This window comes from Tenrec ecaudatus, chromosome 14 (assembly GCF_050624435.1).
Source record: "Tenrec ecaudatus isolate mTenEca1 chromosome 14, mTenEca1.hap1, whole genome shotgun sequence".
In the NCBI taxonomy this organism is placed as follows: domain Eukaryota; kingdom Metazoa; phylum Chordata; class Mammalia; order Afrosoricida; family Tenrecidae; genus Tenrec; species Tenrec ecaudatus.
This window is the reverse complement of record NC_134543.1, coordinates 40,191,820-40,261,523: the sequence shown is the minus strand read 5'-3', so window position 1 is coordinate 40,261,523 and position 69,704 is coordinate 40,191,820. Positions and strand designations below refer to the sequence as shown.

Genomic DNA, 69,704 nt, shown 5'->3' with positions numbered 1-69,704 from the left:
CCTATGCCACCAGTGTTCTCTGTACAGCAACACCTCTCCTGGTAGGGGCAGGTAGCCCAGCAAGATCCGAGGAGTAAGGTCCACTGGCCACAGTGGTAAGGTCAACAGAGATTTCTCCTCTAGGATGGAGACGTTCATGGTAAGAGGGAAACACCTCCTCTTTCCACGGAGGTTAATGCCGGCCGCCACCTGCTTGCCTCAAAAAGACAGCTTGTAAAACAGATCTCGGAAAAGCAGACAGGGAGATCTCTGTAAAGAAAAAGAGTACGTAGATCTTTGTTTGATGACTGAGGTCCTGAAAGGAAAGGTTGTATGTTTTTCTTTTAGTAGTTCAATCTTTTAAAAAAAAATTTAATAAAAAAACAAAAAACAAAAAAAAATTTAATAAATCATTTTATTGGGGAATCAGATAGCTCTTATAACAATCCATACATCAAATGTATCAAGCACATTGGTACAAATGTTGCCATCATCATTTCCAAAACATTTTCTTTCTACTTGAGCCCTTGGTATCAGCTCCTCTTTTCCCCCCTCTCTCCCCCACACTCCCACCCCTGTGAATCCTTGATAATTTAGAAATTATTTTTATTTTCATATTTTACACCATCTGCTGTGTCTCTTCACCCATGTCCCCCGGGTAGGGGTGGGCTCGGGGGATGGTATGCCCATCATTGCAATCGGTTCCCCTTTTCTATTTTGGGTTGAATTGTTCCCTCCGCTTTAACTTAAGAGATAAGTTAGAGTCCTAACTCCTGGTGAACATGGCCTTGTTTGGATATGTGGTTGTGGCTAGATTCCAGCTCATCGCCACCCACCCTATGTTTGACAGACCAAAACAAAACACCGCCCTGGCCTGTACATCAGCTCAATTGTTTGAGTCCATTGTCGCAGCCACCCTGTCATATTGAGGGTCTTCCTCAGGGCATGACCGATAGGGCATGACTCAAGACTATGGGACCACCTGTACTGTTCATCACAGACCGGCCCAGGCAAGTCCCTAAGTGAGACGGCCCCTCCCTGGCCTTACTGGGAGGTCATCCACTCTGCCGTGCACTCTGCCGTGCACTCTGCCCGAGGCCAAGATTATCCTACATCCGTGGGTAATGATCGGAAGGGTTCCATGGAGGCTTGATCTGTGTGGGAACTCAGCTAATGGATTTGGGCGGTCACTGCCATCCGTGGACTTTCCACAAACTGAGCTCTAATGCAGTTCCGATTGCAAGCACCTGGCCCCAGCCTTCAAAGGCCCTAGATTTGCCAACGTGGAAGCTCTTTTTAAAAAAGAAGAACGTGTTTTGAGTGATGGGAGGATCTTTGAGATCAGCATGTGTCCTCATTGCGAAAGACTGCAACACAGCCTTAAGGGCCTGTATGTTGAGTCATTGTTAAAAGACTTCTTCCAAAAATAAACAAACAAACAACAAAAAAAGACTTCTTCCTTTCCCTGACTCTTTTATTGATTTGGTTCTCTCTCTCTCTCTCTCTCTCTCTCTCTCTCTCTCTCTCTCTCTCTCTCTCTCTCTCTCTCTCTCTCTCTCTCTCTCTCTCTCTCTCTCTGATATCTGTATAAATAGCACAGGAGGTCACCAACTCCATGCAGGTGGCAGCCCAGGGCGCATCCTACTCCCCCTCGTCCTCAGATGGAGAACTCTACTTTGTGGGAGGTTGGGTACCTTTGGGAGCTTGAGTTGGAATCCAGGCCTTGGCTCGAGCATCAGCCATGCCTTGTGCCTTGGCCCTGGGCTGGCAGAGCCTCAGACCCTTGGCAATATGTGCCTGAACCCTCCTGCCAATCTTGAGATGGACAATGTAGGCCAGTCGACTTAGGTTGTGGTTGACGCCTATTGGGATCTTAGCCTTGGCTTCCTTGGGCTTTACAAGAGCTTTGAGAGCCTCGGCACCAGCATCCGTGGTCTTGACATTCCTGGCCTGCATTTTATTTTTTTATTTTATTTTTTTATTATTTTTTTTTCCTGGCCTGCATTTTCTTCAGGTCCTTCCTGTTGTGTTTTTGGCAAAGCGCTTGTTTCTCAGCCACTTTGAGTCCACCCTCTTAAGAGAGTCAGATCGTCACGATTGGGGTTTCTTGCTGCTGTTTCTGTGCCTTTTTCAGGATTGGTTGTGCGTGGTACCGTTCTTGAACTTGGCCCTGTCTGCACAGATGCCTGCTGCCCCGGAATGCTAGTGACAGGAAGAGAGAGAACTGGTTATATATGTCCTTGCTGAGACATCTCCTAGCAACCAGCTCATGCATTAAATGACTGTTGGATATACTTTCTATTTTTTTAAATTATCTATCTATTTATTTATTTATTTTTGGGATATACTTTCTAAGTACCTATCTAAACAAAGAACCACCACCCCCAGCATTTATTAAGAATTCACTGTGTCCCAGGTACTTGCTAAGCATCTGACTGATGCTGTCTCATTCTTAAATATGCATAGCCCGATCTATTGCCTTTGGGACTCAGAGTGACCCTGTAGGCAGAACTGCTCCCTGGGGTTACCAAGGCTATAATTCTTTACCAACGCAGGCCATCACAGCTTCCTCAAGATGGGTGTGACAGAAGGATTCAAACTGCTACCTTGCCAGTTAGCAGCCAAGTGCTTAACCATTGCACCAGTTGGGCACCTTCTTAATCCTGGTTCCTCGTGACCCCAAGGTCAGGGGAGGGCTGCCTTGTTGCATTGCCGAGGCTGCAAATCTTTACAGGAATAGAACTTCATCTTTCTCTTGGATCAGTTGGTGGGTTCGAACCGCTGACTTTGAGGTTAGCAGCCCAATATATTACCCATTACTCCACTAGGGGAGCCCTGGCTTAGTGGGTTACCACTAGGTCAGTAGTTCGAAACCACCAGCCGCTCTGTGAGATAAAGACAAGACTTTCTACCCCACTGAGTTACAGTCTCCAAAAGCCACCAGGCAGTCCCAAGAGATCCTATAGTCAGAATAGACTCTGTGGCATTGAACTAAGCTTGAAAAGCCACTAAGGCTCCTTAGGACCCCTTAAAGCAGGGGTTCTCAACCTGTGGGTCACAACCCCTTTGGGGGGGTTGAAAGACCCTTTCACAGGGGTCACCTGATTCATAATAGTAGCAAAGTGACAGTTAGGAAGTAGCAACAAAAATAATTTTATGGTTGGTGGATCACCACAACATGAGGTATGAAAGGGTCACAGCATTAGGAAGGTGGAAAACCACTGCCTTAGAGATATCCATAAATGTGCAAAGTTACATCTGGGAAAGGAATTAAGTAAATTCTAAGGCCTCTTCTAGCTCTGGGTGGGCAGCGAGTTTGATTTTGGTTGACTTGGTAGGACATTGAGAGACAGCTCGGAGAGTGAGTGAGGGGTTGGGGGGTGGGGGCTGGAGACCACTGAGAAACAGAAATACAAATGGCAGGATTGATTAGCTAAGTAAGTTGTGAGAGAGTTGCTATGAAAGATCAAGAGATAACAGTGGCTTTGGCTGTTGTTTTTCCTGAAGGCTAGAAACTGTGAATTGCTTCATTTCCACTTATTCCCCCACAAGAATCCCCTGGAGATAGGCACTACTGATAAGTCCATTTTTGAAAGAGACCAGAAATTAAATGGCTCCCATAGTCCTCAGGCTCACATTCCAATCTGATGACTCCAAGGTGCCTGCTCTTCCCCACCATATTTGCAGAAATTGCAAAGTATCTGGTCTGGATGCCCCAGGAGAAAGTACATTTGCATAGGGCCCAGAGGGGCAATGAGCTCTGGGGGAGGGGAGAGCTTGGTGCTGGGGAGAAGGGAAGATTTGGAAGGTAGAGATGGGGTGTGGGGGGTGAGGGAGGGCTGTCAAAGGCTCTAGAATCTTCTAGAGACTGCCTAAGGCCTGCCTCTTCCCTCCAGGTCTGCAGGAGCTGCTGAGCCCAGCAGGAGTCCCTGCTCCGTTGAGCATTCAGAGGCACTTGGTAGGCTCCAGGTTCGCTCCCTCTACCTCAGCCCTGGGAGGGAGGACAGGATGTTCTCTGAGTCCCAGTACTTGGCAGCAGGCAGCAGGGGTGTGGCCAGAACTTAAACGTCCAAGCTTGCCAGGCATAGGCCCTGCACCCCACTTTGCAGTCAGTCTCCTTTGGGACTGACTAGTTTGCAGAGACATTTCCCGTTTTCTTTATTTGCATCGGCCTTGTGATCTAGCACACGTTCCTTTACGAACCCATGGAACAAGTCACTCACTTCTCTGAGCCTAGAAGGCTTTGGGGGGAGTGTTCATTCCAACCAGTTTGGTTGGGCAGAAGGGGAGGGGTGGTGGTGCAGGAGGGTTCATTTCTTGGGTTGAATTTGTTGAAGTTACTCCCACCTCCTCTCCTGATCTAGCGGTGCTTGGGATGCGGAGGTTAGGAGGTCAGTATTTTGGGGGCAGAGTGGTGATGAATAGCTCAGGCGCTGGGTGGTGAGGGGTCATGTCTTGGAACATATGGCTTGGGAGCTCTGAGCCTGCACGTTCTCAGACGGAAAATGGGAATGATCGCCTCTCTGAAAACACTGTTGGGAAGAGAAGATGCGACTGCTTGTGAAGCCCTTCGGGCCATTCTGGAACAAGGGAGAGGAATTGGTTTGTACAATCAGGAGTGGGTGAGGCCCCGCTTTTCTGCCTAGACAGGCTAGGAGGTCAAGGGGACAAAGATAGGATGTTGCAGGAAGGTTCGGTGTGGGGTTTCTTACAAGGCTAGAATCCAGGACTTTCCGGATTGGAAGAGACCCTGGGAGTCCGCTACGCTGGGAAGGAGGCAGCTGTGAAGCAGTGCACTCAGGACATCAAATTGATTCAGACTCATAAAAAGCCTCGTCTTCCCCTTGAGGAGCTGGCTGCTGGTTTTAAACTACTGACCTTGTGCTTTAAGGCCCAGGGCTCCTGAGCTACCTAGGAGAGTGAAATGGGAAGTAGGCCAGGACTGCACAACTTCATGAAGGATTTGGGGCTTTGCTGGGAGCACCTGGCTGTTTTGAGTAGACGGAGGCTGGGTGGGCTGGGACTTGTGAGCTCCCCCTCCCTCACTGCTCAGGTGGAGATAAAATGTTCTCCTAACAACTCTCTGGGCTAATCCCTCTTTTCCCAGGTGGTGGTGGTTTAGGAACCTGGATAAAATTATCCTCCTCTGGTTATACCAATCCTTGTGCCTGCTTGGTTGGGCACAGAACCCAGAGGAGGGACATCCAATCAGACCTCTTTTGGCTTTCGAACAGTGGCTCTGTCTTCCTTGAGAGCCCAGGGTTGGGAATTCATGTCTAAGAGGAAAACATCAACAACCAAAATTATAGTCTGGAAGAACTGCCTCCATCTGCAAGTAACTGGGCAATTACCTCCTAATTAAGCGCTCATTAATTTGTTTTCTGAGGGTTGTACTTGGTAGGTGTGCCCTACCCTGCTTGTCACCAAGATGTTGAAGATAAAGCATTTGACATAAATCAGGGTGGACACTCTTCCATCTGATTAAATACACAGTAATAACCTGATTCATCCCCAAATCATGAAATCTAAAAAGCAAGGTCCTTTTCTCTTCAGAACCCAGGGAGGGATTTCAAGGTACTTATTTTGAGTCCCTTGTTCAAAATCGGGTGACAACTATATCTATCTATTTATCTATCTCAGTGGTTTTCAAAGTGTGGTCCATGAGTCTCTTGAGCTTGTGTATTAAAACCACAGAACCCTGAGATCTGTGTCAGTCTCAAGCCAGAAACGTCACAGGTGATTCTTTTAAAAAAAAATCATTTTACTGAGGGCTCTTACAGCTCTTACTACAATTCATCCATCCATCCATTGTGTCAAGCACATTTTGTACATATGTTGCCATCATCATTTTCAAAACATCTTCATTCTGCTTGAGTCCTTGGTACCAGCTCATCCTGCCTCTCCCCACTCCTTCCCTTGTGAACCCTTGATAGTTTATACATTATTTTTTTCATGTCTTACACAGACCACTGTCTCCCTTCACCCACTTTTCTGTTGTCTGTCCCCCTGGGAGGGGGTTACATGTATATCATTGTGATCGGTTCCCCTTTTCATGCCCCCACCTTCCCCTTCCCTTCCTGGTATAGTTACTCTTATTGGTCCTGAGGGGTTTATCTGTCCTGGATTCCCTGTGTTTTCCAGCAATTATCTGTACCAGTGTACATGCTCTGATTTAGCTGGAATTGTAAGGTAGAATTGGGGTCATAATAGTGGGGAGGGGGAAGCATTAAAGAACTAGAGGAAAGGTGTGTTTCATCAGTGCTATACTGCACCATGACTGGCTCGTCTCTTCCTTGTGACCCTTCTGTAAGGGGACGTCCAATTATCTACAGATGGACTTTGGGTCTTCACTCTGCCCTCCCCCTTATTTACATCCCTAAGAGTTTTTGTTCTGTCTTTGATGTCTGATACCTGATCCCATCGACACCTCATAATCACACAGGCTGGTGTGGTTCTTCCATATGGGCTTTGTTTCTTTTCAGCTAGATGGCTGCTTGTTTATCTTCAAGCCCTTAAGACCCTAGGTGCTTTATCTTTTGATAGCCAGGCACCATCAGCTTTTCACCATATTTGCTTATGCACCCATTTGTCTTCAGCGATCATGTCAGGGAAGAAGGTGAGCACCACAGAATTCTGGATTATTAGAACAAAGTGTTTTTGGATTGAGGGAGTACTTGAGTGGAGGCTCAATATTTGTCTGCTGTCTTAATACATGCCTGTATTTAGACCTCTCTAAATGTCCTTTGCCTCCTGTCACAGGTGATTCTTAAGCATATGCAATCTGAAAACCTTGGGGTGGGATGAGGGTGGGAGTGGGGGAGCTTCCTGGGGATACTGACAGCATTGAAACGTGAAGGACACTGTTCAATCAAACACCTCTTCGGTTGGTGCTTCCAGCACCTGTCCAGGACCCTTCTCATTTTACCACTGGGCGGAACTCCTGGGAGGTGCAAATGAGAGGCTGAAAGTTGGTGAACACCCAGAGGTGCCTCGAAAGACTTGACGATCGAACCTCTGGAAACCCTGTGGAATAGTTATCTTTCACGTAGATGGAAGCCACCGCGCGGCAGAAACTAAAGGAGGGCCACTTGTTTTCCAATTGTTGTTTTTGGTGCCAGGCATCATCAAGTCAGCTCCCACACTTGGCAGCTATGTACAACAGAGCAAAACATTGTCTGGGCTTGCACCATCACCGCGGTTGTCCTATCTGGGCCCACTGTTGCAGCCACTGGGTCAGACCACCTCACTGAAGGTCTTCTCCCTTTTTTTTTTTGCCTTACTGGGTAAGACTCCACCATCTAGAGGTGGAGATGCAAATAGAAACATGGTTCAAAGCATAGACAGAGGTCAGAGAGACAGGAGCAGCATGTTTGTGTCCCAATCAACCCCCACATCAGGGAAGGTGAATGTCTTAGTGCCAAGCCCTGGTGTTGTAAATGCCAGCTGCAACCTCTTTATCTACTGATATCAAAGGTGGATATAAGTGATCTTCAGAAATAGTTCACACGAGGCTCTGAGGTTCTTGAAAAACCACAAGTGATTGGCACAGGATTCTGTTGCAAACACAAACGCAAACAAACAGCCCATTTCCCTCAGCAGCTCCCCACAGCAGTGGCTGTGCGCTTGACCACAGGGAGTGAAGGGAGAACTATTTCCCTCCCCCCACAGCCTCTTCCTCTTTCTGATGTCAGATTTTCCTCTGACACTCAGAGATCCGGCTAAGGGGAAAGAAGTTCTTGATAAAGAATTAGGAGAACCTCCCTACTGAGGCCACTGCCCTCTCAGAGGGAGTAAGTTACAAACCTTCCTTTTCACTCTCGCTTCAGGAAGCCTGCAGACCACAGAGGGCTGGAGCTCTGAAGGCCCACTTCCATCTGTCCCACTGTGATCAATGAAATGCCCAGTGCTGGGTCCTGCCCACCCAAGACTCTGACAATCTCCTTTTTGCTGAATCACTTTATTGAGATACATTTCACATGTCATTCACCCGTTTGGGCTGCTAACCACAAGGTGGATGGAAAGAAGAGGCCGTCTGCCCTCCAGGAGTTGTTCCACTGCGTCCTAGAGGGTCACTGGCAGCCAGATCCGACTCAGCAGTGGCTGGGAGTTTGGTTTGGTTTGGGGTTGTTTACTTAATGGCTTTTAGTACTCACTGAATTGTGCAACCAAGACCACAATCCATTTTAGAACATTTCATCACCCCCAAAAGAAACTCCAGGCCCGTTAGCAGTCACTCTCCAGGCCAGCTGCTGCTCCTGTTAGTTGCCATCACTAGATCAGGACTCAGGTAACCTTACATGTCACAGAATGAACTGTTTTCCAGTGCTTCACCATCCTCATCTTCACTGGTATGTGTGAACCCATTTTTGCCCTAAAAATACCACTGCCTTCTGTCTGATGGCAAGGCTATTCAGACACCCCGACTAGGATCAGAGTGGATTTCCCAGAAGCTTCATCCACATGGGGACCCTGCAGATGGATTTTGGGTTTCCACCGTCATCCAGAGTCTTCTGCAAACCAGCTGTTCACAATTTAAGTTCTGCTACCATTCCCTCTTGCAGATTTGGATTTTATTATTTACAACCCTTGGATCACACAGGCTGGTGTGCTTCTTCCATGTGGATTTAGTTGAGGACTCACTTAAATGGCTGCTGGTTTAGCTGGGCACCAACCACCTGGTTTCTTTATTTCACTTTGCCATATAGCACTCATATCTTTAGTGTCTCTTCCCTAGGGCGATTATGGCAGAAGTAGTTAGGTTAAAATGTAACATCTTATCATTTGATCTCGCTTTTGACCTGTTATAAAGTTGTTTCAGTTTTTAATACTTTCTGCTTTCTTTTGAGTTTTTTTTTAACTTCCTGTTGGTGTATTGTACCGTTTTCTGAATATGGATCTCAGGCTAAGCAAATCACTGGGACAATAACAAGATTAACAATTACCCTTGACCATGGCAGGGGAGGATGGGGAGAAACGAGGAGTTAACAAGTACTCAGTGAAATTGTGAAGAAATAGTGGTGACGATTGTACAATTCTTCTTAATAAGATTGAATTGTATGTGATGTACATTATGACAAAACAATTTTTAAATAGGATAGTTGACAGCCTTATACTGACCCTGAATGGAGATAGTGTGATGGATTTAACATAAACAATTGCATCATAAAAATTCAGTTGCCATGGCAAACGGAGACAGTGGATAGTATAAGATATGAAATAATTTATAATTTATCAGGGGTCCACGAGGGTGAGAGGATAGGGGAGGAAGTGGGAAGAGGGCTCAAGGAGAAAGAAAATGTTTTAAAAATGATGATGGCAACATATGTACAAATGTGTTTGATACTATTGCTGTATAGATTGTTATGAGAAATGTAAGAGCAAAAAAAAAAAAAAAGAAATGTAAGAGCCCCCAATAAAATGATTAATAAAAAAATTCAGTTGCCATTGAGATTTTGACACATGGAGACCCTATAGGACAGGGCAGAACTGTCCCTGTGGGTTGAGACTGTAACTCCTTATGGGAGAAGCAAGCTCCGCCCTCCGTCTGTGCAGAGGTTAGTGGCTTTAAGCTGCAGCCCAGCATCTTACTCACATGCCACCAGGGTATTGTTGTTCTAGGCGACCACTAGTCTACTCTTTCTAGATGTAGCCTTTCTTGATATTTCAAATAAATAGAAATGTCGTCCTTTGTGACTGACACCATTTACTTAGTATGTTTGTCAATATTCATCTGTTGTAGTCATGTGATCTTACTTTTTAATGATTGAATAATATCCCACTGTATGTCTATAGTACAACTTCGATGTATGTTTTGTTTCCCTTGGGTTTGTATGAAATAAGGAGTCCTGGTGGCACGATGGGTTAAGCATTGGGTTGCTTAGTTGGCGCAAACCCACCAACTGCTGTGCAGGAGAAAGCTGAGGCTGTCTGTCCTTGTAAAAAGTTGTGTCTGTACTGGATTGTGATGATACTGTACAAGCCCCCAATGAAATAATTGAAAAATAAATAAAATTCTGTCTGTTGCTAGCTGGGCTGCGAACTTCAAGGCCAGTAGTTCGAAACCACCAGTTGCTCCATGTAAAGAGCTAACTAAGTCTTAGAAACCCAGAGGGACAGTTGTACCCTGTCCAGTAGGGTCACTGTGAGTCCGATGGCAGTGGGAGAATGCGCCAGCCTGCTTTTCAAAATAGCTGCACTACTTACATTGCCACCATCTATATATGAGGGTTCTGATTTCTCCAAAACACCACCAACAGTTAGGGTCTGTGGTTTTGATTTTGTATTTCCCTGACGGCTAAGCTTTTTTTCATGGGCTTCTTGGCCACTTGTCGATCCAAGAAACGTCTGCTCAGATCCTTTGCTCTTTCAGTTGGGAGGTTTTTTTTTTAGTTGTAAGAGTTTGTTCCATATTTTAGATATTTGAAAATGTTCTCCCTGTCTCTGGGTTATCTTTTCACTTTCTTAATGGTGTCTTTCTGAAGAATAACCGTGTGTCGTTTTGATGTTGAATTTGTCTTCCTTTGTTGCTTCAGGCATAACTTCGGGAAGAGCTGCTAAAATGGAGGCTTTGGGAGCTCAGAGCTTGGCTAAACTTTCCTATCATCTTTGAACAGGAGTTCAAAGGCCTCATCTCTCCAAGCCAGCTCCTTTCTGAGCTGGGGGCTCAGAGCACCCAGGGAACTTCTGTTTACATTCCCTCCCTCTCCTGAGGTTGGACACAATAGAGCAGCTGAAAGGACAGTTTGGAAATAGCCTTTATTGTGAAAACTCAATGGCCTTTGTCTCTCAGATTTGAAGAAATTTTGAGGCCAGCGTTGGCAGCCAGAGCTAGGACAGGGGGAGGGGTTAAGGGATGGGAGATGAACCCCACCTCTGACTTCTTTCATGCGTCATCTCAGCTGCTTTGCCTTGGTTTCCTCACAGGCAAAATGGGGAGGATACCACCATCCCACATCTCCCCATCTCCATGGGGGTGCAGCGAAGATGAATTCCTCTGCATTTGTTAGAACACTTTAAGATCTTGGATGAAAGGCACCACTGAGGCACAAGGTATCATTATAGTCATAAATGATTTAATAGTAGGGTGAGGCCATCTAGGCTAGAAGTGGGGAGAAGGGGTTAGGAAAGAGAGAGGTTCTGAGCTGGGGAGGGGATGCTGCTGAGGGGCTCTGGGCTGGGCCACAGACTTCTAGTCTTGAAAGTTGTTTCTGGGGAAGTTTGGGGTGGTTTCTCACAAGCCCTTTCGTTCAAACTCAGTACACTTCCTAGATGCAGCTCCTGCTGTAGATAGCAATCTATTTAGGAAACAAGCCCTATATACCATCACAATAAGAAACAATGCCAGGCATAATCATGTGCTGAATTGAATATAAGCAGGGTCAAAGAGCGGTGAGGAGCAAGGTGCCCCACAAGCCCTGTGACCCTGTCTGCTTCTTCTCTATCACAGCCATTGTCCAGAGAACAATCCCCGCACACAGCATTCCAATAGTGAGCCCCCCCCCCCCCCCGGACTCTTTTGGGGTCTGCTTTTGCTGGCTGCGTGGTGGGGGGCAAGTTGTTTGCTCCCTCTGATCCTCAGGACCCTCTGTGTAAAATGGGGTGGAAGAGGCCAGTGACCTCACTGGGTGGTGGCTTCAGAAGTCAGAGGGACCATGCTTTAAGAACAAGGCACAACCCCTGCACGTGGGAGGGAGTGTGAGGGAAACAGACTGGTACGTTGGCTCAGCAGTAGCTTAGGCCAGGGGTCTGTTTGGGAAGTGTGGTTTGAAGTGGGTAGGATTTCGGTGGAACCCCGATGGTAGAGTGGTTAGGAGTTGGCTGCTAGACTTGAGATCCAAAGATGGGGCTTCCTTCACTCTGGTGAAGTGACAGCTTCGGAAACCCACAAGAGCAGTTCTGCCCTGTCGGGTGGTGGTGGTGGTGGTTTGTCACTGTGCGTTGGAAACATGAGTGGTTTAGGATTTGGTTCATCAGAGAAGGAAGCTGAAGATGGATTGCCTCATCTCACCTCCAGAAAGATCTCCAGCCCGAGCCTGGTCGCCGGTCCAAGGCAGTGTCGCCAAGAGGGTATCTCCGACCCCCTCTGGCAAACTCGCCTCACGTCTTAACAGATGAGCGCGGGGCTCCGGCGCAGCGCCGCTAGGGCAGACCCTGCCTTCCCGAAGAATGCGGGCCTTGACACCCACGAGCCGGCACCCTCTTACTCCACCCCCGCCGGCAGGCGCAAGGACACCCCGCCTCCGTCTGCCCCACCCTCTGCTGGGATCCTGTTTCGTTTCAAAGTCACCTGAAAGCCATTTCCGCCGCGCGCCCGTCCCTCCCCACCCCTCCCCTCCCAGTAAATCACCTGTAGCTCCCATTAGCCTTAAGCAACCTTCCCCCCCCTTTTCTTTTGGGGCCCCTTTGTGTTGTGTTTAAGGAGCATTCCGCCAGCAGTGTAGACTCCATCTACTACACCACACCCGCTTTCCACTTCGCAGCCTGCCTGGTCAGGTTCCCAAATCCAGGCCACTTTTGCGAACAAGGAGCATTCTTTCTGTTAGCTGATTCTTTACGTTTAGAAAATGGGATCACAGACGTCAGCACGGCTACGCTTTACTGAGGCGATGGACACAGTCCTCTGGTAAAGGCGTCTCCCGGGAGACCAAGCTGGGCAAAGGCTGGCGGTGAATGCACTTCACCTTCCTCTCCAGCTGCCTCCTGCTTCGCTCCAGTGTCAGGGTCCTGGCTCCGCTCTCCAGGCCCAGGACTCACCAGGGCTTGCTGGGAGGAAGGGTTCTGGGACACAGGCAAAGCATACCCCCCCCCCACCTTTCCCGACACCTCCCTTCCCGCAGGGGGTTTCAGGTCCAGTTGGCTCACTGGGACTTCACTAAACTCCCAAGCATTTCTTCCACCCCAGCTCCCTCAAAGATGGGGCCCCTTCCTTTCTGCCCTCACCCCCTAGCGGGAGGCCTCAGGCTCCCCAGGACCTGGGAACCCATAACAGGTGCCTGCTAGATCCCGGCTACCTGCGCATCCACCCGGAGGCTGTGGTCATTGAGGGGCTATCCCCGAGACGGCTGTTGGGGACACAGGCCCAGGGCAGCACTGGACAACTTCTGGAGGCTTCCCGGAGACGCTCCTTGAGGGAGGGGACGCTCTGAAGCCAAGCCCGCCTCTCTTTAACGCACAAAATTGGATAGATTGTTCACTCCTCTCAACAATGAGACACGTCAGAGAGTGAGTTGATAAGTAGCAGCAGGTATACACACTTGTCTGCTGGCCTGCACTCGGATATATCAAGGGCATCTCAAAAGCTCAGCCATCCAATCCTGACTCACAGGGACCTTACAGGGCAGAGTACAGCTCCTGTGAGGTTTCGGGCCTCACCTTTCTCCCGCAGAGCCGCTGGTGGGTTCAAAATGCTGACCTTGTGGTTAGCAGCCTAACGTGTAACCCACTTCCACGCCAGGGCTCCTTACCAAGGACACTGATACCTGCGTCTCATCCTCCGCCCAAGGCACCGGGCATAACCCCTAGGCAGTGGGAGACGTCCCTTTTCTGGAGCGTCCCAACCCGGACTTATCTCCCCCGACTTGTGCTAGGCGTTTGAAAGTTAATGCTCTTGCTCACAATCCAGCGCGTCAGTAGACAGCGCCCTGTCCTCCCCACCCCACCCCCACTTTCCAGGGACTTGCCTTCCCTCGCTCGCAAAGTCACGTGCAAGCAGGGAGACTGAGAGTGTTCTTTGTTTTACAAGAACGTGATCCTCTAGCTCACAGCTTTTAGCACCTCGTTTGTCTCACTTAGCAGTTCGGTCGGTGGAGCTCCCAAATGATCGCTTCTTCGTCTCCTTCCGGACCTTTCTTCTGGGTTTTGGATGGATACCGGTGAAGGGTCACCTGGACCGAGTTCCGGGGGGCATTCAAGCCCTGCCTGGATGATTCAGAAGAGCCGCGCTGACTTGCTCCTGTACGGAGCAGGTCTCCCCAACCCGATCTCTCCCAGTGACTCACTAGAGAAAGCTGTGCAATCCCTGCTGGGAGGCGTGTAATTAAATCTAAGACGCCGGGCTGCTCCCACCACGTGCGTCTCCGTAGCTTACGAGCCTCTGCGCTGCCCCAACAGTTTGCGTCCGGCCGGGCCGCGCGCTCGGCTACCTGCGCGCGCGCGCGTTAATCATTAGCTGCTCGGGGGCCCCGCCGCCGCCTGGACCCGGCCCCGGCTCCCAGCGCCTCGAAATTTCCCCGGCCCCCGCCGAGCCGCCGATTGCTGGATTCCAGCCGCGAGCCCGAGTCTCCACCCACTGGAAACATTCCTGGCCCGTCCCCTCCGTCTCTCCCTCCCTCCGCGCCGCTGCGAGCGCGGCTCCGCTCGGTCCCGACTTCCTGCCAGGCTCTGGGAAGCGGTGCGCCCGCCGGGGTCCCCGGGGAGCGAGCTCGCAGCTGGCCGCGTCCCCGGCCGCGGAGGGGGTGGCCGTGGGCGGGAGCCGCGGGCCGCTCCAGCCGCTTCCGAGAGCGACTTTCAAACTCGCCCGCGCGGCGTCGGCACCTGGACAGCCTGGCGCGCCGCGAGTGTCCAGCCCGCGCAGGGCGGCGACGGCTCGGTGAGTGTCCCTGGGCTCTCCCCGCTCCCGCCTGCTCCGCTTTGGGTGAACTGGCAGCGCCCCGAGTCGCGGCTGAGGTCACCCCGCCCCGAGCACCCGCTCCGGGCCGCAGCGTGGCGAGCACCCAGGGCCACCATGGAGGGGCCCGGCGGGCTGGGTGACCCTGTAGGTAGGCAACTGGAGCGCGGGACGGTGGCGCGAGGAGGAGACAGTCTGTCCTTTCGCCCCCACCCCGGAAACAAAGGGAGCCAGTGCGAGCGGCGGCTGCGCGGCTCCATTTGAAACCCGCGGGGCTGCGCCCACTCCCTCCTGCGCGCTCGCCGCCGCGGCCGGTCCCCCCCCCCCCGGGACTGTGGGCCAGCAGGGCGGGCCTTTGGGGGGAAGGACCAGAGCCGGGGGTCCTGGAATCTTCGATGCTGCCCCTGGTTCCGGGCTTGTGCTATATGGTGCCTTGCAGGGATTATTGGGGTGCCACTGCCCGCGCCGGCACCCCCCACTCCAGGAATCCTTTTGGCTCTTTGTGTCCTGCCCCCAAGCCCTTGGGGTTGGAAAGCCAGCGGAGAGCGACCCCGCTTGCGAACTTCAAGACGGCCAGAGGAGTACGTATGTCGCTGCTTTGACTCCGTGAGCGCTACTTTTGGCCACAAACCGGCAGCCGCCGCGGGAGTAGGAAATGGGACGGTGGCGCGGGCGAGGTGGGGAGGGCGGCTTCGGGGGCTGGCCAGTTTCACCCCGAGGTCCCTCGGCTAGCTGTTGGCAGACGCGGGGCTGTTTCCCCTCTGCAGCCCCCAGGAGGCCCCGGGCGGCCTCGCGCTCCTGGGAACTTGGGGCTGGGGAGGGGGCGCGGAGCCCCCCCAGCCAGGCCTCTGCACGCCGCGCCGGCCCCGGGCCCTTGCTCGAGACATAATGAGCGAGCCGCGTAATGACAGCCCGAGGAGGGGGAGGGGGCTCGCGCCCAGCTGCCCCGCCTTTGGGAAAATGCTTTTCCAGCTCCTCCTGTGCTGGGCTGGGAGAGCAGTCCTGAGTGCCCTGGGGAGGGGTGGGGAGGGGAGGGAGTGGCCCCACCCTGGCGGAGCAGTCCCCAGCAGGAAACCTGGGCCGTTAAGAACCTAAAGAATGCGTGCGGAAGAACCCCTTCGTTTCCCCTGGAGTTTTGCGGCGGGTGGAGGGGTGGGAGGGCGGCAGATGCCTGACTGGGAAGTCTCCCCAGTCTCCCACTTACACCAAAAAGTCCAGAGAATTGCCAGTGAGTCAGCTCGACTCATCGCGACCCCTTGTGTTACGGGGTAGAACTGCTGCAGGGTTGTCTGCCGCCGAGGTGAGGCGGCTACCAGCTTTGAGTTTCCATGGAGCAGATCGCCAGGCCTTTGTGTCTCAGCTCCCCGGGCAAGTTTCAACCATCAAGTTTTAGATTAGTCCTGCCCAGCTGCCCCCGCCCCACGCGCCCCAAACCCTCTTGCCTGCCTACTGCTAACTTTCCTGTTGTCCCTGTTGCCTCCCACCCTATTCCTGAAGGGGGGGGGGCAACCCCTGGGCTCCCTTGCCAGCATGCCTTGCCCTCGGGATGGGAGAGAGAGCCCGAGCTGCGGTAAACTGAGGCTATGACCTCGGAACAGAGGTGGTGGCTTGTTCAAGAGCTACTCTGTTTTACTGCCTTTTGTCGGACGTGGCACATGGCAGAGATGGGAAAGAGCACAGGATTTTGCCTGTGTTTTAGTCTCGTCCCCCGAGCATGGCTTTAAGGATGGATAGAGTCGCTTGGGCTGGAAGGAACCTCTGCATCACCTACTCGGTTTACATGTGCGGCTTGCAGAGCCCAGAGAAACGAGGTGATTGGCGCCTGGTTCTTTGATCCACTAGGGACCAGATGTCAGATATCCTTGTTCCATCCATAATTCGTGTGCATTTAAAAATAAAAAAACCACTGTAGGGACAAGTCATTTACCTTTTCTGACTCAGTTTCTACATCAGTAAAAAGGGGTTACTTGCCTGTTATTTTCCATTGGGCAGTGATTCTCAGCCTGTGGGTCGAGACCCCTTTGGGGGGTTGTCGAATAACCCTTTCACAAGGGTCGCCTGATTCATAACAGTAGCAAAATGACAGTTATGAAGTAGCAACGAAAACAATGGTATGTTTGGGGGGGTCACCTGTGTTAAAGCGTCACGGCATTGGGAAGGTTGAGAACCACTGCCATTGGGTTTGTGGTCAGCATGAAACGAAGCCACATTGGAACTGAAACCCACAGGGACACTATGGAGAGTGGTGCTTCAGCTCTCACCCCGCAGAGCTTCTGGGGGTGGGGGGGATGTCCACCCACTGACCTTGTGGTTCATAGCGCAATGTGTAACCACAGGGCTCCACATAAATATAAAACCCTAAAAAAAACAAAAGAAAACTTAGTCACTGAGCTGATTCCGACTCATGGCGACCGACCTGGGAGGGGCCCGTATGGATCTGCATAGCTTGGTGGATGGTGTCCATGTGTGCACCAAGGAAATAGGTAACCCCCGGAGCCAGTGGTGGAAGTTTACAGCCCTGCCTGCACTATCCCAGCTCCTGAGTAAACATTTGCCTTGCCAAATCCATAGTGACCCCAGGGTCACTGTGTTTGCACACAAGGAGGCCAAAAGCCATGGCCTGGGAGTAACCTGGGCGGAGGGGAGAAGGGGTGGGTGCCCCATATTCCTCTTCAGAACCTGTGAGGTGTCTGCTCTAAGCTGGGGAGGTTGCCACAAGCCCAGGGGGGGCTGGCCTTAGAGGGTTCAAAGTGAAGCCATCTGGCTCTTTGCAGGGGGGGGGGGGCGGAGCTGAGGGAACTCTGGGTGTTAGGACTGAGTGTTGCCTCTGCAGCTGCACTGAAGGCTGGCTTCAGCTCCTCCTAAGGGTGCTCCCCATCCCAGGCTGCCCTTCTGGTCTGTAGCTTGTCCATAGGCCTTTGTTCCAGGCTGCCAGCCCAACCAACTCCTCCCCCTCTCCTCAGCTGGGTCCTCCCGGCAGGACAGCTCTGCTGGGTCCCTTGGGGACCCAGGCTTGTCTTTGGGCCCCAAATTCAGTCCTGGCCTGTTCTATCACACTCTCTTTTCTCAGCTCTTCTCCGTGAGTTGGTGGATCATCTTCATTTCCCTCTGACATCTCCATTTCCTTCTTAGTTCTAGTTTAAAGAATTCATTTATTCAACAATAATTTATTAGTCCCTATGATATAGCTAGAAGACAGCCCTGAGTATATCTATCCCACCTGAATTTAAAGACCGTCTCAAGAGCAGATGGGATGATATGAATGCTCATAACTGAAGACAGCTGAGTTGTGGGAGGGCCTCAGTAGTGTACCGGAAGAAAGCGAATGGTCATTAAACGGACAGGAAAGAAAAAAAACCCAAAGACGAAAGTGGATGTCAGGAGAAACTCAAACTTGCTCTAGTCTAGAGAGTGGAGTATCTAAAGCGGATGGGAGAAATAACATAAATGAGCTGAACAGAACATTTCAAAGGGAAGCTTGAGAAGACAAAGCAGAGCATTATAGTGAAATGTGCAAAGACCTAGAGTTAGAAACCCAAAAGGGAAGAACACACTCAGCATGTCTGAAGCGGGAGAAACTGAAGAAAAATGCTAAGCTGCGAGTTGAAATATTGAAGATTCAATGGGCAAAATATTGCACCATGCAGGAAGCAGCTCAAGAAGATGCCAGTCACTGAACCAAAAAGAAGTAGTGGACAGACCGCTGACCACTTCAACAGGTAGCAGAAAAGATGTGCCAGTGGTCCCGAAAGAGGTCCAAGCTGCGCTGGAGGCATCAGTGGAAAACAGGACTGCACGAATTGGTAGGATGCCCGTTGAAATGTTCCACACGCTGATGCAGGGTTGGAAGCGCTCGCTGGCCTCTGCCAGGAAATTGGGGAGACAGCTATGTGGCCAACCAGCCAGTTGAAAGAGATCCATTTCTGTGCCCATTCCAAAGAAAGATGGTCCAAAAGAATGTGGAAATGATTGAATAATATCATTAGCATCCTATGCAAGTAAAATTCCACCGAAGATAATTAAAAATATATACCAACAGGCAGTTGCCAGAGATTCAGGCTGGATTCAGAAGAGGATGTGGGATGAGGGATATCCTTGCTGACATCAGATGGATCTTGGCTGAAAGGAGAGAACGCCAGAAAGATGTGTGCTTGTGTTTCATTCACTAGGCAAAGGCATGCGTTCGACTGTGGATCATGACAAACTACGGATAACCTTGAGAAGGAGAACGGCAGAGCACTTTAATGTGCTCATGTGGAACTTGTACACGGACCAGGAGGCAGCCCTCCAGTGGTTTAAAATGAGGAAAGGTGTGTGTCAGACTTGAATCTGCTCACATATTTATTCAACCTGTATTGGGAGCAAAGTGGAGAATATCAAGAATGCGGCATCAGGCTCTTCAACCACAGGAAGACGGCATCACCTTGCTTTCTGAAAGTGAAGGGGACTTGCTGATGAAGATGGAAGGCCCCAGCCTCCCGTCTGTTCTGTCGCATAACGGAAAGCAGCGCACACTCCCCGCTGGCCCAACAGGTACCAGGAGGCTCAGCCGAGAACAGATCGAAGTTGTCCAGGATTTCATCTTGCGTGGCTCCACAATCCATGCTCACGTAAGCTGGCACACCTGTATGCAGAACTGACCTGACCGCCGCTCATTTATGCAGCAATGCCAGGTGCTGGCGACACGGTGGTTCACAAAAACATAGCGAGGCTTGACCTCATGGAGCTGATGCTTGTTTGATGAAAGCAGATGAGCGTTCCAGTGATAAGCAGAAACTGGCCAGGAACGTCGCTGAAGGAATGAGGGACTGACCGCATTAGATGAGGGCGGGGTCAGGGAAGCTTTCTGAAGACTTTTAAGGCACTGTCTCTGGTCCTGCCCCCTCACCCCCAGCAATTTAAAAAACTTTTCCAGACCATTTTCTGGGGAACTAATACAGATTTCCTCCCATTCTGTGGCTCAGTCACTTCAAGCAGTATTGTACAGTTGCTGCTTCAGTCCGTTCCAAACCATTCTTTTTCTCTGAGCTCCTCCCTCCCTCACCACCCCTGCTGTCGAACGCCCCTCCCCGAAGCCCTAGCTCCTATAGGTTCATTGATCCCGGGTTTCATATACTGAAAAACATAAGGAAAATTCCAGACGATTATCCCCAGAAAAAAAACACATTTGAGATAAACCACACTATGAACAAACAAAAATTACAGAAAATGTTGAAAACCAGATCAGGCTCATTAAGCATCAGAGAGGCGGTCAACTGACAAGGTTTTAACCATTCAAGTCCGGTTTCTCACTTTGCTCTTCTACGGCCATTTTTCTAATGCATTCTTGTTTGGTCACCCGTTTCTTTGCATCCCTCTATTGTGGATAACAGGGAAGTCACCCTCTGGTGGCTTATTGCCTGTGGCGATCTCACAAGTGTATCCTGTCAGCCACAGCCTTCTGCAAACCAGTCTCACAATGTAGACTCTGATACCATTCCCTCCTTCGGCCGTGGGTTATATGATTTCCGATCCTTGCGTCACTGATGGTGGCGTGCTTCTTCCATGTGGACATCTCACTTAGATGGCTGTTGCGATTTATTTTTATTTGTTTGGGCTCACAGCAGCCCTAGAGGCAGGGTAGAGCTGCCCCTGTGGGTTTCTGAGACTCTTAACACACTAGCTACTGCAGTTCTTTATGGGAAGGCCAAAGACTCACCTTTCTCCAGCAAAGCTGCTGGTTGTTTGGGATTGCTGGGCCGACCTTGCCGCCAGTAGCCCAGGCCACCAGGGCCCTTCCTATGGAGATGGCCCTCAAAAAATGCACTGCCACTGAGTCAGTGCTGACTTGTGGGTTTCTGAGACTAGCTGTTCATAGGAGTAGAATGCCCAGTCTTTCTCCCGGGAGAGGAGCTGTTGGTGATTGTGAATTCCTGACCATGTGGCTCGGAAGCCCCAAGAGTAACCGCTATACCACCAGGGCTGTCAAAGATGCCCAAAGGGGGTGTTTTCCTTCCTCCCTGAGTTCCCTTTGTCACAGGGACACCTGCAGAACTTAGATCTTCCAGTGGCCGTCCCTCCGCTCCCTTATTTTCGTTAACTGTGGGGGCTGCTGAGCAAAAGGTCTGTGGTTCGAACCCACCAGTGGCTCTGTAGGAACAAGAGGAACCATCCGATCCCTTAAAGAGTCACAGTCTTGGGAACTCTATGAAAACACATGGATTCAAACTGCCAGCCTTTGGGTTAGCATCAGTTCATGCTACCATTGTGTAACCTTGGTGGTCCTACGGAGCTCATGGGCAGTCGGCAGCTTTAGGAGGCAGCCTTGAAGTGGGACCCACCTGAGCTCAGGTCCCCGTGAGACGGTTTGCTGGCCGCGCAGCCTTCGACGTGCTTGTCTCCTTTGAGCTTGTTTTCCCATATAAAATGTCCTTTGAGCTTGTTTTCCCCTATAAAATGTTGTCGTGTAGGCATCAGGCCTCCCACTGTGGTGCTGTCAGAAGGAGGTGTTCTCATGCTGAAGTGTTCAAGTAACGCTGGCCTTTTATTATAAATTTCTCAAGGCAACCTCTCTGGTGCTCATCCAAGACAGGTGATGCCATTACTGAAGGCTGGGGATGAAAAGCTGCCTGTTTGAAGGATTAGGTTGTTGCTGTGCGTGGCCCTTGACTCACAGGAAACGGAGCCAAACTCACTGCCTTCAAGGCCGTTCTGACTCATGACGAACCTGTGGGACAGCCCTATAGAGCTGCCCCCGCGGCTTCCGAGGCTGGTGGTTCTGACTGCTGACCTCGCAGCTAGCGGCCCCAAGTGTAACCACTGTGTCACTCGCCGAGGAAGGAGTGGGGAAACGGAGAAGGGGGTGAAAACAGGAAGCTAGATAGCGAAAACCCCCAGCCAAGACAGCGCTCAGGAGACGTTTCTGGCTCCATTCCCGATGGTTTCGGATCAGGACTCCCAGGTATGCTGCCCTCCCCGGTGACCTTTCCTGGAATCCCCCAGCTTCCAACCAGCGCTGATGAGTCACACTTTTCCCCTGGCCTCTGAGACCTGCCTCAGCTGAGAGGGCTCCCTGCCCCATTGCCAATCTCAGGCTGAGTTAGTTCACCTGTGAGGGTGCAGGGAGCTGGGCAGATGGTGGGGGTCTGTTCCCAGAGACACTGAGGCAGCAAGAAGGAGTCACCCTGGACCAGAATCTCCCACTGCCCAGCTCTGTGGGGCCCCCACCCAGCTTGTCTTCCTCCACAGGGCTCAAGGGAGGGGCCGATCTAAAGTCCTGCGGTTTCCTGGGGGCCCTGCCCTGGTTCAGGAAGTCAGGCTGGGCCGGTAGAGCTCAAGGCAGAGGGAAGTGGCCATCAGCCACACCACTACCCTTGAGCACCAGCTGCGGGCAGGGCAGTCACGCAGGGCCCGTGGAGATGGAACTTTCTGGGCCTGTCATTTGATTGCCTGCAGAAGAGGATGGAGGCAGATGCATTTTGGTCTGAACAGCCCCAGACGCTTTCGTGGTGAGGGTTGTGTCGTGTCGCTTTAGGTGGTGGGGTCACTTAGCCTGTGGCCCAAAGGAAGCCCCTACTGAGAGGTGTTGGTGGGCCCTCCAGGTGAATGCTGGCTGGGGACAAAGGCTGCTCTTTGCTTTTGTGTTGCTGAGCAGCTTCCTGAGAGCAGCAGCTTGCTCCCCTGGTGGCAGGAGAACCCTGCAGGTGTGGCCATCGGGCTTGGTAGGCTTGAGTTGGAGTCCCATCCTGACCGTAATCTGGACTTGACCCCATCAGCAAGTAATCAATCTGCCCCACCTGGTTGGGAGGTGAAGGCGTGGTGGGCGGGCGGGGGTCCTGCCTAGCTTTGGGGGGATGCTGTTGCTGGCCAGGGCTTGCAAGCAGAAAGGAGAGATGGCTTGGTAGCCATCTCTGTTGAAGGACTCCTGTCTGTTTCCTGCTGAGGCAGGGTTTGCGCTTGCGGTCAGGACCTGGACACAGTTCTCGGGGCCACAGCGGTGGCCGTGGCAGCTTTTGGGGAGACCCAGTTTGAGGGTGCTAGAAGTTGCTGTAGTCATTGCCGGGCTCTGGGTTGGGAACTGAAGAGACGGGCTCATGACACACGAAGGGCATTCAGCTGTGGGCACAGAATCCCCAGAGGACAGGTTTCACAGGCACTAGAAGCTTGGAGGACTCCTGGCGCCTAGTGGGTACTCGTTAGGTTGCTCACCCCAAGGTCCGCAGTTTGAAACCACCAGATAGAGTCACTATGATAGCGTCACTATGAGTTGGCATTGAAAATTTATCTACCCTTTAGTTCCCAGACTGAGTTTGTGTGTGTGTCTGCGTGTGCGCACGTGCGTCAGCACGCACATTTGTATCAGAAGTTCTTGAGAATAGGCGGGCAAGTATTTATTTAAGGGAAAAGGGAACCAATATTTGTGCAACCTCTGTTCACCCACCAGTGCCAGCTGCACAGTAGGATTCAATAAATCCTTGTTAAAAGACTATGTTGGGTTGCTGAGGATTGCAACCCCCCCACCCCCCCAAACTGTTGATACCTTGGCGCCCTGGTGACTTAGCGGGCTACTCCCAGAGGTGCTAACCAGAAGGTTAGCAGTTCAAACCCAAAAGCTGCTGTATGGGAGAAAGATGAGGCTGTCTGTGCTTGTACAGATTTAAAGTTTCAGAAGCGGAGTGAGGCAGTTCTACTCTGCCCTGTAGGATCACTATGGGTAGAAAGCATCTTGATGGCAGTGATTGTTTTTTATTTATTTTTGTTATGTCGGAAACTTGGGGATTAAAGACCTTTTCATACTCCTTACAAGGATTCCATTACTGTCCCCCAATGCCCATGTAAAAATGGCACGGAGGTGGCATCTGACTTCCGATTCCACAAAGGGGAAGGAGACTTAAATTATCAAGCCCAGGCTGATTCCCAGGAGGGAATGCCTCCACTCTGCCACCTTCCTTACCAATCCTCCACTCTGCCACCTTCCTTACCTCTCCCTTGGCACCCTTTACCTCTCCTCGTTTGGTGTGTGTTGCAATGACCACATAGAACTCACAGACAGTATTCATGATGGGGAGGTCTAGTAGGGAAGTTATCAAGTTACAGCTCAGGAACAGAAATGCTGAGGATACATTGTTGTTTTTCCGTCAGGAGCACCCCTTAGCCATGTCCACAGGCATACTTCTCTCTGGACTTCAGGCTCCTAGCCATGGATCCCTTTGGACCCTGCCCTTGTTCCTGTGATGATACAAAGTTGGGTTGTTTTGTTTGTTTTGGTTTCAGCTATTATGATACAAGCCAAAAATCCACTCTACTCTGCCTGTAGTCTCAGCCTGAAGGCACTCAGCTCCAGCCCCGCCAGACACCCAGGAGGTGTAAGCAAGCCTTCAGCTTTCTTGTCCACAGAAACCCACCAACTGCTCTGTCTTAAATGTAGGTGCAGCCCCAGCTTTTGTATCACTTCCCTACTGCCTCTCAGACTTGTGGTGTCGCAGCTCTGTCAGGGGCGGGTGGTGGTGGTGGTGGTGGTGGTGGGTGTAAGTAATCTCAGGACCTGAATGATGGGCACCATCTCTGCCACTTCTTTCTGGATGGTAGTGAGACACCACCTCTTCTGCTCTGAGGGCTCATTTTAAACCTACTGGGAAAGCAAAGCAGATGCGTTCTCACATTTGAGTTCCATGCACTGCGTTTGCATGGCCCACACCACCTGGTGCTGTGTGCCTTATTTACATGATTAGCAAGCCCTCCAATTCCCTACGTGGGCCATGCACACCTCACATTTGCACAGTCCAACCCAGTCATTTGGTAGCAATTGCGAAGACTGGCTTGCAGAGCTGTAGCAAATACTCCCCAGCTCTGCCGGACAGGAGATAAGAGTCTAAGATGTTAACCTCCGGTCAGCTGTTCTGACGGTGTGACAGGCAGCTCTGTGCCCCTCCAGGCTTCCTGGCCTGCTGCGGAGTTTGCTCCCACATTTGGCCCAAATTGGACAGTAGTGTGTGGATCTAAGTCATTGACGATCCCACAAAACCTCCCCCATCCTGAACTCCTCCCTGGAATTTGACGATGCAACAGTCTTGCTTATCTGTATGTAGCTGAGGAGACCTAGGAACATCAAGGACTCAAATTCCTCCACTTTCTTCACATTAGCCTTCCGAGACTGTTTAACACATACCCTACCCTGCCTGTTTCCCCGAAAATAAGACAGTGTCTTATATTAATTTTTGCTCCCAAAGATGCGCTAGGTCTTATTTTCAGGGGATGTTTTATTTTTCCATGAAGAAGAATACGGTACACATTTATTGTTGAACAACAAAAAGAAATTTATTACCTGTAAACGGTACGGTAGTAGTTGTCAGCACAAACCAGCATAACCAGACACACTGAATCCTACACTATCAAGAATGTCTTGTTACCATTATTTCCATGTACAACAATCTATGGTACATTGACGCATTTATTCAGTGACAGTCATGTCACCATCTTCTGGAATGTCATCATAACAATCCAGACCCTTATTTTCAGGGAGGTCTTATTTTTGGGAGGATGCCTTATATTGCAGCAAGAGGCAAAACTGTAAGTAGGTCTCATTTTGGGGGGATGTCTTACTTTCGGGGAAACAGGGTATAAGCTGTGATCCGGTTTTCAGATCAATATAGAAAATAAGAGTAAGGGTAAAAAGACCAGCAGAGAGGCTTCAACTAATTCTACTTGGAAGAAGCACAACAGCCTGAGTGATCCAAGGATGATGCATAAAAAAAATCCAAATCCAAAGGAGGGAATGGTATCAGAGCTTAAATTGTGAACACTGATTTGTAGAAGGCTGTGGATGCCAGTGGAAGCCCAGAATCCATTTGCAGGGTCCACGCCTGCATTAAACCTCCGATGTCCCCTCTGACCATAGTGGAGGGATGTGACTAGCCTGGTTATCAAACAGACTATGGTAAATGCCACCGTGCAGATGTAATCAGTGTGAAATGTGATACCTGATCATTTGAGCTCCCATTTGACCCATTTAAAATATGGTCTAGTTTTAATGCTCCCAGCTTTTTTTCTCATTTGGGATTTTTTCCCTGATTTATTTTGTTACTGTTGGTCTTTTTATTTTGGGCACGTGTGTGTTCCAGTATATGAAGATGAGTGAAGCTATAGAAATAGTCACTGGATTCGGGGCTTATTGGGGCATGGTGGGGGTGGGGGTGGGGGTGGGGTGGCAGGTGGGAGGGGTACGGGAGCTAATATGGAATTCAAGAAGGAAGAAGAAGTTCTGGAACTGATGGCAGAGATGATGGCACAACTCTTATTCATGTGACAGAACTATGGCAGTGTATGATCTGGGAACCCAGTTTGCAGGAAAAATGTATTTTAAAAACAAACAAAAAAAAAAAACAGCAGCGAGAGGGAAAGAGTGACCACGGCGCAGGCGAGGGATGCAGTGGCGATCGGAGCCCTCCGCCACGCAACTCAGAGCGGAGGTCATTTGTTCCGGGACTGGCTTGGTGCGCACCTTGGCCTTGCGGGGGAGGTCATGTGTTTGATAATTGGTGCTTGGCTGGTAATTGTGACCCTGAGTCATTAAGGAAAGATTACGTTATGCTCTTATCTCAGCGAAACTGTCTGGTAGTCATTGGACTGCAAGGTTGCTCAGTGGTTCCCACCTCCCAGCCACCCTGTGGGAGAGAAGAGTTTCTGCCCTTTTAAGATGAAGAGCCTTGGAAACCTATAGATTCATTTATAACCAATGCATTACAGGGTGGCTATCCGTGGGACTTGACTCCTTAGTCGTGGGGCTTTTACTCCATTTAGGAAGGCAGGTGTGTGCGCAATGCTTTAAAAAGAGAGTCCCAGTCAGATTGACTACAAGTTTAAGATGCTGATACATAGGTAATAATCGGATCACCAATCCCTTCCCCAAGGCAAGTGAGGGCCGAGTCACGACGCCGAGGCCGGTCTTAAAGAAAGGGCCCCACAGGCTGGTGCCGTGTTCAGGAGCGCTGGCTTTGCGCTTTTAGAACGGCTCTGGAGCACGCGTTCTGCGCGCCGCCCGCCTCCGACAGTTTCCAGACTTTCTCTCTTGAAAACGTGGCTTGTTGAGCACCTCTCTTCCGGGGTGGGGGTGGGGTACCCTGCCAGCCAGGGCCTTAAAATGCTTCAGTAGACTGGGACCAGACCCCAAAGCCAGTTCCTACTGGTAGGGCGCATGTGAGCAAGTTAGGCCTGCCCCTGTAGGGGTTCTGTCAGTCTTCCCGGGACAGAAAGGCTCCTCTTCCCCCCCAACCCCTCCACCCTGTCCCCGGAGCAGCTGATGGCCTTAAAGTGCTGACCTTGCGGTTAGCAGCCCCACGGGTCACCCACGGCACCCCTCAATTCAGCGCCAGGCAAAGGGATGGCCATTCATCCCATTTACTGGGCCAAAGGGGAAACCAGCACGGTTCCAATACAGTTCCGTTGGTATCACTGCCCTAACTAGTTGAGTGGAAGTTGAACCGGCGGGGAGTTCAGTTCCAGGTTTGCGGGGCGACTAGGCACCGCTGTCTTAGGGGGGTTCATCAGTCTCTATTAGACAAGGGAGCTGGTCTTTTTTACGGTTTTGAGTGTTGACTCATAACCGGGACCCCCTCTTTGTTCCCTCTGAGAGCGCTGGGCAGCAGTCGCCAGGCATCTAGTCCTGCTCTCAAGTTGTGCAGGGTCGAGTGGTCCCGTCGCCCTTGGACTGTGTCTTAAGCTTCTTCGCTCCTCTTGTGTTCTGGACTTGGAGAGACCAATAGGTGCACCTGAGATGGTTCCTCTAATGGTGTCATTTTTCATAGAGATGTTTAAATTTAATGCCAGATATCCATGTCTTGTTCAGAACATCATCCCTACTCTGATCTCTGCCCTCTAATTTGTGGAGGCACATTTATCACATTTGAAAGGGAACAAAGACAATTCATCCGGATTAGGGAGACCATCAGCAGGGGGACAGGATGGCGGTCAAGGATTCACAAACTTAGTTGCTTCAATAGAACCCGGGCTCACAAGGAAATTGTCACAGGATCAACATCTGGTAGCATCTACTTTGGATTTTATAAATAACCAGTATGTATTTTTAGTTTTACAACTTGAAGTTTTCCACATTAACATTTAAAAATCATCTGCCATGGATTTTTTTTTTTTAATGTGGCCCTGGTTCTCAACCCTGACTATCCAAAGAATTACAAACAAGCCAGTGTCTGAGCTCCCGCTTTACCGGGGCCAGGTCTGGTTGTTATGAAGTACTCCAGGTGAGCCAAGGTGGAGAACCACTCAACCTTAGAGGACGAAATGGATTACATTTTCCCCAGAGGAATAGCCAGTTTCCAAGGACCCGGTGCTGAGCAGTCCGTCCTGTTGCTACTGACTTATTACTGCGTCTAAGATTTGTAAAACACTTACTGAATTATATTGCCTCATACCTTAAAGTTTTTAAGTGCATGTGTGAATGATTTTTAGTATATTTGCAGAGTTGTGCAATCACCACAATCTTCTTTTTATTTTATTGGGGCCTCTTACAGCTCTTAGAACATGCCATACATCAATTGCATCAAGCATATTTATACATATGTTGCCATCCTCACTTCCAAAAGATTTTCTACTTGAGCCCTTCTTTTTTCCCCTCCCTCAGGCCCCGCCCTCCCACCCTGGTGAATTCTAGATCACACAATATTCTTTTGAAATATTTTCATCACCCTCAAGAGGAAGTCCTAAGGCCCTTAGCAATCCCGTTCCCACTGCCCAGTCCCATCTCCCACCAGCCTAGATCACCGCTACTATAGAACTTTCCGACTGGCTTTGCCTGGCCGGACATTCCACATGAATGTGCGACCCTTTGTGATTGGCTTCTCTTGCTTAGCATGATGTTTTTAAGATTTATTCATGTTTGGCGACGCGGTGCTGCAGGATTGCTTCGAGATGGCAGAGGTGGAAGAGACCCTGACGCGACTGCAGAGCCGGAAGGGTGTGCAGGGGATCATCGTGGTGAACACGGGAGGCACTCCCATCCAAAGCACCATGGACAATCCCACCACCGCACAGTACGCCAACCTCATGCACAACTTCATCTTGAAGGCCAGGAGCACTGTGCCAGAAATGGACCCCCAGAATGACCTCACCTTCCTCCAAATTGGGTCCAAGAAAAGTGAAATTATGGTCGTACCAGATAAAGACTATTTCCTGATTGTGATTCAGAATCCAACCGAATAAGCCACTCGGCTCCTTATGTTACTCCTTAGCTGAATCCCCCGGCCCCCAAGCGTGAATCATGCACTCGAGCCAATCCAGTGACCACGGGAGAGCTGCTGCCTCGCCCACCGCACCTGTGGAAGGACCCCTCTGCCGCACCTGTGGCTGCCGAGGATGTCCCGCTGCTGGGACTTCTTCCAGGAGACCCGTCCATGGCACCCGGGGGTCGGAGCAAGAGTTGTGGGGAGCCCTCACCCTGCTTCCTCTTGACCTTCAGTTCACTTGTCACCCTAGGAAAAGTCTGTTTTTCTTTACCTAAAAATAACCTAAATGTTTGCTTAAAAAAACCAAATTATTCATGTTGTTGGTAGCACGTCTCATTACTTCAGTTTTATTGCCATCATAATACCAAAATAATAAGCTGTTGTACAGATAGATCATATTTTGTTTATCCATTCCTCAGTTGATGGGCATTTGGATTCTTTCCCCTTTTTTGGTTATTATGAGTAATGCTATGAATATTTGGGTCCAAGTTTTTTGTAGACATGTTTTCAGTTCTTTGGAATACATATATAGGTCTAGAATTACCACGGATGTGACTTGGTATGTAACCAAGGAGCCCTGGTGGCACTGTGAGGTAGGCATAGGGCTGCTCACCACAAAGTCAGTGGTTCAAATCCTCTAGCTGCTCGGTTGGAAAAGAGGAGGCGGTCTGCTCCTGTGAAGATTTACAATCTGGCAATCTCACGATAAGCTGGAATCACTTGGTGGTGGCGCAGTGAGTCAAGCATTGGGCTTCTAATGACAAGATTGACAGCTCACACCCACCAGCCATTCTTAGGGAGAAAGATGCTTTTTGCTCCCATCAAGATGTGCGGCTTTAACAACAAAGCCTGTAGCTCTGGAAACCCTATGAGGGGCAGTTCTACCTGGACCCACAGCAGCGGATCTCGACCCCTTGGAGGTCGAAGGACCCTGTCACAGGGCTCACCTGATTCATAACAGGAGCAAAATGACAGTGATGAAGTAGCAGCAAAAACCATTTTATGGTTGGGTGGGGGGGTCACCGCCACATGCAGACCTGTATGAAAGGGTCGCGGTTGAGAACCACCGACCCACAGGGTCACGATGAGTCAGAATTAACTTGACGGCAGCATGTCTATTTTTAGTGGGTAGGAGGCGCCATGATGGCACAGTGGTTAAGTGCTTAGCTGCCAGCCCAAAGGTTGGCAGTTTGAACCTACCTGCCAGTGGCCTTGGGGGAGACAGGTGGGGCATTTTGCTTCAGAATTGACTTGGAAACAATATGGGACAGTTCTAATACGTCCCATAGGGTCATGATGGGTTGGAGTCAACTTGCTGGCTACAGGTTTTGATGTTTTTTGGGGGGTATGAAGGAGACCTGATGGTCCAGTCGTTGAAGCCCGTGGCGGCTCACTGGAAGTGGGGTGGTTTTGAGCCCACCAGGTGCTCAGTAGGAGGAGACGTGGCCGTCTGTGGTCAGGCCCACCCTAGTCCTCACGGGAACCTCCTTGTTTTTCTATTTTGCCTTGGTTTTCAACTCTCTCAAAAGGTCATGTACAGCAGATTTACCCAATGCAGTGCATCCTTTTATCCTCCACGAGCACTGATTGTGGATCCGAGCAAGACGGAATTCTCAACAGCGTCAGTTTCGTCCATTTGTCACGGTCCCATTGGTCAAGTCGTGAGGAATTTGATCTTCTTTACATTGACTTTTAATCCACGAACACGACCATCCTTTATTTTAACCTTTTATTACAATCAATAGTTCAAGCATCATTGTATCATTGCTGCCGTCACCATTTTCAATACATTTTCTTTTCTTCTTGAACTCCTTGATATCCGCTCCCCTTTATTCCCTCCCTCCCCCATCCTACCATCCTCCCGATCCCTCAGTACATTATTATTATTACTTTTCCCCATAACTTCCAATCACCTAAAATTCTGATGTTCGTTCCCTACGAGTCCTTTATTTAAAAAACAAAAGTTTTATTGCAAACTGGTATTCACAATTTGATCTCTGATACCATGCGCTCCTTCAGATTTGGATGTATAAATTCACATAGACAATTCAATATTTCAATCATATTAAAAGTTGTACAGTAGCCTCCACAATCAATTTTAGAACTATTCTTTCTTGTGCTCATTGTTATCAGCTCCCCATCCCCCCCCACCTCTCCTGCCGTACCCCGCAAGACACCAGTAATGCAGTTATCGGCTCTCTAGTTTTACATACCCGAAAAAAACCACACAAATTAAAACCCCCACTGCCCTCTACATGAAGACAAGGCTGTTCACCATCCTGGGCTTTGGTCAGATGGAATTAACCGGAGGCTTAAACCTAATGTGGGTCCTGAAAGTGAGTTTTGGGCTCCCACTGTCACCCATACAGACACCTGGTGGTGTAATGGTTATACATTGGTCTGCTAGCCCACCTGCTGCAAGGTCAGCAGTTTGAAACCCCGACCTGCTTGCTCCTTGGGTGACAAGGCTTTCTACTCCCATAAAGAGTTCAAGTGTCGGAAGCTAAAGGGCAGCTCCACCCTGTCCTTTAGGGCTTCTGTGATTGGCATGGGCTCGATGGCAGTGAGCTTGGATTTTGGAGTTTTGTCATCCATAGCTTTCTGTAGACCCGGTGTTCACAATGTTATATCTGATACCATTCCCTCCTTCGGATATAGATTTTTTCATTTACAATCCTTGGATTACACACTGGTGTGCTTCTTCCATGTGGACTTAGTTGATGCCTCAATTCGATGACTGCTTATTTTAAGACAAGCCTTTAAGACCCCGGGCACGATTCTTTGATAGGCGGACATCATCTCTCGTTCACCACACTTGGCTCCAGCACGTCTATTTTCAGTGATCTCTTCAAGAGGGCGAGCATCAGGCAGGGCCATGTCATACGTAAGAACTAATTGGAGCTAGAATTAAGTGTGAGCCCCAAACCCATTCATTTATGATTTATATATGTCTCTGGTTCACTTTAGAGACAGTCATTATCATTTTTGGTTAGAGAACATTATCAGTCATCCCCTGGGGCATACAGTGATTTAATTGATCGTGACATTAATCTATCCAATGGTGCAGACTTTAAAACACTGTTGTGGACAGGGAACTACACAAGTATAGGCTAGCTACAAACCGCAATACATGAACTGCTGACTTGTACAGATTACACCCTTGAGTGACTAGACACCACATAAAAAATGGGGATTGATGGGAGGGTAAAACTTTCAGTGTGAAGGCTGCAGTCCTTGATCTTCATCAGCAAGTGCTTCAAGTCCTCACTTTCAACAAGCAAGGTGTGTCACCTGCATATTGCAGGTTGTTAATAAGCCTTCCGCCAATCCTGACACAGCATTCTTCATACAATCCACCTTCTCTGATTATTTGCTCAGTATAAAGATTGATAAGTATGGTGAGAGGATTCAACCCTGATGCATGCCTTTCCTGATTTTAAACCATGTTGTTTCCTTTGTTCTGTTTGCAGAACTGCCTCTTGATCCAGGTACAGGTTCCATGTGAGCACAATTAGGTTCTGGAATTCTCATTCTTCTCAGGGCCGTCTGTAGCTTGCTATGGTTTACTCACTGAATGCTTTTGCATGCTCAATAAAATACAAGTACACATCCTCCTGTGATCCTCTGCTGTGAGCCAAGATCCATCTGATAATAATAGGGATAATAGCAATGATATCCCTTGTTCCAGGTCCTCTTTTGAATCCGACTTGAACCAGGCAGCAACTTGTCAATGGACAGCTGCAATCTTTGTTCGGTGATTTTCAGCAAAAATTTACTTGGATGTGATAGAACCAAAAAAATCCCAAACTCACTGCCATCGAGCTAATGCCAACTCATAGCGACCTTATAGGACAAGGTAGAACTGCCTGTGAGTTTCTGAGACTAACTTAATGGGAGTAGAAAGCCTCCTCTTTCTACCATGGAGCTGTTGGTGGTTTCGAACTGCCACCCTTGTGGATTGAAGCCCAATGTTTAACCACTACACCAGGTATTTTAAGTGATATTCTATCATGTGAGCATTCTGTGTGGTCACCTGTCTTTGGGATCAGGATCAATATGGATCTCTTTCAGCTAATTGACTGTCTTCTAGATTTCCTGGCATAGACGAGGAAGTACTTCCAGTGCTTCATCAGCTAGTTGAAACATTTCAATTGGCATTTCAACTCCTGATGTCTGCTTTCAGTGCAGCTGAAATTCGTTCTTTAGCAACATTGATTTTTTTGGCTCATATGCTACCTCCTGAAATGGTGGAATGTCAACGATTTCTTTTGGGTACAGTGAGTCTGTGTATTCTTTCCTTTTTCTTTTGAAGCTTCCTGCATCTTTCAGTATTTTGCCTGTAGAATCTTTCACTAGTGCAACTCGAGGCTTGAATTCTTCGAGTTATTTCATCACGTGCCTGTCAGTGTGTCATACTGTGGTGGCTTGTGTGTTGCCGTGATGTTGGAAGCTGTGTCACTAGTATTTCAAATGACAGCAGGGTCACCCAAATGAATGTTTCAGCAGAGCCTCCACACTAAGAGCAAACTACAGAGAAGGAATCAGCTGCCCACTTTGTGTGTGTGTGGGTGTGTGGGTGGTGTTAGCAGCCGAAAACCTTATGTTTTGCATCAGAACATTGTCAGAGATCGTGCCAGAAGGTAAGTCCCTTAGGTCAAAAGGCATTCAAAATATGACCGAGGAAGAGCTGCCTTCTCAAAGTAGAGCTGACCATCATGATGCCAACGAGAAAAGCCTGTGAGACCTTCGTCCAGGTGCTGATGAGCACCACTCAGAATGAGAAGAAACAGCTGCAGAAAATATGTACTAATAATCGGAACTTGGAAGACAAGGGGCAGAGCCTGCTCAAAAGAGACAGGTGGAGGAAGAGGTTTATTTCCTGCCAAAGTCTACTTTGCAGCCAACCTGGAGCAGCCACCATCACCAAGTGCCATCAAGTCAGTTCTGACGTAGTAGCCCTCTGTCAGGACAGAACTGAGCCCCTGGGTTTCAGCGGCTGCGAGCGTCCCAAAGGAACATCCATGTCATTCTTGGCATCTTCCTCTTTATCCCTTTCATGTTTGCTTGCTACTGAAAGTATCTATATGTGGATTTGTTTGTAGTTCATTTGGTACGGGCCTTCAATCTGAAGACTGATGTCTGTCTCTAGTTCTAGAAAATTCTTACCTCTGAAGATTGGCTCCTCCCTCTTTTCTGGTCTCTTGGACCTCTGGGTCTTCTTAGCTGATACTCATTGTCTTTCTTTCAGCGTTCCTCTTTGCTGTCTTACCTCTTGTGATACATTCTTCAGTGTATCTCAGATCAGCACATTCTCTTTAAAACCCCAAGCCCACTGACAACGAGCTGCTTCTGGCTCATAGAAGCCCAGACAGAGGTTCCAAGGCTGTATGCACATCTTTCTGGAACTGGGGTCTTTCTTCTGAGGCGCCTGGTGGGTTTGAACCATCAACGTTGAGGTTAGCTGCCTGACTCTTAGTCTCTCTCTAGCTGTATTTAATTTTCTGCTTAATGTAGATAGGGATTTTTTTATTATTATCATTTTATTGGGGACTCTTACATCTCTTGTTACAATCCATACATTGATTGCATCAGGCATGTTTGTACATATGTTGCCTACATTCTTTTCCAGACATTTACTTTCTTGAGCCCTTAGAATCAGCTACTCACTTTTCCCCCTTCCCTCTCCCCGCCTCATACCCCCTTGGTAGATTATAAATTATTATTTTCATATCTTATATCGACCACTGACTCCCTTCTCCCATCTTTTCTGTTCTTTCCTCCTGGAGAGGGGTTATGTGTCGATCATTGTGTTCAATTCCCCCTTTCTTCCTCCCCTCCTCCCTTAGGAATTTTAATATTTAGTAAATATTTCCGTTTAGTAATTTTCCAACATGATGGAGATGATCTTTTACATGCAAGGTTTTTTTCATTACATCATTTAATTTTTGTTGTCACTGTAATCATGCACTTTAAAATATATTTTCAAATCGTTTTCCCTCCCATTTCTAATTCTTAAGAGTGCCAATTTTGCTCCATCTTCAGATTTTTCCTTGTGATGCATAATTTCCTCATGATTTTTAATTTTAAAAAAGGAGTTAGCTCCTCCTCAATAATTTCAGATTTGGGGCCCGAGATCAAGATATTTAGGGAGCCCTGGTGGTGCTGTGGATTAGGCACTGGGCTGCTAACCTCAAGGTTAGCGCTTCAAACCCCCTAGCTGCTCTGCCGGGAGTGTGGCGAGGTGGTCTGCTCGTGGAGACTCAGTCTTGGAAACACTAAGGAGCAATGTGACTGCCTTGTAGGGTCACTGTGAGTTGGAATCGACTCTATGGCAATGCTTGGTGTGGGGAACTTGATGATGATGATGATGAAGGTACAAGAAGTGTGTGAGTGGTGGCCGAGGGGAGCTGGAGATAAGATGGTTGGCATGCACTTCCCTAAAGTCTCTCTACCCACAGGCACCTCCCAGCTCAGGACTCCTGTTCCCCACTAATGCGCTCCTCGTTGGACCCCGAGTTCTCAGTTTCCTTATACCACCACCATCCAAAGGTGTTTGCCTATCTGTTGTGGCCTTCCCCATAAGCTCTATGGAAGCGGGGCTCCTGGTACTCTCTGCCATTCCCAGCACCTGGCTCAAGGCGGCAGATCCACCAGTCATTCGGAATGAGTTCCACTCCACCTCCTTTCCCGCGGGAAGGGAGCTTGGCTCCGGTGGATCCTGCAGCTGGAGGTGGACAGTTGGGCTCTCTTCGGCGTGTCCATCCTGTGTGCTTCAGCCTTCTGCAGGGACCTGCGTACACAGCTGGCAAAACCAGTATCGATTTGCGGGCGGTGCCTGGCGATCTGGGGAGGAAGCAGCAAAAAACAACCGACTGGAAGACACCGTCCCTACCTTTGTCGTGCGGGCTTTCATCCTGTTCAACACCATAGCAACACACAAGCTTCCACTGACACGTGTCCGGGAGGCTCGCGAGGCGGAACTGAATGCAGAATTTCTCCGGGAGGGCGGGAATTCTTCCTCTGAACCACCATGGCCTCTGGTTCTGACCCGACAGGACGCGCAGGGACGCAGTTCAGCGCACTTGCTGCCCACAGAGCAGCCACGTAGATGGAAAGCTGCAACCATCAGCGGTCGTGGGTTCCCAGCTGGGCTGCTAACTGCAAGGTCAGCAGTTTGAATCCCCCAGGGACTCAGCGGGACAAAGAAAGCCTTCTCCTGTAAACAGAGCCTCGGACACCCACACGGACAGTTCTACCCCGTTAGAGGGGTGGCGCTGAGTCATAATGCACTCAATGGCAGGGCATTCGGAAGCGTGCTGGTAGAGAAGGGCAAGCCCTGCCCTTGTCCCCAGAGTGAAGTTCCACATGCTTCTCCCCAGGCAGCCCGCTGAGCTGAGCTAGCTTACCCAGGAGGGGCAAAAACTGCCCGCGTGTTCCCACCACGGCGCTGGCGCTGAAGTGGCTCTTTGGCGTTCGTCGGCTGCATCTCTCCATCACCATGGTGGCGGTTTTGCAGTGGGCAATGCCCAGGCAAGCCTGGGTCCCTGCCAGCGTGGAGGCTCAGGATGTTGGGCGGAGACTGCACAGAGGATGTGGTTGGCTCACCCTAGTAAATGTGAAGCCCGCTGACTGGAGTCAATGCCAGCCCTTGGAGGACAGACTAGAACTGCCCTGTAGGGGCCTTTCTGGCGAAGGACTGCCAGGTCTTTCTTCCAGAGGGTTTGAACCGCCTGCAGCGCAGGTAGCGTCTGCTAGCTTAACCAGTGCAACTGCTAATACAAGTACCTAATGAGCCCCGACCCTTGGGAACCCCTTGTGCCGCCCCTCTTGAGGCCTGCTTGCCCCTCCCTTCCCACTCTGGCTAGTGAGAGAATGAAAGGGTTAATATCCTCAAAGCTTCGAGGGCCTGGAGCTGAGAAGCCTGCATAAATAGAGTATTGTTGTGCTGGTGAATGATCTGGCTTTGTTCGTGTGTCCGCCGTATTGAACTTCCCAAGTGTTTAATTGCTGGGTTGATTTGCACCCCCACCTCCTTGCTGTGGCGCTGGCTGCTCACCTGGGTCCTCACTCAGGGATCTGTGGCGTTGGAGTGAGAAGCTGCATTTCCTCTGTGAGAGCTTAGAGCCCCCCCAGGAATCAGGAATGAAAGAAATGCAGAATGTATGACCCACACGCGGAACTGGTTCTGAATAGGCCGCTTATTGGAGAGGGTTTGCAGGAGGCGGCTGCCTCTTTAATTCCCCAGCCTGCTGGTGGCAGCCTGCTGCTCTGCCCCAGTCTGTTAACCGCTGGGTTGCCGAGCTGCTCTGGGGGATGCCGCTGCAGGGCCCAAGGCGGCCCTCTTGCAGCTCCCATGGGAGGCCTTTTGAGGAAAGCGGTAGGTATTGGATGGGATCTGGGCAGGGGGCGCAGGACCCCTGTAACTACTCAGCTCTGGGCCTCCAAACCTTGCCAACTTGGTCTCCCAGCAATGTCTCCAAGAACCCGGGCAGCCACAGCCTTTGGGGGCAAAGGGCAAGAAACAGGCCCCAAACTAGGGTGAGTGGAGGGGGGCCACTACTCTTGTATCCTGCCCAGCAAGATAACGTACCTTTTGGGAGGTGAGGAGGGGGCCATTCCTGGAGGGGCCTTAGAGGCACCTGTATAGGCCCCCCCCTTCCTGAGAAGCAGAGGTAATCTCCCACGTCTTCCTGAAGCGTTCTCTTCCCAGAATCCACAGTGAAGCTGTTTGGGGAACATCAATTGGCCGCAGGTGCCGGGCAGGTGGAAGGAAGAGATGCGCTCCACACTGAGTCATCCTGATGGCCGGCCAGCCGGCAGGGCTGAACCCAGGGCTGGACCAGGCTGGGCCGCTGCAGGGCAGTCAGGTGCAGATGGGGCACTGACTGGCCTCCATCTCTCAAGCCTGAATCAAGTGCGTCCCTTTCCAAGAGTGGGACTCTGCTGCCTGAGCTGTGGGCTCGTACCATGTGCATCCCCACCCCACCCCACCCCACTCCAGAATCTGGAGTTTGGTGACAGCAGTGACCCATCGGAAACCACTGTGGTCCCTGTGGCCTCTCAGTTAAGGGAGAACAGCCCTCTCCTCCCACCTGGGAACTGGTTGGATGAGTTTCTTAGGCCTACCAGGTAGAGGCCCCTGGGGGATGGGGGTGGGGGAAGGTGCTGTGGGGTAGCAAAGGGACCTGCCTTGGCCCTATGGGACAGGGCTTCCCCAGGGGAAGCTGGTTGTGTGAAGGGCTGTCTGCTGTTGAGAATTTGCACTTGTTGGGTGTGAGTCTGTAAGGTCTGCCCTGGAAAATCCACTTTCCTAAGGTCCCTGGAAGCCGGCACCAAGCCCAAGGTCAGAGCCCTGGGCACAGAATGAGTGTTTGTTTGAGTTCTTCACTTGTAGTGCCTGTGAAGAGGCCCAAGGGAGGGGGACGGCCAGCGGCTTCATGACAGTTCAGGAAGGGGGCCGGGGGCTGCTGCCACTTTTCTGGCCGTGAGGGCCTCCAGTGTGGGATTAGGAGAGGGAGTGGCATTTTTAGAGTCACCTGACTGACAGGCTCTCCTGAGTCCTAAGCCTTGATGTGCCCCGAGGAGCAGAGCTGGCCACCTTCACCAGTGGTCTTCTGACGGGTCCATGCAGACCTGGCTTCAGTGGAGATGTCAGAGGAGCTTCCAAGGCCCCGGGCTTCTGTTCTCACCTGCAGCCAGGTTCATTTCCTCAGTAGTTTTTGTATAGGTAGGTTTTGTTTAACCAAAACATTCCAGAACTGCTGAGGCTTAATCCTCTTTTTTCCATAAAGTAATACTGGTAGCTACTAACTACGGAATACTTGCACGGTTGCCATGCCCAGAAAGAGAGTGGCAGCATTCTTCTGTTGGGTGGGGGGGGGGGGTCCCCATGCATCGTCTTCATAGCTTTCCTATACTTCACCGCTAGGTTCTGATATCCATTGAAATGGCCACACAGATAATTCGCGTGATGAAATTAGGGACGTTGACAGGTTGCAATGCAGTTTATCAGGACATGTTACAGCGTTCTTTCAGTTCTGCTAATAAAAGCCATCTCACTCCCCTGAAAGCCTCAACCTCGAGCTCTGTGGGCTTACTCACTCCCTGAATTAAGGGCTCAAAGGCACCCCACTTCAGTCAGCCTCAGCCCCAAAGCACTCAGCTCCGCTTTGGTGGGTCAGCAAGCCCAGCTTCCCCCAAAGAATTGCCCAAAGGCGCCCCGAGCACTCAGCTTCACTAGATCTCGGGGCCAGGGGATGTACTTCGCTCCCAGCTCTTGCTGGTAATGAGAACCTTCCTCTTGCTGCTCTGAGAGCGAATTGTTTTTGGAGGGCTGATTTTATATGCAGCAGGATGGCATTCCGGGGGTTTCTGGTTAGAGTTACTCAAAGGTAAATCCTCTCAGGATCCCCCCCTCACCTTCTTCCTGGATCAGACCCATGCAGAATAAGGTCGTTGGGTGGGAAATAGAGATTTTGACTAGAAGAGCCACCGTCAATAAATTCGTTGGCCCTGCCCTGCACTCTGCTCCTGACACGTGTTATCAGGAGAAACCAATCCCTGGCGAAGGATGTCACGCTTGGTCAAATAGAAGGTCAGTGAAAAAGAGGCAGATCCTCAACGACATGGATTGACCCAGCGTCGGCAACAGAGGCCTCACAGGAAAGCTTGGGAGGATGGCTGTGGACCAGGCATGTCTCGGTTGTGCACAGCATTGACATTCTCCAGGCTCAATGGCGCTTAACAACAACGGTCTCACCCTACTGGTCCAATGCGCTCAGTGGGGGAGAGTGACAGTTGGGGGAAGGAACCTTCTCCCAGGCCAGATGAGAGCCACTGCTCTAGAGTCCCTTGGGCTACCAGTTAGACCTCACTTTTCTAGAGTTTCAGGTGAGTGTCTCTTCCGGCTTGTAGAGGCATTTAAGCCTCTGGTCTTGACTTGCCAGTGTAACTGCATGTGTGCACATTCGTGTTCAGCCTCATGTCCTTCCTCGGCTCAGGGATTGGATAGGCCACCATGTTGTTGGGCCTCTGGATTCTTCTTGAACATTCCATGGCTCTATAGACCCATCTGTGACCACATTGAGCATATTTGCCTTCTCAGGACACATTTTCCCACCTGGTGTTCTCTCCCCCAGCCCCTTTCTCCATGTCCTTTCCCATAAAGCCACTGCCAGTTCCTTCTCCGGCTAACCTGCTCAAGCTCTCCCTGGGCCCCTCCAGACGCCCCAGCATCTGTTCTCAATAGTCTATTCCTACTCCTATAGCAAGTCTCAAGGCGTGGCTTTGTGGGCAACTTGTCAATGGGACTGGTTTCCCGACAGCGGCAATGCCACATTCTTTGTAGTGCCCTCAGGCCCTTGCCTTTCATGCTCAGAGTGGTGAATGAATTCTCACACTGGAGGCAGTCTCTGATCTCCCACCATGCTCAGGCTGCCTCTCTCTTCTCTTACTGATTTGCTGGTCTTGCTTCTCCTGGAAGCGAAGGTCTTAGGGGTAGGAGCTACGTGTGCTTCGTCTCTGCATGTGTATCAGGCGACCACAGTGTTACACAGTGTAGTTGTCGGATGAATTCTGAAGCTCACCACACAGGTAAGAGGGACTAGGGTCCCCCTCCTATGAGAGAGTAAAAGCTGAGGCGTGCGGAGCCCACTGACTTTCTCCATGCCGCTTGCCCAGTTTCGGAGCAAGGAGGACCATTTTGGAGGGCACTGTCTGCAGTCCCAGGCCCTTCTCTACAGGTGCGGCTGCCTTCCCCGATTTGGTATTTATTCCCCTGGCCTTCGGAGGGTGGCCTGGTGCTGAGGTGGATTCAGCATTGGGCTGCTACTGACACGTTCAACTCAACTCATAGGTTGAGCCCGTCTTGGGAGATTGAAAGTCTTGAAACCCTGTGGGACAGGTCTGCCATGTCCTGTAGGGTCACTATGAGTTGGAACTGCGTCACAGGCAAGTGAGTCTGTGACTTGGGAACAACGAGGTTGTCCCCAGTCCCTTGCTATTTTGTCTCCCCCAAACAGTCACCTTGAATCTGGACTTTGGTTTTTTCTTTAAGACCCAGGGGCCCGTGTCAAAGCTGACATTTATTGGTGACTTATTTGTGCTTCTAATACCTCGAGTTGCCTTAAATTCTCCTCCTGCCTTCTCAGGCCCGCTACCCTGTGGCCCAGTTCCCTTCTAGCCCCAGTGGTATGTGCAGCGGTGTCTGTCCCTGCAGATCCAGGAGGAGTGCCTTTATACACCAGCGCCTGGCCTCTGACTCAGTTATACTTAACTCTGGCGGACCTGCTGCCGGACTAGCAGTGGGCTGCTGCCCCTGCCCAGCTGAATGGCTTTGTCTACTCTGTAAAGACCTTGGTCCTGACCGCTGTCAGGCTCATAGGTAATGGAAGAACACACAGGGTGGAGTGCTTCCCTAAACTCAACACCAACCTGGCTCCGTAATTTGAGAAGCGGGTTCAAAGTCGCTGGCCCCAAACAGAAACCCCACTCTTGTTACCGATGCTTGTGGAACGAATCAGTGACTTAGCTGCTACGTGACTGTCATAGCTATCATGAAGGGGCGGGCTTACTCTGTCAGATGGCTTTAGCTATGCCATCTCCATCCCGGAGACAACTCAGCCAGGGGTGGTGATGACAAGGTGGCCTTTTTGAGAAAAAGGAAAGATCATGGAATCTTCCCATGAACTTTCTGAGGTTCCCTCGTTCGGAGCCCTGGAAGTGTCAAGGTTGGTTATTTATACTGCTAACCCCACAGTCAACAGCTCAACCCACCAGCTGCTGCACAGGGGAGGGCTGCGTTCTGCCCCAGTCACGATTTACAGCCCTGGAGACCCACAGGGGCAGCTCGAGTCTATCCGATTGGCTTGTTAGGAGCCGGAATCTACTGGATGGCAGTGAGTTTGGCGTTTTGCCATCTATCCCTCGCTCATTTTGCAGCGGAGTTGCTTGAGGTTTGGTGAGGTCAGATAACTCGCCCAAGGCTCTGATTCAAAGCAGGGGTGCGAACTCCGCAGCCTTGGTTTGGGGCTTGAGCCCTCAGTACTGTGTGTGCATACAGCATGTTCCCTCCGCTGCTGAGAATTCTGAGGGACCTACTGGGGCCCCTTCGCTCCCACTGAGTCTCCACAACCTTTGAACCCAGTGCAGCAGTAAATGCCATGGAAGGTCTGAATGTGTAGCTCCGGTTTTCTTCTCTTTTTCATTACCATTCCATATTTCAATCATGGCAAGTAGAATTGTACAATTGGTACCACAGTCAGCTCCCAACTATTCTTTTTTCTACATGGACTCCTTAACATTGTCCCCCCTCCCCACTGTACTCCCCAAAGTCCTTATTCTACTTGCCGTCCCTATAAGTTAATCGATCCTGGGTTTCCTGTATGGTTTTCTTTTTGAACCTTTCTTCCAGCTTGGAGACCTCAAAACAAGTTGTCCTTAAACCGGTCGATCGGTCTGTCAGTCGTGTGTGTGTGTGTGTGTGTGTGTGTGTGTTTTCAGCAAGGTGGCTAACTTACATGAATAGTTGATGCCCCCAGTGCCCACTCCTTAGTGGAGAGGGATGCTGAATTTTGTCAGTAAGGCATGTTGTACTGGGAGTCTTTTGACCTAGAGATGAGGTCCTTGGGAACTTTGGATCTGCCTGTGCTTTCTGGGTTGGGGGGGGGGGTTGTCATTTCTAATCCTGTCTTTTGGGGGGCTTTCTGTGTGCCATCGTCTTCGGGCAGTGCGTCACTTCCCCACATTGGTGATACACACATGCAGCTGGGCGCCAGGTAGCCTGTGAGTAATGGGACTGTCAAATCCGCAGCAATCACTCCTCCACCGGTTGTGTGTAAAACCTGCTGGACTGCCTCTCCCGGAACATTTGTAGAGGCAGGTTATTACCCTGTTCTTCACACTTGACCACTTTCTCTTCCATCCTGGGCTTTTATGGCTGGCCGCTTCACATGCGGCAGGGCAGCTACACCCTGGTTCTCGCCCCTTTGTCCAGGGCAAAGTCGGGCAGCACAGCTAGGGTGAATGAGCAGTCACTGCTCCTGGATGCGTTGGCTCTGGCAGTGACTAATGTGGAAATGCAGGAGGGGTTAGACTCAGCTGCCTTCAGCCTTTCCCCGACTCTTCAGCTCCAGTGTGGGATGTGTCCTCTGGAGCCAGGCAAACCAGTACTGATCACCGCTGCGTCCACGCATGTTAGACTAGCACTGGGCTTTGTAGAATTTCCAGTGGCAGGGTGATTTTTTGTTTTCGTTCGTAAATGGTCAAACCTTTCAACCCAGGTGCTCTGGATGGACTCGACCCCCCGGTGTTTTATTAGCAGCAAGAGCACTGTGTGAACCACCCTTCAGGATGCTGGACGGGTATGGGGAAGTCTAGCAGAATGACTTTTACAGTCTAGTCTGAATGGAAACGTGCCCATCAGAGCCTTCAAGGGCCTGTCCCTATCAGGACCATTGGAGTTCAGAGAAGGGCTGACCAGTTGCACCTTTGGCCTCAAAGGCACTTGGTCGCCTTTTAGCACATTAAGAGGTCTTTTGCGGCAGATTTCCCCAATGTACTTATGGTGTCTCTTGACTTTGACTTCCGCTCCCACGGTGTTGACTGGGGCTCCAAGGAATATGAAGTCTTTGACTGACGGCTTCCGTCCTCTCTCTGCTGACCACACGATGCTGTCTGTGAAGATTTCTTTTTTCTTTACATTGTGGCGTAGCCCATGGTGAAGGCTGTCGTCTCTGATCTCCACCACCGGGTGCTGAAAGTCCTGTTTGCTTTCAGCAAACACGGTACTGTGATCGACCTCGCAAAGTAGTCATTAAGGAGTTAATACATAGCCCTCCAGATCCGATGTGGAGTTCTTCCTGTAAATCCAGCTCCCTTGCTCAGCAGGCAGATGGGATAGACTCAGGAGAGGCTACCACTCCGAGGCACGCCTTTCCTGACTTGAAGTCGCACAGCATCACAACACCTGCGTGCGTCTAGGTCCAGGCTGTGCATGAGCACCCTGAATCGCCCAGGGTCTTAGGGTGTGGATAACTCAGGGAGTCATTCTGAAGCCTACAGCAGGGGGTTTGTTGGGAAGAGTAGGAACTGGCTGAGGGGGACTTTGTGAAGGAGAGAGGGAGGGAGCCTGGAGACACACTCCAGAGCTGACGAGCAATGGGAATGAGTAGTGGAGACGTTCTGAAGAGGCCAGCTGCCCTCCCTCAGAAACTGGACTTCCCTGTCTTTCTCTTCCCTTCCCGGCCCTGGCCCAGGGAGTTTCCTGGCTTTCCCTCTCTAGGCCCACACTTCCCCAGGGGTTGGGATGGGGTTGCATTGTCATGGCAACCACCACCCCTTTCCTTCCCAAGCCAGCCTTGGCGGCCCCTTGCTGGTAGCGGGTGGTGGGAAAACGAATCCATGTGGCCCTTTAATCCGCCTGCGTTAGCCGGCCTGTGTTTGGGTGGCCCAGAAACCCTGGTCCTACTGTCCCATGGTCTCCTCAAACAAAGTCACTTCCCCAGGGAGCATACCTTTCCCCTTTTAAGGCTGCTCAGGGCTCCTCCTGGATCTCCATGGAGAAAGAACCAGGGTCAGAGAGAGGAAAGCCCCTCGGGGTGGTGGAGAAAGGCTGTCCTGCACATGGTTGGCTTTGCCCACCCTCTTCTTTGACTGAAGAATGGGGGTGGGGGCTGGTCGTGGTAGGAGCAGCAGGAGTGGACAGTCTAGGCCCTGAGTGACCACAGGGACAGAATTTGGGGAACAGTGAATGCCAGGTCGGAAAAGAATAACTGAGGGGAGAATCTTGGTCAGGGGTTGACTGGTGGAAGTTCACACTCTCCCCACTTTGGCGAAAGGAGTCGCATTTATCTGATGCTTCCTTCTGGTACCCTGAGTGAGCAGAAACCAGACGTGGGGATGGAGGGATCCTCCTGGGGAGTGTGTCTCAGAGATGTGTTTGCAGCTAAGGCAGGGAGGCTCTGCCTGTCAGCAGGCACTGGGCGAATCACCACCACCAGCGTGCCCCACACACCTGGGGGCCGTGGACTTTGGACCAGTGGAGGCTGGAGGCACCACTCTCTTGCAGGTGTGGTGCTGCCCAGTTTCCGCTTCTTGGGCGTGGACTGGAGGGAGGGTTTGGGGTGAAAGGATGACTGCTGGCTCCCTCTGTGCAGGGACCCAGCCCTTATGCCTCCAGAGCGCCAGCCCATACCAAGGATTCACCTACAGACATCCCTCGTGGCCACCTGCCTTCACCTGGGGCCTCACTGTCCCACAGGGCTGTGGGATCCAAAGGGGACTCCTCCTAGCCTTCAGGCCGCCTGTACAGTGCTCCTTGCTGAGGGCGGTGGGAGGAGGGGCCCTCAGTGACAAGCGGCCCAGGGGCATATTTGGGCTGGTTGTTTTTTTTAATTATTATTTCTGGTGGAGGCGGGGTTATAAGTCAGACTGAGTGTCAGGATGAAGGACTTGCCCCCCCCCCCCCCCACCGGGATTTCTAAGCACCTGGTGCTGCCTACCTGCTTGCCTGGCAGTGTTTAGCAAAGGTCCTCAGGGAGGTGGGGGCCATAACCTGGAGGTGGAGGAAGGATGTGGAGTAAGTTTAAATTTAGAGGAAGCTTTGTATTTTTTTTTAATAAAGAAAAATTGATCTCTCTCTCCCTTGTGGACTCCAAGGGCCTTAGGGTGTGTGAGCATCTTGTTATGGGGTGCATCCTGATTCATAGAGGCCCAGTGGGATGAGGAGAATTGCTCCCCTGGCCTTTTGGCTGTAGCCTTGCTGGGAGCAAACTGCCAGATCTTTTCTCAGGAGGAGGCAGAGGAGGAGGGGAGGAGCCCTTGTGTAGGATTTGAATCACAGTCATCTCACTTAGCAGCCAAGTGCTTAGCTGTTGAGCCACCTGCCAAAGTATTGGAGAACTCACCGCCATCCAGTGGATGCAGCCTCGGTGGGTTTCCGAGACCGGGGCTCATGAGAGTGGAAAGCCCCATGTCTCTTTGGAGCAGCTGGTGGTTTTGAACTGCTCGCCTTGTGATCTGCAGCTCAACGTGTATCCCACTAGGTGCCAGGGCTCCTATTGGAGAGGGAAAGTGTTCTCTAAGCTCATGATTCTCGCTCAACTTTTTGGTTGAGTCTGAGTTTCTGGTCCACGACCAGAGGAGAGCGAAAGTCGTTTCCCTTGGAGGGCAGGATCTTGGTAAGGCAACAGAACATGCAGGAGAAATGGCACCGTCCACCCCCATAGTTTTGGATGGCAGCCTATCCAAACAAAGGGCGTCTATGGGGCCACGCCAAAGTGGGGCACATAGGTAGGTGTGAGACTCACAGACACCTTTTCTAGGCAACCAACTCATAGTTGGTTTTTTTCTTTGAAGTTGAAAGGTGGGAAAGGGCAAAAAAAGTCATGACTGGGGGGCCTTTTGAGGAACCGGGCATAGGAAGGGGTGGGGAAGTGGGTGTCTCGTCTGGCATGCAGGTCTGCCTCGTCGCCCCTCATCACTGCCTTTGCTGCACACCCGCTTTTCTTTCAAGATGAGTTTGAAGAATTGAGTTTTAATCCTGCTTTTGGGGGGCAGGGGCGCAATCTTATATTCAAGTGATGATTATTAGGAAGGAAAGGTGTCCCTACCCCATACCAGGTGGCACGTCGGAAATTAGTGTTCTCTGTTTTACTTCACTAGGTTCTGATAGTCTAATACGTGCTGCACTGGCTGCATAGAACTCGGAGACATTTCATGGTTAAACGGTTTAAGGAAGCTAACGAATTGCAGTGGCCGTGAGAAAGGCCCAGGGTTCGGTTGTTGCAGAGTGCGTCCTACCAAGAGAGAGTGGAGCAAGTCCTGGCCCACGAAGCCTTGAGGACGATATTCCCGCTCATGTAGCCAGTCCACAGAGAGGACCATATGGCCAGCCCCGCTATGAGACACGACATCCCTCACTGATCCATAGCCCTACAGGGGACAACACCGGAGACACAGTGTGGGAATTCCGCCTGATCTGATGCCACCACACTGAGGCAAAACACTAAGGGTGTGCAACAGAACAGCAAGGGGAACAGAGCAATGAAGCCCCCAGGAAATACAAAAAATAGACTTTGGGTCCAGGGTTTCACACCCTACCAGACTGACCGGAAAATACTCCTAAAGGCCAACAAACAGTCCTTGAACTAACTACAGGCTTTTCTCTTTTGTTGGTTTTTTTTGGTCATTGGCTTGTTGTTGTTTTGTTGCTTTGTTTTGCTCTGCCTTGTTTTTGTGCATGTTATTATCTCCACAGGTCTGTTTAAATAAGATAGGCTGGATGAACAATCTGGAGGAGAAAACAATGGGACTGACAGTTGCAGGGGTGGGGGTGGGGGGGAGGATGGGAGAGGGGGAGGTAAGGGAAAAGGTAGTGGTGTTAACAAACCCAGGGAAAAGGGAACAACAAGTGATCCAAATCGGTGGTGAGGAGGGTGTAGGGTGCCTGGTAGCGCATGACCAAGGATAATGTAACTGAGAGGAATTACTGAAACCCAAATGAAGACTGACCATGATAGTGGGATAAGAGGAAAGTCAAAGGAAATAGAGGAAAGAACTAGGAGGCAAAGGGCATTTATAGAGGTATAAATACAGGCATATACATATGTACATATATTTATATGTGAGAATGGACACATAGATCTATGTGCATATATTTATAGGTTTAGTGTTAAGGTAGAAGATGGACATTGGGTCTCCTCCACTCAAGTAAAATGCAAGAACACCTTGTTCTATTAAATTGGCATTACATGTTGCTCACCTTCCCGACAGGATCGCTGAAAACAAATGTGCACATAAGCAAATGTGGTGAAGAAAGCTGATGGTGCCCAGCTATCAAAAGATATAGCGTCTGGGGCCTTAAAGCTTTGTAGTTAAACAGCCATCTGGCTCAGAAGCAATGAAGTCCACATGGAAGAAGCACACCAGCCTATGTGACCACGAAGTATCAAAGGGGTCAGCCATCAGGCATCAGAGAACAAAAAATCATCATTGTGAAGGAGGGGGAATGCAGATTGGGGACCCAAAGCCTATCTGTAGGCAACTGGACATCCCATTACAGAAGGGTCGCTGGGAGGAGATGAGCCAGTCAGGGTGTGAGGTGTAGCAACGATGAAACAAACAACTTTCTTCTAGTTCTTAAATGCCCCCCCCCCAATCATGATCCCAGTGCTATCTTACAAATCCAGCTAGACCAGAGCATGTACCCTGGTACAGATAGGAACCAGAAACATAGGGAATCTAGGACAGATGATCCCTTCAGGACCAGTGGTGATAGTGGCAATATCTGGAGGGTGGAGGGAAGGTGGGGTAGAAAGGGGAAGCTGATTATAGGGATCTACATATAACCTCCTCCCTGGGGGTGAAGGGAGACATTTGACAGTGTAAGATACAACAAAATAATAATTTATAAATTATCAAGGGTTCATGAGGGAGAGGGGAGCTGGGAGGGAGGGAAGGGAAAATGAGCTGATACCAAGGGCTCAAGTAGAAAGCAAACGCTTTGAGAATGATGAGGGCAACAGATGTACAAGTGTGTTTGACATACAATAGATGTATGTATGTATTGTGATAAGAGTTGTACGAGCCCCAATAAAATGATTTTAAAAAAAGTCCTTTCTACCAGATGTTAAGGGAAAGGTTGCTTGGTGGGGTTAGAGACTAGACGGGCCACAAATAATTCATGGCCCCAGCACCAGGGAACCCGTGGCAGGTATTTTACTAGGAGCCCTGGTGGTGTCCTGGGTTACATTGGGCTACTAACCACAGGTCAGCAGTTCAAACACGCTCCCCACCCCACCCCCCTGCAGTTCTGAGAGAGAGAGAGAGAGAGACAGACAGACAGATAGACAAGGCTTTCTTCCTTATAGATTTAAGATCTTGGAGACCCACAGGGGGTCTGCCCTGTTCTATTGGGTTGCTGTGATTGGATCAACTTAGTGGCAGTGAGCTTGGTGGGTTTTTTGTTTTTTGGTGAGAGCCAGGGTTCCCACACAGTAATGCTTTGAATCCATCCTAGGCTCTTAGGCCAGAAGGTGCTGCCCCCATTTGTATCTGCGTCTTGTATCCTTCCTCCCGGCCCCATCTGGTCTCATGCCACCCTTCCTTAGGCAGTAGTGTGTCCTTTTGGGGGAGTCTCCTGACCCCAGATGAGAGGGTCTTCTGATGTGGGTCTTCCAATCGCTGCAGGACTTGTCTCTCTGAGGAATTTGCAGTTCCATCCTGGTGACCTCATGGTTTTTCCATTCTCCTTTTGGCTCCCCATGGCCTGCGATCCTTAGACCTGGAAGCCCTTCATTGACCATGCTGCGCTGATGGAGAGTGAGTGACCGCAGGTCATGCAGGACAGGTCCAGAAATAGCCAGAAGGAAACAACCCTCAGCCCACCGCCTTCCTGCCCTCCTCGGCCCTTGTAGGGTCCATGAAGTGTCACGTGATTAGCCCTGACCTTTCAAGACGTAATATGCTCCCCACAGTTCATGCTGAGGCAGAGCCATGACCTCTGGGGCCCTGACTAATTCTTTGCCTGCAGGCTGGGCCGCTGAGCCCACTGCCACCGAGTGGATTCCAATTCATAGTGACCCTTTAGGGCAGTGGGTCTCACTCACCCTGTGGGTTGCAACCCCTTTTGGGGGTCAAACGACCCTTTCACAGGGGTCGCCTGATTCATCACAGTAGCAAAATGACAGTGAAGAAGTAGCAACGAGTGTAATTTCTATGGATGGGGGTGGGGTCACCACCACAGAGGAACTGTCTGGCAGGGTCGCTGCGCCTGAGGAAGGTTGTGAAGCACTGCGGTAAGGCTTTCTGCGGCTGTCAGTCTTCATCCGGGCTGCGGTAGCCAGCCGCCCCTCTCCTGCTGCAGGGCTGGTGGGCTTGCAGTTAGCACGGCCTGCTTACCTGACCCTGCCCAGCTGGCGTGATCGCTCTCAGCGAAGCAGCAGGCTAGGCAAGCATGGACGATGGAGCCAGAGTGTCCGAGTTCAAATCAAGCCTCCACCGCCTCCCTCCTCTTTCTGTGGCTTTGGGTAACTTATTCCACCATTCTGTGCCCCAGTTTCTACATCTGTTAAGCGGGGATAATAGCATTGCCTGCCGCAGAGCATCATCCCAAGACTTACTGAGTGTAAAGAACTTAGACTGGACCGGTGCTCAGGACGGTTTGGCTGTGGGCTATTCCGTTCTGTGTTCTGCTTCCCACTCCTTTGGAAATGTGAGCTTGGCTTGGCCGGGGCTCTCGTGAAGCAGGCAGTGTGCTCAACCAGAGAAAACTCTGCACGAGGACAGATGTTCTAGTTTGGGAGCACAGGGTCTGCTTCTATTGCTGCCCTCCCCCAGGGGCTGCCCCAAGAGGGCTCCTCGGAAAGGACCCTGCAGAGATGAATGACCCTTCTGGGGTGGGGTGCCTGCCGGCTGTGACTAATGCTCCGTTTTAAGAAATGCATGGTCCCGTGACCTGGCTGGCTGTGAAATCCATTTGAGACTTGGGTCTTTTCCATTTAACCTTCCCTTAGGACCCAACTACCCTTGGGTCTGATTTGGGAAAGGTCTTAGGTCCTAAATCCCTGCTTCATTTTTCCAGCTGGGACTGACCGAGCCTGAGGGAGGGAGGAGGTGCCTGACTGTGCTGGGGTTTGGAGGGATCAAAAAGTCCCCCTGGGGCTGGGGCGGAGCTTGAATCTCTGCTGGAGCAGCTGCTTAGGTCGAAAGGCAGCACCCATTAACTGGAGGAGAGGCAAAAGCCAGCCGTGCTACATGCCCCCAGCAGCCGCCCCGCTAGTCCTATCTGGAAGGGTCTCAAGGGCCACATAAAGGTAACCCTCTCACTGCCACGGAGTCCATGGTGACACATAGTGACCCCCGTGGGTTTCTGAGACTAACTGTTTACGGGAGTAGGAAGCCCGGTCTCTCTCCTTCGGTGGTTTTGAACCGCCGATCATGCGGATGGCAGCCCAATTCGAAACCACTATACTATACAAAGGGCTCCGTAGAGACAACCCTGGATGCTAAAAAAAAAAAAAAAAAAAAGGACATAGAAGGGGTCCCAGGTTTGGGGGATATAGACAGGCTCCCAGAAGGCTGCTTTGTTATCCAGGGCCAGCAGGGTGAGGTGGGCGTGGGGCAGGTGGGCATTCCTCAGGCAGGGGCACTGTACGGCATGAAATCCAGGCAAAAGGCACAATATGTGCCAAAGCCAGAGGCCAAGGGTTACTGGCACAGATCAGGGCACAGGATCCCAGGTTGGGCCCGAGGCACAGAAAGCCATAGAGAGACAGCGCCGGGCCTGCTAGCGTGATGGCCCCGGCCCTAGCATTTTGGTCTATGGCTGGGCAGTCTCTGCGCCCCAGAGCTAGGGGTGGGAGGCGATGGGTCAGGGTCCAGGAATGTGGTGTGTGCCACCCCCCCTACTAGGGATCAAATGCACCTTCTGGGAAAAGGTACAGGAGCTCTGTTCTTGGGGGGGGGGGGCTCCCCTTCCTTACTTGCCAATCCCAGGTGGGCCTGCTTGTGAGACATCTGTCTGTTCAGGGAACAAGGTAAACCTGAGGCAGTTTCTCCATCCAACTGCTGAGGAGCCTTTGCTACACTCACAGGTGGCTCAGCCCTGAGGAATTTCCTGTCTGGGCCTCACCCCCTCTCGGGCCTGGGGTGAGTCAAGGGCCTGAACCTGCATTAGGTGTGCAGGGGTGGGGGCAAGCATTATGCTTGGCTCAGCCTTGCAATCATCACCTCTGCTTTCCCTCACAGTATCCAGAAAGCTTCGGGTTTGTGGTGAAACCCCAGAGAGGGTCTCCTAGGAAGGATATTGAGCTACTAACCACAAGGTCAGAGGTTCGATCTCACCAACTGCTCCACAGGAGACAGAGGAGGCTGTCTGCTCCTGTAAAGATTTAAAGTCTCAGAAACCCAGAGAGGAAGCAGTTCTATTGTCCAAGGCCTCTTCGAGAGGGAGTCCACTGGACAGTAGTGAGTGAGAGAGGATATTATGGCCTGGCATTGGGCGTTACCTACCTCAGATTGTAGAAGCCAGGTCTTTGCTGAGTAGCTGGACTGGGCTTTGCATTCCATCCGCCAGGCACTTCCGGCCACCCCGTGGGTAGAAACGTCCTTTCTGATTCCTGGGAGCCCGTCTCTTCCCTGTGCCTGGCTCCCCTTTCCTCCATGCTGGGAAGCGGGTGGATGCAGTTGGGATCAGGAACAGCTTCCTGGGAGATGCTCCCGGGGTCCGTGGGAGAGATCCTCCCTCCGGGTTCAGAGTTTTGACCCTAGACCTGTCTGTTTTGCTCTAGAATCTCCCTAGGGTGCCCACCCTAGGCAGCGATGCCAGGATGCCCGTCTCTGCCTCCCTCCGCCAAGACGGCAGCCAGGAGCGACCAGTGAGCCTCACCTCCACCACCTCCTCGTCAGGCTCCTCCCGGGACAGCCGTGGGGCCATGGAGGAGCCTCTCGGCTCGGAGGCCTCCGCCACGAACAGGGCAGGTTCCCCGCGTGGCCGGCAACCCCCCAACAGCAACAACAACTCCAGCAGCTGGCGGACTGGGCGGGGGCCCCTCTCTCCATTCAACAGCCGGGCCTCTGCAGGACACAAGCTCAGCTACCTGGGCCGAGTGGTGCGGGAGATTGTAGAGACGGAGAGGATGTACGTGCAAGACCTTCGCAGCATTGTGGAGGTGAGTGGCCACCCACCTGCCCGCCTGGGCTCCTGGGCTGAAGGTAGGAGCGGGCCTACCCACCCCCTCACTGGGCTAATGGACCCTGACCTCTGCTGGCCTGGCACTTTTGCACAAAACCTCTTTTCCTCTTGGGAAGATACATCCTCCCAAACACATTGGCCTTGGAAAGGCGGCTTTGCATGGAGGCAGGTGGCGCTCTTGTTTACCTGCGCTGTTGGCAACGCCTCACACTGCCTTATGACTGTGCAGCTGATTGGCTGATGGATGGCTTGGGCTAACAGCACTGCCTGCAGACCCCCAGGGTGCCCCCACATTTGATAGGGAGGGAGAGGGTCTGGGAAGAGAACAGACACTAAAGAACAGACTCAGAGGAGACTGACACAGGCAAGAGACTGGCTCTGGACCCGGCCCCTCTGGCCTCCAGATCCCGGCTCTGTTGTTTCCTGGCGAGGGAGTCTTGGGCTCGCTTGTTTTTATTGTGCACTTGGCGAACATTCACAGAGCAGATCGGTTTCCCATTGGACATGTCCATATGCCTTTTGCTTCTCTCCACAGGCTGCAATCCCCCCTTGCAACCTCGCTTATTTCACTTTCTCCCCGTTCCCATTTCTCCGCCTCTCCTTCCTGACCGTCTCCGCTTTGCTCTTGAGGAAAGGCTGCCCGGTTTATCTCAGGTGGTTGATTATTCTAAGGTGTGTGCATATCTCATTGCTGTTGTTCCTTTTGTAGACCCGTCTTTCATCCGGCTGGAAATTAAGGTGGGGGAAGTGAGGGTGGGGTAGGGTGTGTGTGTGTGTGTTAGTTCACCAGGCCTTTCTTCCAAGGCACCCTGGGCAGATGCACACCTTGTGTGTGTGTGTGTGTGTGTTTGTTTCCAGACCTCAGAGGGCATATTCTCCAGGGCTTCACTTTGAAGTTTGTTTCCCATTCTTCTTGCTCTCCTTCCAGGACCCTTGAATCAGAGCAGTCGGTCCAATAGCTGGGCACCATCTAGTTGCTCTGATCTCAGGGCCCCAGGAGAATGTTGTCATGGTCCATTTGTCCACGGGAGATTGTTGTTGTCGTGGTCCATTTGTCGAGATTGTTGTTGTCGTGGTCTGTTTGTCCATGGGAGATTGTTGTCGTGGTCCATTTGTCCACGGGAGATTATTGTTGTCGTGGTCCATTTGTCCACAGGGTGTTGTTCCCAGGCATCTTCCCTTCACTCCTTTCCTCTGGGCAGGGAGAAATGCATAGCTGCACTTGAGATGGCTGCACAAGTGCTCATTTTTGTATTACTGAAAGATGATTTTATTGGGGCCTCTTACAGCTCTTCTAACAATCCATACATAAGTTGCATCAAGCATATTTGCCCATATGTTGCCGTCATCATTTTCTAAACATTTACTTCCTGTTGAGCCCTGGTGTCAGCTCCTCTGTTTTCCCTCCCCCCTCCCTGCACAAGCACTTTTAGACCCGTTGCTACTCCGCAAAGTCGGATGTAGAACGTTGTCTGGGGACTGCTATGCCTGTTGATGTTGGTTTCCCCTGAGACGAGTGCTCCTGATTCGCCAGGCCCAGTGACTCATTCCCTCAGGGTGTTTGGTTCTGTCTAAGAAGCATTCGGAACGGGAACCCCTATGCCCCATTACATTCATGGATATGAATAAAGAAACAGAAAACAAATCCACTGCCATCGAGTCGATGCCGGCTCTTGGAGAAGACCCTGTAGACAGAGTAGAACTGCCCTGCTGGGTTTCCGAGACCGTAACTCTTTATGGGAGTAGAAAGCGGCATCTCCCCCCTGCCCCCAGGAGTAGCAGCTGGTGGCTTAGAACTGCTGACCTTGCAGACCACAGCCAGTGCATAACTACCTTTGACAGGCTCCTGCAAAGATAAAGCCTCATGCACAAATATCCTCCGTCAATCGTAGGCACACCCGTCCTGCCTAACCCAGGCATCTGCTCATCACTCACCTCCACTGAGTCAGTCCTACTCAGCAAACCCACAGGGCAGAGTAGAACCGCCCTGGAGTGGCAGGTGGTTTTGAACTGCTGACCTTGAGGTTAGCTGCCCGACTCATAACCCTCTGCGCCACCAGGGCTCCCGCAGAGACTGTGGTGACTGCAGGATTGGGTGTGCTGTAGTGTTGGCCGCCATGGCCGCTAGCTATTGCGTCCCTCCCAGGGTCTGGCCCCGCCCGCCTCCAGCCTAACTCTTCTTGCATATTAGGCTCTGTGTGTCTGCCCGCTATGGCTGCGGGGCTGCGGGGTCTGGGTCTATCATGGAAGCCCTGAGCCGCCCTTTCCTCATCTGTGAAGTGAAGACACGCCGGCCTTGCGGCGCTGGAAGGCGCTCAGTCTGTGTGCTTGTAGCTGTTAAGTGGCTCCGAGACCAAAGCAGCGACTGGTGGGGGATAGAGCTGGGTGGAAGGGCCGGATGCTGAGGCGACTTTTGCTGTCCCCCCAGGACTACCTCTTGAAGATCATTGACTCGCCCGGGCTGCTGACGCCAGAGCAAGTCAGCGCCCTCTTTGGGAACATAGAAAGCATCTATGCACTGAACAGGTATGTTTCGTGAGGGGCCCTGGGGTGCCTCAGCTTCTGCCTGCAAGTGAGGCCCATAGCCGAGGACTCCCCAGGGGAGTCCTGGACGTCCCTGGGCTGGCGCTGTGGCTCGTGGGTCGGGCCCGGGCCTGGAGGGGAGGACAAAGTCACTTGCCCCTGGACAGCAGTAAGAGTGCCTTCCCTGTGAGGGAAGGGGATGAGACGCCAGTGGCCATCTCGGGGGAGGGGGGGTAGGGGGGACAGAGACTGCGCCTGTGACTCAGGCCACATGTCCTCTCGGGATGACTGGACCTTTGCCCACTGTTGCTCTCCCCACGCTGGTTCCTTTGCCACCATCCTCTTCCTTCCTCACTTGGTGGCTCTTCATTTCTTGGGTGGCTCTTCATTTCTCCCCCATCCCCTGAGAAGCTGGGGTGGGGTCCCCCGGGGATGAGCTCACCCGCTGGGGCGATGGGATGGGATGTGCAGTCCAGTGAGCAGGGCTTGGGGAGGACCTGCCATAGGCAGGGAGTTCCCATCTCAGACCACAGTCCCCACCCCCAGCGACAGGGAGCTCGGGTCAGAGGGAAGAGCCAAGACTGGTGGGGGACCTCCTGCTGTGCACATCTCAGGACAAAGGGACCAGTGGGAGCCAGAGGCAGAGGCAGGGGAGCAGGGTGTGTAGGGCTTCTTACAGGGCCTCACCCCATCTCTCACCCTTTCCTACCTCCTGCTGAACTGGGGGTCTCGGTTTCTCTGCACGCCCTTTCTCTTTCCCTTCCCTCCTTTAATTTTTGCTTTTGTGTGTTTGACTCCTGTCTGCAGAGGAGCCGTGCCCCCTCCCCAGGTGGGTACTGGTGTGTGCTCCTCCTGCCCCTCCGGTGGCCGCCCCCCCTTTGCAGTGGTGCGTCATGTTTTCTGTAGTGACTGCCACGGGGCAGGGCTTGCTCTGCGGGTGGAAGCCCCACCTTGAGCTTGACAGCAGGGTTGGCCCGTGTGTCTGTGCACGAGGAGGTGGCGGGCGGGGGCGAGGTGGGGGGGGGCTATCATCTGTCAGAGGCTGATGATCGCCTACTCTCCCCTCCCCCAGCCAGCTCCTCAGAGACCTGGACAGCTGTAACAGCGACCCCGTGGCCGTGGCCAGCTGCTTTGTGGAGAGGGTAAGAAGGACGGGTGCTGCCGCCTTGTCCTATCTCCGTGGGAGTGCAGAGGGCCAGGGACTAGGAGTAGCATATGCTTTAAGAGCATCCCAAGTCCTGAGTATCCCTATCCAGGGGAAGGGTATTCTGGGGTGGAGCCAGGGGCTACTGTGTGGTGAGCCTTGCAGGGGTGAGGGGTGGGTGCTCAGGAGCGCAGGGGTACGGCCCGTCTTTACAATCACCAGGCTGACGGCTAATTGGGAGCGCCCCTGAAACCACCCTTTTGGGTCTCTCCTAGAGCCAGGAGTTTGATATCTACACCCAGTATTGCAACAACTACCCCAAGTGAGTAATCGGGCGGCAGAGGAGGCAGAGCCACTAGGCGAGCCTGTGGCGGCCCTGCTCCCAGCCTGGCCCAGGTAGTGAGGGCTCTCTCCCGCCCCCAGCTCTGTGGCCGCCCTGACGGAATGCATGCAGGACAAGCAGCAGGCCACCTTCTTCCGGGACCGCCAGGAGCTGCTGCAGCACTCCCTGCCTTTGGGCTCCTACCTGCTGAAGCCCGTCCAGCGCATCCTCAAGTACCACCTGCTGCTCCAGGTAGTGTGAGCGGTCGCCCGGAGGACCCTGCGGGGTGGGGCCGGGCTTGGGCACACCTCGAGTCTGGGTCGCCTAAGCCCGGCCTCCTGCCCAGGAAATTGCCAAGCACTTTGACGAAGAGGAGGAGGGCTTTGAGGTGGTGGAGGACGCCATCGACACCATGACCTGCGTGGCCTGGTACATCAACGACATGAAGAGGCGCCACGAGCATGCGGTCCGGCTCCAGGTGCCACTGGGCTCGAGGGTGGGGAGGCGAGGCCAGGACTGGCTGTCCTGAGCAGGGCGGGGCTCTCTGGGGGGCGTGGGGGTGTCCCCTGGCTAGGACTGGCTTTGTTTGGGCCCCTTGGAGAGAGCCACAGGTGGTCCTGCACTGTCTAACCCCAGGGTGGGGCCTTCCCTGCGCAGGAAATCCAGTCCCTGCTCATCAACTGGAAGGGCCCTGACCTGACCACCTACGGAGAGCTGGTCCTGGAGGGTACCTTCCGTGTGCACCGGGTACGCAACGAGAGGACCTTCTTCCTCTTCGACAAAACGCTGCTCATCACCAAGAAGCGGGGCGACCACTTTGTCTACAAGGGGCACATCCCGGTAAAGCAGGCCTCTCCCCTCTCTGCACCCGGGCTGGCGGACTCTGCTTGCCCAGGCGGGTCTCGTGCCAGTCCCCTGGGCCCACGCTTACCCACCAACCCCCTCTGCCCGCAGTGCTCCTCCCTGATGCTGATCGAGAGCACCCGAGACTCCCTGTGCTTCACTGTCACCCACTACAAGCACAGCAAGCAGCAGTATGGCATCCAGGTGAGCGGGCGCGGGGCTGCAGACGGCTCGACGGGACTTCCCAGCCAAGCACACCTGTGGGGAGGGAGTCCCAGCTCCTCCCCCTGCCACCGGTGCCCTGGCACTGTCTTGGGCACCTCTGGAGAGAAAGAGCTGACTGGATGTGTTCTTCTGGGAGTTGAGCCCAGCCCGCTCCTCCTCCACGCCCCCACCCCTTGGCACAATCACTGTCTGCTGCACTGCCTCTGGCCTGGCCCGCAAGGCTGACCCCGGCTTCCTTCCTTTTGGGTGCGCCCAGGCCAAAACAGTGGAGGAGAAACGGAACTGGACCCACCACCTCAAGAGGCTCATTCTGGAGAACCACCACGCCACCATCCCCCAGAAGGTGAGCTCCGGTAGGGGGGGTGCCGGGTGCCTGCCCCATTCTTGATGGGGTGCAGGGAGAAACGCCTGCTGGGCTCCACCCCTGGATGTTAACCAGTGCCAGGCAGTACAGTGGGTGTCTCAGGGCCCAGCCCAGCCCTGTGGGTGTCCCGGAGCAGCAGGCTGAGGAGGCCCGGCACCCAGCATGGTGCTAACAGTCGGTCACCTTCCTTCCCAGGCCAAGGAAGCCATCTTGGAAATGGATTCGTATTGTGAGTATGCCTCTTTGTCTGCCGGTTTTGCCCTTCCTTGTGCCCACCTCTAGGCTAGGCTGCATCTGGGGAAGCCTTGCTGGTACTCCTTCTCCAGGCAGGGAAGACAGCAAGCATGCCTCTTGCCAAGGGCTGAGGGCATACCGCAAGGCTGGTGACATGGCTGTCACTGGGAGAGCGGGGGGCAGGGGGACAACTCTTACTGGTGGAGGCCCCTGGGCAGAGCTGGGGTGGGGAGCCGAGATGTGGGAAGAGGCAGAGCCAGGGCAAAGCCAGTTGTTGACGCTGAAACCCCAGTGATCTCTCCGGTGTGCAGATCCCAACCGGTACCGCTGCAGCCCAGAGCGGCTGAAGAAGGCCTGGTCTTCCCAGGACGAAGTGTCCACCCACATGCGTCAAGGGCGCCGGCAGTCTGGTAAGGGACGAGCCAGTGTGGCCAGAGGCATCTTCCTGGGGTCCTTGACGAGGTGGGGGACATCTGAAGCCGCATCTTGGCTGTTGCTCCCACTTCAGTGGACATCCTGGGAAAGGGTGGGGGCGACTCGGCAGACACCTGTGGAGCGTCCTCGGCCTGCACTTGTGCTGGCCTCCGGTAGGCACCTCTGGGCCTTTTTGTCCATTGAGGTTGGACAGCCCACAGTTTTCAGGCTTAGGTGTGGGGAACCCCCGGGTGGCTCCCCTCAGTCCGAAGCCCCCACTTTTACCACCCAGATACCCGGTCAGCCGGGAGTGAGACCCGGGCGTCGTGCATGGTTCCCAGCCTAGCTGTGGACAGCAGAGCCAACACAGGACTTGAGGAAAACAAGTTAGTCTTCAAGGTGGCACCAAACCCAGACAGGAAATATTTACTTTGGGTCTCAGGACAAAGTTCCCGTTTCCTCTGCGGGTGTTCTTCCATTGCTGGCCTTGCTCCTCGGGGCTGTCGGAATGAATCGTCTATTTAGAAAGAGCGGCACTTGCTTCTAGGTCTAGTTCTTATGATGAGGCGTGGATGTGTTTCCTGATTTGCCTCTCCCGTCTGTTCTGAGGTCCAGGGAGGGATTTGGCCTGAGCCGCGTGCCCGCCAAACACACACGTGAGGTGAGGGCAATGATTGAGACCCGTGTCCTGGCTTTGATCAGCCGTAACCTGCCCAGCCCCTCGACCACTGTGTGGACTCACGTTTCAGCTCTGGTCTTCTAGAAGGTGGCGCTGAGTGATGTGGGAAGCTTTCGTCTGGTTCGGCATTGCTCTGCTAGAACTTGAACCCTGGACAGACTTGCCCTGCTGGCAGGGGCCGGGCGGTGCGGGGAGCTGAAACCTGGCGTGGCTGTGCCTTTCCCGGGCACGTCCTGAAGCCCTCGTTTTCCATTTTCACCATTATGAGTAGGCATCTTTCTCAAATGTAGTTCATACTTTGAAGCCTAAAATGAACAGATGAGCGATCTTTTAGTTTTTTGAATGCAGCCATCACCGCGATGGCTTTCCAGCCCGGTCTTGCCCGTTCCTGGAGCCAGCCTTCGCGCCCCTCACGGCGCGTGCTGGCAGATTCTCCAGGGCCCCAGGAGGGCCTGCGGCCTTTACAGAGACTGTTTGCAGGCCAGCTGAGGGGTGCCCCACCTCCCCGCCCTTTACAGCTCTTCCCTAACATGGTGAAGGGTCCGCCTCAGTAGGCTTAGCGAGTTTGCCCCTCGAGTCCATCGGCCTTGCGGTCACTGAGGCTCAGAGTGCACCGGGCGCTTCCAGGCTTGAACTTAGCTGGTTGCTCGGCCGCCTTTTCTGCTTACTCCTCCCAAAGAACTGAGGTGGCCAGCGAGGTATGCACTTAAGAAGGTATTATTACTCCATGGATTCTGATTCGGAAAATGTAGTTCTGGTTTCAAGTTGGGAAAGTCAAAGAGTAGAGCGATTTCCTTTTTTTTTTCACCCTTCAACAGCAGGTGGGTATTGGTATTGATGCAAACCGTGTGTGTGGATGTGTGTGCGGGTGTGCACGCTCGTGTGGGCACATGACTGTTTTCTCTGCAGGACAAAAGGTTCTTCGTTCCCTTCTGCCCAGGGGCCGCTAAGGAGACCTTAGTGGGCTTTCCTTTTATGGAACATGGGCTGTCCCTGTGTCCCTCCCTTCCTGGCCAGAGAGAGCTCTGTAGCAGGGGCACTTCCCACCAACTATGTGTGTCCTCTTGTCCCCGCCAGCCATCTCGGGCCTGTCCTAGAAAGGCTGGGGTAAAGGTGACACCGTGAACCTAATAGATGTGTTTTGTATCCTGTCCCCAGAACCTGGTCCACCCCTGTACAGCCGGGCAACACTCCCCAGCAGGCAGCAAGGCTTCGTGGTGCCAGGCCTTAAGGGCCGTAGAAAGTCGGGTGCGAGCTCTGCCTCCCAGCTGGGGTGCTGCGAGGGGTTTGGCGATGGGTGCAAGACAGCCTGCTGACATGCTCGGTGCGGCAGGGAGGCGGGGCTCATCTGCAAAGGCTCCTGGGCGCCCCTGGCTGAGATATGCTGGTGCAGGGCTTGTGGGCAGGCCTCCTCCAGGCTGGGGCCCGAGCGGAGGCGGAGGGGCTGTGCAGGGCAGCCCCCCTAAGGCCCCAGAGCTGCTGGGAGCCAAGCCGGAGTGGACTTTGAGCTGGTGAATGGCTGGGGGCGCTGCGAGCTTGGGACCCTGGCCAGCGCAGCTTTTCCTGACTCTGCCGAACTTGTTTTTCTCCTCAGAACCAACCAGACACCTGCTCAGGCAACTCAGTGAGAAAGGTAGGCGAGGGATGGGAGGAGCTTGATTGCCACTGCCAGTCAGGTCTCAGACTCAAGTCTGACAGGGGTGTGTGCCCACCCGGCCTGGCTCCCTCTGTTAGGAGAGGGGGACTTGTGTTGAGCCGGCCTCTACCCTCACCTCCCACCCCTTCTCAGCCTTCCCTTGGGCGCTTAGGAGACTGGGTGAGGACCCTGGGGCTGGGGGTCCAGAGGAGGCCTCTTTCGCTTGTTTACTGGCTTCTCCCCTCCCCTCTCTCCCTGTTCCGGGACCTATGGTGTCAGCAGCCAGAGCCACAAGAATCAAGGTAAGGCCAGTGGGTGCCCAGGACCAGGGAGGAGGGCCCGGAGGAGGGAGGTGGCCCCTGCTGCCCCACGGTCTTCATTGGACACGCACCTGCTGAGCACCAGGCTCTAGAGATGACTACGACTTGGCCCTGCCCCTGTTGACCCCTCTGTTCCCTTTTCCTGGAATAGCACCCTGGTTGGGGGCGTCTCCCAGCCTCAGACCCTCTCTCACCTCTGGGGCAGGCAGGACTCTTAGGGGCTTGGAGTTCCTGGCCTCCTCACCGATCCTGGTGGAGACCAGGGCCCGGGTGTCTAGATGCGGTGTCCGCGGGCAGGAGGAGGGAAGGTCGCCCCGAGGCCCGTCACAAGGGGATCTTGTGCTCTGAACAGCATGCGGGCAGTGCCGGTACTCTTCTGGACTTTGGGCAGCTGCCCCGTACTCGGGGCCTGCAGCCAGAGGCTCACGGGGCTGCCCAGGAGGAGCAAGAGGAGGAGGAGGAAGAGGTGGTGGAGGAGGAGGAGGAGGAAGACCAGGCCTTTCAGGTCTCTCTGGAGGACCTGGCTGGGCATGAAGGCAGCGTGAAGGGGGCCGGGCCGGAGCCCCTAGGCTCAGAGGAGGAGGAGGAGGAAGAGAGCCTGGCTGTGGCGGAGCAGGTAGCCGACTTCGCCAGCTCCCTGCTGGCCGCCCTCCACTGCTGGCACTATCGAGCCAACGCTTTACTTTTCTCCCGGGGCGCTATGGTGAGAGGTGTCTCTTTGATCTCCCCTCCTCCCTGCATGTTCCCTGGCACGTGCATGCCTCGGTACCCCCGACCTTGCTCCTGCCCTGCCCTCCCCTCTGGTTCCTGTACTCCTCCATCAGCATTCTTACCCCCCTTGCTCGCTGCCATGCCCCGGTAAGCCCCTGGCATGCGCTGCTCCAGACCTGGGTGCTAACCAGTGTGCTGCCTGATGAGCATGCCTAATTGGCGGGGGGAGGGGGGCCCAGGCCACTTGGCTGGGAGGAAAGGTACGGGTTGGGCCTTTCCAAAGGCGTTGTTCAAGAGTGCCACCCAGGAGAGGGATTTCTGTAGCCCCAGGCCTCTATCCAATTGGAGGCTGACTCAGCCGAGCCCAGGGCTTGCCTGGGGCAGGGCCTTGGCTCTGGTGTCGGGGGCAGAGGAGCTGGGCTGATATGGCCCTGTTGCTGCCGCCTGACTGTCTCTGTGCTCTGCAGGGGAAGGCGCGCAGGGAGTCCGGAGGCTCGAAGGGCTGCAGAAGGCCCAGCAGCCTCTCCCCGACCAGCGCTGAAAAACGCATGAGCTTCCAGTCCGTCTCTTCCCTGCCAGAGGTGAGGCTGCTGAAGACAGGGAGGGAAGTGGTGCTGATGTACCTGGAACCCAGACCTCCGGGCCTGCAGGTTCTCCAGTCGAGCCCCCTGGTAGCCCTATGAGGGCTATAGGTGACAGCTTGGTGAGCAGACAGCTCTGTCCCGTTCCCGCGGGACATTCACCTTGGGTCCTGGAGGGAGAGAGTGGGAATTGGGGGGGTACAAGAGGCACGGAGAATGAGGACAAGACAATGTCCTGATCAAGTCCTGTTTTAATGAACAAAGAGTCACAGCTTATAAGGGCCAGCCAAGGGGGGGAGCCTCAGCCGCACATGCAGATTAGGCTACCTTGGCAACAGGCCAATCAAGGAGTTCAGGGGAGCGTGCCCTGCCCATGAGTCAGTAAGGGCTTACAGTCTTCAATTAGGTACGCTGAGGAGTGGCATGTACATGCAAATCAAGCATAGGGGAACCCGCTCTTTTGCCCAATCAAGGGGATGCAGGACACGGGTGCTTATCTAAAGAGCATTACCCCTTGTTTGCTCAAGCTTTACAGCTGCAGTGCTCTGTCAGTAGGCTGGGGTAAAAGAATGCCCAGAGCTCAGGCTAATAAATTCCAAGTAATGGCCGGGCCTCATGGCTCCGGACACAGCTCCATTCTCAGAACTAGGAAAACCTCTGGGTTCAATTCTGTGCCAAGGGGCACGGCCAGTGAAAGGGAGCTAGATGCCAGGCCCCTCTTGCTGGACTTATTGTACGGGGCATAGGCCCTGCCCTGCTAGCAGACCAGACAACAAAAGCCCATCCCTGCTCACTTGGACAAAGGGAGGGTGCTGCTCTCCACTGGACACTTGTATATACCCAGTGTTTATTCCTCCTGTCCCTGGAAGGGGTAGGGGTGGGGGGGGTAGTGGGGGTGGGGAGGGCTCAGAGAAGTGGAATGATTTCTTTGATTTTAGGCAGCTTCTGAAAGGTAGGTAGACTGGGGTCAGACTTGGGTCCAGGGCTCAGAAATCCCCTCCCTCCCTGCCACCCCACTCAGCTTGTGAGTTACAGGGAAAAGTCACGAGGCTAAGACGAGACCCCAGCTGGACCCCCTCAGCCAGGACAAGGTGAGGGAACCCTAGGTGGTGTTGGAGAAGAGTCTGAAGCAGTGTTCTCCAATGGTCACAGGACACAAACTCCCGGTGTAATTTAAAGCACTCTAAGGGCCACATTAAAAGTGTCCAAAGGAGCAGGTGATTTTGTAGTATACCTTATCTGTCCCAGTGTGTCCAGCTTCGTCCAGGTTTGACAGGCAATCCTCGGAAAACGTCTGCATCTCTGGGGTAGGGTCTGCCGTCTGGAGCAGCCAGAGCCATGTGACTGCCCAAGAACCAGCGGGACGGGCTCTGGTTGCTCAGAGTTCAGGGTGCTTGCTTTTGTCTTCTCTTCCGAGTGGCTGCAGCCTCTTCAGAGTTCCAATCACCTTCGAGGTGGGCAGCTGACTGTGCTTAGGCAGAGACTCCTGAGGCACCCCCTGGTGGAAGCCAAATTCGCAGGCCTCACCCTCTGACAGGGTTGCAGACTGTTGGCATTGCCTTCAGGATCCTGCGGGGAAGGTGGGACCCCGCCGCTCTTGCACTCAGCTTCCGGTTTGAACCCAGAACCCCCCCATGTGGGAGCTTCAAGGAGCTGCCTTAGCAGCAGGCAGAAGGAGCCCCTGGACCTTGGCTCTGCAAGAGAGGGAGCCCCGAGCCCGTGTGTGTGTGTGTCCTTATAGTTGGCAGGCAGCATGCTGAGAGCGGCTGCCACCCGACTCTATCTGTGCTCCTAGGATTTCCCTTGGGTTTGAGGACATAGCCTAGGACCCCAACTGTAGGGGGACTACGGACCCACTTTGCAATCATGGCTGTTTGGGGTGGCTTGCTCCTGAGCTGCAGCCCCCTCACTGGCCTTTGAGTAGGCCACAACATTCCCTCACCCTCCGATCCCACGAGGAGAGTTTTCTGCTCATGGGAGCGCTCTGTGCTGTGTCCCAGGTGGAGCAAGACCCCGAGCCAGGGGCAGAGAGGGAGGTATTCGCTGCCGTGGAAGGTTCGAGCACCGAGGAGACGCCCTCTGGCACAGCGTCTCCGCAAGTTCTGGAGACCCCGCTTGAGGCCCACCAGGCACTGCTGGAGCTGGACCAAGTGGCTGACATGGTGGACTTTGGGGTGGCCGAGAGTTCTGAGGACCTTAAGGCCCTGAGCAGTGAGGAGGAGGAGGAGGAGGAGGACCTGGGAGCCACCCAGGAGCCCGAGAGCCTCCTGCCGCCCTCCGTGCTGAACCAGGCCAGCATCATCGCCGAGCGCTTCGGCAGCAGCTTCTCTCGGCGGAGCAGCCTGGCTCTGGACGATGGCAAGTCCAGTGGCTTCGGGACCCCTCGGCTGGCCAGTCGCAGCAGCAGTATGCTCAGTCTCGAGGGCAGCGAGAAGGGCCCAGCCCGGTCGGGCAGCGTCACAGACCTGCTCAGCTCCCAGCTCCCCGAGGAAGAAGTGGACAGCAGCGGGGCGGTGGCCACAGAGAGCAGCCCGCCCGTCAACGGAACAGAGCCCCTGAGTCCAGGCTGCCCGGCTGAGCCTGACCGGCCCCCCTGCAAGCAGAAGGACTCGCTGTCCACCCGTGACCGGCTCCTGCTGGACAAGATCAGGAGCTACTATGAAAACGCGGAGCATCACGATGCGGGCTTCAGTGTCCGGCGCCGGGAGAGCCTCTCCTACATCCCCAAAGGGCTGGTGAGAAACTCCGTGTCCAGGTTCAATAACCTGCCCAGGCCAGACCCGGAGCCCATGGCTCCCCTGGGGCCCAAGAGACAGCCAGGGTCCCGGCCAGCTTCCTGGGCCCTGTTTGAATCTGCAGGAGCAGGCCAGGCACACAGCGGGGACCCGGCCCCCATCACGGACGCCGAGTTCCGCCCGTCTTCGGAGATGGTGAAGCTGTGGGAGGGCACGGGGTCTCCCGGGGGCAGCCCTCAGAGGGGCCCGGCCCCGGTGAACGGCTTTGACCCCCACGAGCCGCTCTTCATCCTGGAGGAGCATGACCTGGGCGCCATCACGGAGGAGTCGGCCACGGCCTCCCCTGAGAGCTCCTCCCCCACCGAGCGGCCCAGCGCAGCCCACCTGGCCCGGGAGCTGAAGGAGCTGGTGAAGGAGCTGAGCGGCGGCGGCCAGGGGGAGCTGGCGGCCCCCCTGCACCCCCGCATCGTGCAGCTGTCCCACATGATGGACAGCCACGTGAGCGAGCGCGTCAAGAACAAGGTCTACCAGCTGGCCCGTCAGTACAGCCTCCGCATCAAGAGCCACAAGTCGCCCATGGCCAGGCCGCCCCTGCAGTGGGAGAAGGCCAGTCCAGAGAGGAATGGGAGGGCTTCCCTGGCCCCCTGCCTGCAGGAGGAGGCCGAGGAGCCACTGGGCGGCAAAGGTATGGCTTGGGGCAGGGCTGTTCCTTCCTTCCCGTTGGTGGGAGCCGGGGCTCGGGGGCGGGCAGAGGCCAACTGGGAATCTGTTGGCCCCTGGGTTGAACACTAAGCAAAGCTGAGGCTGTACCCCAAGCCCCCGTGCCGCGTCTCTAGGCCTCCTCACCCTGAATGAAGCGTGCATCCTGGGCTCACCCTCTCACTGCCACTCCCCCACCCCTCCCATGCAACGGTCTCCTACTTTGATTCCCCCCCCGCTTTTTTTGTTTAAAGTATGAGTAGGTTTATTTTACTTATTTCTTTTTTGATCGTTTTATTGGGGCTCTTATAGCTCTCGCCACATTCCATACATCAATCTTATCAAGCATATTTGACCTATGTTGCCATCATCATTTTCTAAACATTTACTTTTTATCTGAGCCCTCCTCTTTTTTCCCTTCCCCTCCTCGTGACCCCTGGATTCCATTTTGCTTTGAGAAGAGGCTGCGGGTGGGGGTGAGATACGGTTCTCCCGGCCTTGCCCGTGGGGTCCCCAGCTCACGGTGGTCCTCTCTTGCCCCCTCAGGCCGGAGGAAACCCATGCTATCCCTCCTGAGCTATGGACTGGGAATGGACCAGGAGCACAGCCCCACAAAGCCCCACTCTGCCGGCGAGACCTCCCCGCGGCAGTGCTCCTTCGGCTTCCCCACCAGCCCCGGCAGCGTCCCCTCGCCCACATCCCGGTCCTCGGGCCGGAGCCCCCTCAGCCCCTTGGACACGGAGACCTTCAACTGGCCTGACGTCCGAGAGCTGTGCTCCAAGTACGCGTCCCACGGAGAGGCACCCCCGGCCGAGGGCAGCCGGCCCCGGGGCGCACCCGTCAACCGGAGCCGCTCGGTGCCCGAGAACATCATGGAGCCCCCTGGCCATGCCCGTGTGAGCCGCTGCAGCAGCCTGAATGCCCAGAGGGGCCGTGGGGGTGGCGAGGCCACCCAGCCCCAGCCTCCAGGGTCACCTGAGCAGGGCAGACTGGATGGAGAGGAGGCCTTGTATATCACCGCGGACCTCACGTTGGAGGACAACCGGCGGGTAGTGGTCCTGGAGAAGGGACCTTGGCCTGAGGTACAGGAGGAAGAGGACAGTGGTCCTGGACTGATGGCTGGGGTAGGGTGGGGCCGGGATGGGCAGGTGTCTGCGGAGAATCAGCTGAAGGAAGAGGCATCCCGAGACCCCGCAGACCCAAGCCAGCAGGGCCGAGTGAGAAATCTGAGGGAGAAATTCCAGGCCTTGGACTCCATGGGCTGACTGACCCTGGGGGAAACCCTCTGCCCACCTCCTCGCATGCCTGGGCCCTCCCGGCCCATGGGCCCTCACACTCACTCTCCTACCCAGGTGTCTGCCCTCCCCTGCTGCCTGTCTTACGGACCTGGACCACCTCCCGCAGGCCCACCCAGGCCAGTGTGGCTGGTGCCCCTGTATATCATTCTTCTCCAGAGACAAGCTGCGTGGCTCAGCTCGCTTTTCCCCAGGGAGTGAGCTGCACGGCCCAGGCCTCCCATGTTGCATTGGGTGGCTGTCCCCAGGCAGAGGGCCCCCCTCCCAGGGGAGATGTTCGCCGGTGACCTGCCAGCTTTCCCCCTTTAACTGTGCCTTCTCTTAGCATCCGGCAGGAATGAGGCCGATAATTTATTGCTTTCCATTCTGTAGTGTGTTTGTGCACGTGTGTGTGTGTGTGTGTGTGTGTGTGAGAGAGAGAGAGAGAGAGAGAGAGAGAGAGAGAGAGAGAGAGAGAGAGAGAGAGAGAGCATGTGCTGTGATTGGTGGTGATTCCTATTGAGAATGTCTGACTCTCAGATCAGGTACCTTGTGAGGGTTGTCTGGTGGCTCCGTGGCTGTCTTTAATGTACACACATTTCATTATTTGCCGATGGTGCAATAACCACTGCTGACCAACTGACCTGCGTGTGGCCTGCTTCGTGGTCTGGCGTGGAGGGCGAGCTCCTTGGTCAGAGCTGGGACACATGAGTGGGTCCATCCATGGGCACTCAATGGACAGCCTTCCTCACAGGGCACTTGAGCACCCATGTGGGTGGCGGGTTTCTGGAAGCAACAACTTTGCTGCTGCCCTCAGCCCCTTCCAGTGCTCTGTTCAAGGGCCAGACTTGAACTTTAAAAGGGGGTGTAGGGGGTAGGATGTGAAAGGAACATTTCTGTAACGAGCACACATTCCCAGCGCCTGCCTGGTGATTTTCTTTCTCCTCGCCCGTTCGTAGACGTTCCAGAAGACCAGGGTCTCAATGTGCAGCCTAGAAACACCTGGTGGTGCAGGCAGCATGGGTGAAGGTTATACATGTGCACATTTCTGGATTTAGCATACCTTTTCATGTGCATTTTCTAAGGGGGCTTTCTTTCAGATGGGTCCGGAATCCTCACTATTTCTCTTTGGGGTTCCTGTCCCCTTTTCATGGTGCAGTAGCTTGGTTTGACTTGGTTCTTCCCCTGGGACTGGAGGGGGAGGGATGTTCTCATAGACCTGGCAGGCCATGGCTCTGGGTCACGCTGCAGGTGGATCCCGTGAGCCTCACCAGAAAGACCAGAGGCACCCAGAGGGTTCCCCCAGCAGATGGTGAGTGGGGCTGAGCCAGCTGGCCGGCATGTTCTATGGTCACCTTGGCCGTCACAGACAAGAATGACGGATATGCAGTGGAGCACTGCAGGAGTTGGGGACCTGGATTCTCACTAAGCAGCTAGCTCAATCACCTCAACTCACCCCCTTTCCTCACTTGTAAATCTACGAGTAGAGGAACTTCCTGCTTCCCAGGCTCCCTGACTCTGACATGGGCCCACTAGGGTCTTGGAATTTGTACCCAGACCTCTCCTCCCCCGTGACCCTGTATGACCATCCAGCTGTGCCAGTCCTGGGCTCTCATTGTGGCCCATGTGAGTCATCATCGGGAGCTTGAAGAAGGGATAATGTCCTGCTCCCAGCCAGACCACAGAAGCTTATCTCTGGAGAGAGGAAGCCCTGGCGTTGGGTTCTGATGGCCCGATCTCCGAGGGAAAACATGGTCTCTGTGTCCTCCACGTATCTTCAAGTTGTCTGAGTGTGCAAATAAGTGAGCTTTTCTCACCACATACAGGACTGGGGTGCCTGTCGAGTCTTAGGGTAATAAGACTCCAGGGAAGAGCCAGAGAGCCTGAATGTCCCTCTGTGGACATAGGACCTTCAGTGCTCATGTCCCTCCCTGTGCTCAACCAGCCCTCGGTCAATTCAGAGCGACATTCAACACACAATCCAAACTAGTGCCATTGAGCAATTGCAACTCCCGGCCAGCCGTCCACATAAGTCAGTCGAACTGTTCCGTGTGGTTTTCAATGGCTGTGATCTTTCACAGTTAGGGTACCAGGCATTTTTGAGCTACATCTCTGTGGAGTCAAACCGCCAGCTTTTCCATTAAGTCACCAGGCACCTGACCATTTGTTCCACCCAGGCAGGCTCCAAGCCCCACTTCCTGCCATCGGGCCCGTGTGGACTCAGCCTAAGGACAGGGTGAACTGTACCTGTGAGTTTCCAAGCCTGACTTTACCGGAGTAGAAAGCCTTGCCTTTCTCCTGAGGAGCGGCTGGTGGTTTTGAACTTCGGATCTCGCAGGTCACAGCCCAACATATAACCATTACGCCACCAGGGCTAAGGGCAACCCAAAGCCAGTCAAATAAGAGACCATCAGAAATCTGGAGCATTATTGATTTATTAGAAAAACTAGTAAATGGGTTTCCTCTGGTTGGTGGAAGCACATTTGAGCAGGGGAGGACAAGGCCCAA

At 52.9% G+C, this 69,704-nt stretch overlaps 1 protein-coding gene and 1 pseudogene across 7 annotated transcripts; both read left to right on the top strand.

Annotated features, from left to right (window-relative positions):
* The first annotated feature begins 13,771 nt into the window (after positions 1 to 13,771).
* On the top strand, positions 13,772 to 67,839 carry PLEKHG3 (pleckstrin homology and RhoGEF domain containing G3). Of its 7 annotated transcripts, none has more exons than XM_075531713.1 (19): positions 13,772 to 14,566; positions 52,089 to 52,469; positions 54,921 to 55,018; positions 56,088 to 56,157; positions 56,435 to 56,481; positions 56,583 to 56,733; positions 56,828 to 56,959; positions 57,139 to 57,321; positions 57,436 to 57,528; positions 57,806 to 57,892; positions 58,109 to 58,142; positions 58,459 to 58,557; positions 60,399 to 60,488; positions 60,835 to 60,873; positions 61,156 to 61,178; positions 61,549 to 61,899; positions 62,375 to 62,488; positions 64,489 to 65,908; positions 66,469 to 67,839. In XM_075531713.1, the coding sequence occupies exons 2-19, from the start codon at positions 52,128 to 52,130 to the stop codon at positions 67,185 to 67,187; spliced, it is 4,092 nt and encodes a 1,363-aa protein (XP_075387828.1). In that variant the 5' UTR covers positions 13,772 to 14,566; positions 52,089 to 52,127; the 3' UTR covers positions 67,188 to 67,839. The 7 variants fall into 7 exon arrangements, with proteins under 7 accessions (XP_075387828.1, XP_075387823.1, XP_075387826.1 ...); XM_075531708.1 differs by lacking the exon at positions 13,772 to 14,566 and adding an exon at positions 14,968 to 15,165 and having other exon boundaries at positions 61,549 to 61,812; XM_075531711.1 differs by lacking the exon at positions 13,772 to 14,566 and adding an exon at positions 14,969 to 15,165 and having other exon boundaries at positions 61,159 to 61,178; positions 61,549 to 61,812.
* On the top strand, positions 28,300 to 29,090 carry LOC142426176 (dynein light chain roadblock-type 1 pseudogene; annotated as a pseudogene).
* Positions 67,840 to 69,704: the final 1,865 nt, after the last annotated feature.

Bases quoted from the DNA above. Each gene is read 5' to 3' on its own strand.
- PLEKHG3 (XM_075531706.1), top strand. From the start codon at position 14,980: ATGCTGCCCCTGGTTCCGGGCTTGTGCTATATGGTGCCTTGCAGGGAT. The intron at 15,166-52,088 runs GTACGTATGTCG...GTTTTGCTCTAG, and splicing joins ACTTCAAGACGGCCAGAGGA to AATCTCCCTAGGGTGCCCAC. The intron at 56,734-56,827 runs GTAGTGTGAGCG...CCTCCTGCCCAG, and splicing joins AGTACCACCTGCTGCTCCAG to GAAATTGCCAAGCACTTTGA.